We start from the raw sequence: 72089 nt of genomic DNA, 5'->3' as shown, positions 1-72089 counted from the left end.
ATTTTGATGAGTCCTACATCATTCTACTGCTATATGTTGATGAGATGTTGATAGCAAGTGCTCGGAAACAGGAAATAGATAAGTTGAAAAGAGAGTTGTCCTTGAAGTTTGCAATGAAGTATTTGGGTGCTGCAAAACAAATCGATGGGGATTACTAGAGATACTGATATCTTGAAACTTTCACAAGAAGAATATGTGAAGAAGGTGTTGAGTAGATTCAACATGAATGATGCAAAACTAGTGAGTACTCCTTTGTCTAGTTGTAGAATTTAGGAACCCATGAGAAGAACTTTAGATCAAAGAGGTAGAAGAAGAAGAAGAAGAGAGAAACGAGAGGAGAAGAAGAACATAGAAGGAAATAGTTTTGATTAAGGGAAGAAGGGTTAGTGTCAAATAAGAAAGAGGAGGGCTGGACGAATATGTGGAAGGAGAGGAGAGGGCTTCAATGCTCTACCTCTTAGCCAATGCCTTTATTTATAGTTTTACAATGCCCTTAGGGCTACAACTTGATAAAACAAAAGACATAAAAGGAACACATATTTACACCTCTATGCAATCTTTATGGAAAGTACCATATTTTACACATATACCACTCCTTTGACGTGTGGGCTTCTTGTCTTGAGCTTGTGGGCTTGAGCCCATCTTCCAACACTCCCCCTCAAGATGGAGGAGAAAAGACATCATAAATACCTAGCTTGCCACATATAAAAGATAGGATTTTAGATGTAACGGGTTTAGTGAGAATATCAACTACTTGCTCTTGAGATGAAACATGTTTGAGGGAGATTATTCCTGCTTGAAACTTCTCCTGTATAAAGTGACAATCCACCTCAATATGTTTAGTTCTTTCATGGAAGACTAGATTTGAAGTATTATGAATGGCTGCTTGCTTATCACAATGCAGACCCATGGAACCTCTTTGATAAAATCCTAATTTGGTAAGAAGGGTCTTAATCCATAAGAGTTCACTAAATGTATGGGTCATAGCTCTGTATTCTGCTTCGGTGCTAGATCTTGTAACCACATTTTGCTTCTTACTTTTCCTTGTAACCAAGTTCCCTTTAACAAGAGTACAATATCCCGACGTAGATTTCCTATCATTAGGTGATCCAACATAATCTGCAACTGAGAACCCTTCTATGTTGAAGTGCCCATGTTTTTTTATACAACAATCCTCTTCCTGGAGCTCCTTTTAGGTATCATAATATTCTCTCTAAGGCCTGCCAGTGGGTAATTTGTGGTTTGTGCATGAATTGACTCACCACACTTACATCATATGATATGTCTGGCCTACTTACTGTGAGATAGATCAGTTTTTCCACGAGTCTTTGATATTTTCCAATATCAATATCTTCTCCATTCGTGACACATAAAATTTACATTTGTATCCATAGGTGTGTCAACTGGTCGGCAACCCTTCATTCCTATTTCTTCAAGGATAACCAAGACATATTTCCGTTGAGAGAATATTATCCCATGCTTGGATTGAAGAACTTCTATGCCCAAAAAATATTTAAGCATACCCAGATCATTAGTCTTGAATTCCTAACATATCATATTCTTCACTTCTTGTATGCTCTGAGCATCATCACCAGTTAAGATAATATCATCAACATATACAACCAATAATATTTTCCCTTTGACAGTATCTTTATAATATACTGAATGATCAACCGAGCACCGATGAAAACCAAACCGTAGAAGTGCTTGACTAAATTTATCAAACCAAGCCCGAGGGGACTGCTTAAGCCTATATAAAGATTTTTTTAACAGGCATACCGACTCCCCTTCAATGACATAACCAGGTGGTTGAACCATATAAATTTCCTCACATATATCACCATTTAAAAAGACATTTTTGACATCCAATTGATATACGAGCCATGATGAGTTAGCAACAATAGATAAGATGATATGTATCGAATTCAATTTGGCAACAAGAGAGAAGGTTTCCTCATAATCTATCCCATAACACTAAGTATAACCTTTAGCAACGAGTCAAGCTTTAAGACAAGTAAGCGATCCATTCGGGTTATGTTTCACTGAAAACATCAATCTACAACCAATTGATCCTTTATCTTTAGGATCTTCACCATGAAATAAAACAGAGTAAGGAGTTTTATTATGAAGAAACGATGAAGGTAACCTATTAATAAGAAAATATGTCATAAGTATAGCATGAGGCCAATTAAAATAGGGTACCTTCATGGAGTAGAGGAGGCCCCAAGCAACTTCAAGAAGGTGCGATTCTTCTTTTCATCAACACCATTTTGTTGAGGGGTATAGGCACATGATGTTTGATGGATAAACCCATTACCCTCCCAAAATGATTTGAATTCATTAGAAAAATATTCTTTAGCATTATCAGACCTAAGGATTTGAATTTTCTTCCCAAATTGTGTCAATACCATAGCATGAAAATTTTTAAACAAAGGAAGAATTTTTGAACGTTCTTTAAATAAACATAACCAAGTCACTCGGGTAAAATCATAAAAAAAATGATAAAATATTTAACTTGGAAAAAATTGAGACACATAAAGGTCCCCATACATCAGAAAGTATTAACTCAGAAGGAGCATCATTTGTAGTTGTAATATGAGGAGAATATGTACTCCTAATATGCTTACTTAATTTACAAACCACTCAACTGAAAGTAGAAAGTACTTTTAAAGACGGAAGCAAAGAACGAAGTGAAGAGGTAGAAGGATGACCAAGCCGATTTGTTATGGACTCCATAGCATCTTGGATTATAAACAGACGTAGGAATTAATTTATGTAATTTCATTTTAGGTGTTATGTTGGTTTAATTGTAATTCTCGTGAACCTTGTGCTCCTTGGTTTGGGCTGGTTATTTGCGTCACTAATCTTCTTTATGTGGGAGAAAGGGTTTGAATGAAAGGAAAAAATTGAAATCAAAATTAGAGTAGAGGTCGGATTCTCCCTTTCTGAGGTCTAGGTCGAGCCTCCTTCAAGGCTCAATCGTTTCCATACCATTGCATGTTTGAAGCATAGAAAAATCTTATCCTCATCAATAGCAATTCTGGAGGAAAGAGGAGAAAGAAGGGTGACACGATCCATGGCAAGGGCAGATCCTAACATCTTGGTATCAGATAGGACCACCCTTGGGGATTCCTCTTCCCAGATTGATTTGGGTCACATCATGGAGGAATTGTAGCCATTAATGATACTCTCCAACACCTACTCCGGCGCGTGGTGGAAGGCTTTGGTCGGGGTCCTACACCGCTGGGTAGTTCCACACTTCCGGCCGAGAACCTCCCTCCCCCTGCCCCCACCCCCACCACAAATGCACCACCAACCTCCCACAGCCATGGGACCTCATGCAATAGGCCATAATACGGTTCCTAGGTATGCCAAGATGGATTTTCCTACCTATGATGGGTCTACGGATCCTTTGATCTGGTTACACTGGTGTGGCTAATTCTTTTAAAATCAAAGAACGCATAATGAGGACTATGCCCATTTAGCTGCATTCCATATGCTTGATGAAGTGCTCCTATGGTATCACCAAATTAATTCGGGGCACCATGTTCTTGATTGGGATTTATTTAAAGAATATTGCATGTTGAGTTTTGCCCCCCCTGATCGTAGCAACCCTTTGGGGGATCTGGTGAATTTGAAACAGATCAGGATGATTGAATCATATCAAAAACAATTTCAGCAATGCCTGCCCGCACCCGTCAATTTGTGAGTCATTCGCAATATGTTAACTTATTTACTACCGGGTTAATGGAGGCCTTGCGTCTGGAAGTAGAATTGCATGACCTCAAGACCTGGTCCATGCTATGAACCTCGCCAGGACTATAGAGGCCAAACAATGTGTAGTCAAGGAGTGTTTGGTCAAAAGACCCTCTTGGCCAAGCAGGGCACCCACCATTACCTCCTCATCCTATTCAGGCACTTCACGTTATGGGTAAAATTCAGCACCACGTGCTGACAATTCTCCTACCATGCCTCCAGCCCAATACATTCGTCGTCTGTCTAGACCTGAGATGGAACAGCGTCGAGCCAAGGGGCTGTGTTATAACTGTGATGAACAATATGTCCAGGGTCACCAATGCAAATGTTTATTCTGATTGGAGGTATTGGATGACATAGAGGAAGATCCACCGTTGGAAGACAATGTTGAGGCTGAACAGGATGAACCAGCCATTTCCCTCCATGCTATGACTGGCATGCACAACTCCAACAATATGCAAGTCCGTGCGGATTTACAACATCTGCAGTTATCGGCCTTAGTAGATTCAGGCAACACTCATAATTTCATTAGTGAGCCAGCCACACAACAACTTGGATTGCTGATTAAAAATAACACGGGCATTTCAGTCTCAGTGGCCAATGGGGCAAAAATTTCAAGGGTAGGCATTTCTCCCTCAACAGACTTCTGTATTGAAGAGCATTCATTCGTAGCATATTTTCTGGTCATTCCCCTGGCTGGGTTTGACTTGGTCCTGGGCATTAAATGGCTCCAGACGTTGGGACCCATCTTGTGGGATTTCAAGGTGCTCACCATTACATTTACGGCCGATCAGCATCAAATTACACTTCATGGCACACATGCTCCCACGCCTTGTACTCTTCAAGAAATTCAAGTCCAGGACGTAGATACCTGTAAGTTAAATGGTTTACTTACAGAATTTGGTGACTTATTTCAGGCCCCTACTGCATTTTCGCCTATCCGCCATTGTGATCATCGTATCCAGTTGAAATTGGGCACTGAACCAGTAGTGGTTCGCCCTTACCACTACCCACACTTACAAAAAGATGAAATTGAATGCCAATTCTAGACTATACTTGCCTAAGGGATTATTCAGCCCAACAGGTCTCCATTTTACTCACCAGTGTTACTCGTCAAGAAGCATGATCAATCATGGAGGTTTTGTTGACTACAGAGATCTCAATGCTCATACCATTACGTTATGGTCCCTAGCCATGGATCTAGTAACTCAGCGAGTTGAATATGAATCCAGCACTGTTTGAGGGTTTCTTATCACGTTTTTGTGAAAAGACGCTCTTATACTTCTCCTTTCACATTAAGATTGAAAAGGATTTTGCTTTTCTCAATTATAGATGCAACCAGCAAGTTAAAGGACTATTTCAACACTCAGATATGAAACCCCTCTTTTATGATTCACGTCAAGAGGGTTTTACTTGCTGTAATAACTCAACAACAACCCCTTTCCCTTTACTGAATTCATTCCCCTTGAAAAGGAGTTTTCTTTTTTTAATTATGAACGAACCCATCTAGTCAAGGAAGCTCCTTGAGGCCCCAACATGGAACCCCCTTTCTTATTGCTCACGTCAAGGTAGGGTTTCTAATTTCATGCAGCACTAGTTCCTTATCTAAAAGAGAAACATAAATCTAATCTCAATGCTTGGAATAAGATTAGAAAATACCTCTGCACGTCAACACCCAACCAGCAACAAGAACTCGTCCTCCTTCCTGGGTAGACTCATGTCAACACCTCTCCTTTTCTGGAATTTCTGTGAAGAGGCAATCTCTCCCTTGCTACTCGGAATAGGAGGGTGCTTCCTCTTCTTCTTCCTCATCAATCTCCTCAAAGACTCTCCAATGGATGCAGGAAACCACCAAAGAGAGTTCAAGCCAAGAACCCCAAGAATAGGGAGCCTATCAATAACCTAATTACTCTAGTTAATGCACTCCCCTGACGATGGAGGTCGTCTGTGTTGTGCCTGCTGTCGTAGTTCTAAAGCCCAAGCTATATTCATAGCGTTGGATAAGTCAACAGGTGCATAGAGCTCCACCTCAAGCTTTAACGCCTCAGTCAGTCCTGCTGTAAACAGTGCAACTTGCTGATCCACTTGTACCATACTGCTGGCTCGTGCTAATTTTTCCTAGAACAATTTTTTATATTTCTCCACAGCCCCAGTTTGGCGTAATAAAACCAAATCTCCCAAAGGGTTACTGTAAGCCGGAGGACCAAAACGGAGAGAGCATAGTCGCTTAAATTCATCTCAATCTACCACCTCGCTATCAACCTCAACTAGCTGGTAACAAAGTTGTGCTTCCCCTAGTAAGTGGAAAACAACTATGTTGACTCGGTCATAGGTTGGGACTCGCTGATGGCTAAATTTTTTTTCGCATCGATACAACCATATCAAAGGGTCTTCTGACCCATTATAAGTAGGGAATTCCAGTTTAGTATACCTCAGAACAGTGCCCCCCCTTGGTAGAAGTGTCCCCCCGGATTGAGGGGTCCTTGCTTTCCCGAGAAACTCGTGCGCCTTGGAAATTCATCTCCCCCTCTGTTATACGAATGGTCCCCTCCTCTCTGATCTGTAATGAGAGGTACAGTGCCTCCCCCCTGGTTGAGGTGTCCCCCCGGAATGATGGGTCCTTGTTGACCCGAGAAACTCGTGTGTCTAGTAAACTCATCTCCCCCTCTGATCTGCGAATGGTCTTCTGGAATTGGGTTCTTGCCAGTGCTTAGACCAGTCTCCATCCTATCCATCCTTCCTTTCAAGGTTTCCAAACTGAGAGTGAACTTCTCCTCCAATGCAGCAAATTTCTTGCCAGTAGTTAGACCATTTTCCATGCTATTCATCCTTCCCTTCAAGGTCTCCATATAGATATCAATTTTTGAGAACCTTTCTAGGACAATATCAAAATTTCTTTCAAGCAATTGAAAGTATTCATTGGTGCTTCTCTCTACCGGGTTACCCTGCTCTGATACCAAGTTGTTATGGTCCCTAGCCATGGATCTAGTAACTCGGCAAGTTGAATATGAATCTAGCATAGTTTGAGGGTTTCTTATCACGTTTTTGTGAAAAGACTCTCTTATACTTGTCCTTTCACGTTAGGATTGAAAAAGATTTTACTTTTCTCAATCATAGATGCAACCGACAAGTTAAAGGACTGTTTTAGCACTCAGATATGAAACCCCTTTTTATGATTCATGTTGTTACGGTCCCGGATCTGACACGTGGATTCTTTGGGAGGATCTGGGGTCTGCCACGGGTTACGGGTCTTCCAAGCATTACCGTAGGGGTAGTTGGAAGACATGGGGAAGACGAAAATGAAGATCAAGCCTAAGGGAAGCTTGAAAACCCTAGAGCTCGTTGAGGAGAACTCTAAGCCTCTTTAAGCTAAAATTAACCTAATTCTTAATACTTCAATCCTTCCGTTTCTCATTAGTCTTACCCCTTAAATAGGATTCACCCGGTTAGGGTTTAAAATAAAATATTCTAAAAATACCCCTATAAATAAAATATTCCAAAAATACCCCTATAAATAAAATATTCCAAAAATACCCCTATGACCTAAAACTGAAATAAAATAAAGTAAATTAAATAAAACAACTAAAATAATAATGTTATTGCATGCATAACGTTGAGCTTGTCCTCAAGCTCGGAAGTAGGGTTTCTATGTCGCGTCTCCACCTGTGCCCAATTAGCATCCACAATTGCTATGTTCGCCCTCTGGACGCCCAAAAACTGGTCCATTTCCTCTAGGATTTTTTTTTTAATTGTAGGAAGGCGTGCCGAACGTCGCTACATCTCGCCCTACAGCAAAGCTATCCTCCCTCAGTCCTAGACTGGTGTACAACAACCCCTCACGGTGGTCCCCCATTGGCGAAGTGGCACTGCCTACCCATTGACAGCATGGCAGCAATAACATCATGACCAGCCCCTTGGGAAGGAGTAGACTCAGCCCCACATACCCCCTCCAGTGGCTGCACCTTGACACACTCAGAGGCCGCACTAGGAAGACGGCATGGGTTTCCCTCATCCCCAACATCAGCAGAAACCCCAGCATTGCATGAATCCAACCAGGTTGTCCTTCTCAAAATTCCAAACAGCCCAAGTTGCTGTTCACTGTCCTGAATTACAGAGAACAGCTCATCATACGTACAGTCCATGGTATTTGAGATCTCTACCGCTGCTGTTGGAAGCCATTGATGATGAAATTGGTTATGAAGTTCCAGAGTCATAGCGGAGTGATGAAAGGAGACCACCATGCTGCCTACAACAGCTGCAGCAATTTGAAATTGCATCATTCTCTCACAAGACCCTAACCCATTAAGCATTGTATTAACGGAAGGACCTTGGCCATAAAATAGTTGCTGTCCCAAACCTGGAGCACGAGCAGCAACTGTAGGTGGAATAGCAACTGCATCATCTTCATCCTCATCCCCGTCTATATCCTCAAACTCGTCACCCTTCTGGCTTGCTTGTTCTTCTACAGCTGGAATATTTGTGGCGTTTTCTAAAAGTGTTTCATACTGCTTTTTGCTACTGGCTGTGAGGTCACTCACTTCATTTTCTGAAGGCATCCTTATTTGAATCACCTTTCCATCAGTTCCCAGTGCATCAAGTTTGGCACCTCCACCTAGCAATAAATGTACATGTAAGTGCCTCTCGGGCCTTGTCCATGATCCTTCAACTTTGGAAACCTTTACTGTGACAACTAAGGATTGTAGGTCAGCAACATAATATGTGAAGAGATATTCTCCTTTACTAAATCCATATCCATCCCCATCATCTTCAAAGAGACCTTCTGCTCTCCCAGTTTCATCTTGCAACTGTAGAGTGGGTAAGTCAGGATGTGGGTCATCAAAATCAAAACTCATCCAAATGCCCCTAGGAAACTGCTGTAGGAGTTGATGCGATCCTTTCTCAGGTGTAGTGCTGGAACATATTAAAAGTGGACTAAGTAGAAAGGAATTTTCAATTTTCCTCAAATTTGGATCTGTTGGATCTGCAAAGAATGTAGGAGCTGGAACGGGATTACCCTTGGTATGCGCCATAAAAAAAAGAGTATATAAGTGTGGCAGGAAGCGGTAGCGTCTCAGTAATGCCAGATGACATACTTCTGCACACTCTTCTCCAAAAGACCAGGGCTCATGGTCAGCAGTACCACTTTCAGAATGCCCACAACAGAAAGGAAACCAAGCACCTAAGCCCATCCATCTTCCAAATAATTTAGGTGTTACATTCGCAGAAAAACCACCAATATCGGGTCCTGATAATGGTTGACCACTGAGACACAGCAAAAGTACCATGGATAAACTCATATGTAAGTGGTCCCAGTGTGACAGATTGTCTCCAGTCCATGTTGTAGCATACCTTTGACTACCTACAAATCCAGCTCTAGTGAGAACAAATGGACGCTTTTCACTTGTAACAATCTTCATTCCTTCATATGTTGACCTTGCCATCAACAAACCATAAACATTATGATGATGTGAGTGATCCTGAAAACCACCAAGATCAACATCTCCTCTGTGAACGTTACTCTCAGGCATTGTTTTAGTGACAGTCTTAAAAATAGCAGGCTCATTCATATCATTCCATATACCATCAACACCATTTGCAATGAAGTCTTTAACCAACTTTGCCCACCATGAACAAACTTTTTCTTGTGTAAAATCAGGGAAAACACCTTGTCCAGGCCATACTTCCCCAATATATGGTCTGCAGTCAGCTTGTTGAACCCACACATCATTCTTTGTACCACTATCATATACAAAATAACCTTCCTCATGTTTTATTCCTGGGTCCAACATCCAGATTGCTTTGAAGCCATCACTGCTAAGGTCATTCACCAAATCTTTGGATCCAAATCACTGCTTAGCAACTTCAGGTACCCACCACCACAATCCAGCGTCTGCTCATGATTAACAAAAAATTGAACATTTTTGTGCTCCTCCACAGAAAAACAAAGTCCCCCCAAAAAAAATTTCTGACCCACGCTGAGGTTCACGGCAACAGAAAAATAAAACAGCCACCATTCAATTTTTATTCTCCTTCCGGTAATCCCCCAAAAAAATGTCTCTTGCATTGTAGAGACTTCATCACACAGCAGCACGAATTTGGTCATCTGACCGCAAGATTGAATGGAAAAATGAGGTTGTCGAAACTTACCCCACCCAATTTGGAAATTGGGTTCCCTCTGTTTTGCCGAGAGGGGGATTGCGAGTGGGAGGTGGTGGCCGGAAGTCACATCCCATCGGACATGTTTCCAACGGTGCCGACGGAGCCTCCTCCATGTCCGGTGGCGAATGGCAGCCCTTTGGGGTTTCGCTGCTTGTGTCCCGGTCGGAATAGTCGCCGGAAGATATTCTTTCTCCAGTTCGGGATGGTGTTTTGCTTGCCGTGAGTCGTATTGGTGTGATTTCGGATTTAAGGTCTCCCCCAATTTGACCAACGCCAACGATGTGGTAGCAGAAAACCCCTCCGATTTCCCCAAATCGTTGTCATCGTTCGGCTTTGGATTTCCATGCGCAGAAATCTTGATTTTTTGTGACGCCAAGCCTCTCTGCCCATCAGGATCCAAAATTGTCCCCAAAACTTCCACAGAGGCTTCCGCTGGTAGACAGGATGAAGTGGTTAATTTGGTAACCATTTTCCTGTCCGAGACTGTTTCTCGATCGACTACCTCTTGTTGCATCGTTGGAAAAAAATACTTCATCTAGTTCGCACGCCATTTTTGTATTCTTTCCGCTGCAATGCCTACTGCAGCCATTTCTCTGATTTGTCTGTGCATCGCCATCCATGGGTTTGCTTGGCTCATCGTGTTCCCGCTCTGATACCAGTTGTTACAGTCCCGGATCTGACACATGGATTCTTTGGGAGGATCTGGGGTCTGCCACGGGTTATGGGTCTTCCAAGCATTACCGTAGGGGTAGTAGGAAGACATGGGGAAGACGAAAATGAAGATCAAGCCTAAGGGAAGCTTGAAAACCCTAGAGCTCATTGAGGAGAACTCTAAGCCTCTTTACGCTAAAATTAACCTAATTCTTAATACTTCAATCCTTCTATTTCTCATTAGTCTTACCCCTTAAATAGGGTTCACCCGGTTAGGGTTTACAATAAAATATTCCAAAAATACCCCTATAAATAAAATATTCCAAAAATACCCCTATAAATAAAATATTCCAAAAATCCCCCTATAAATAAAAATACCCCTATAAATAAAATATTCCAAAAATACCTCTATGACCTAAAACTGAAATAAAATAAAGTAAATTAAATAAAACAACTAAAATAATAATGTTATTGCATGCATAACATTTAATGTTATTGCGTGCATAACACACGTCAAGGGGTTTTACCTGCTATAATGACTCAAGAACAAACCCTTTCCCTTTACTGAATTCATTCCCCTTGAAAAGGAGATTCCTTTTCTTAATTATGAATGAACCCAGCTAGTCAAGGAAGCTCCTTGAGGCCCCAACGTGGAACCCCCTTTCTTATGGCTCACGTCAAGGTAGGGTTTCCAATTTCATGCAGCACTGGTTCCTTACGCAAAAGAGAAACATAAATCTAATCCCAATGCTTGGAATAAGATTAGAAAATACCTCTGGACATCAACACCCAACCAGCAACAAGAACTCGTCCTCCTTCCTGGGTAGACTCATGTCAAGACATCTCCTTTTCTGGAATTTCTGTGAAGAGGTAGTCTCTCCCTTGCAGCTCAGAATAGAAGGGTACTTCCTCTTCTTCTTCCTCCCGCGATCTCCTCAAAGATTCTCCAATGGATGCAGCAAACCACCAAAGAGAGTTCAAGCCAAGAACCCTAGAATAGGGAGCCTATAAATAACCTAATTACTCTAGTTTATGCTAATTTTGAACTTGCTTTATTTCTCGATCCTTACCCCTAAAATAGGGTAATTAACATCAACATAGGTTAGGGTTATAAAACCCAATTCCACCTCTACCTTTAAGTCTTATTAACAATCAATAAAATTCAAAATTAAAAGCAACATAAATAATAAAAGTAAAGTAGATGACTCAGTGTTATTGAGTCCATAACATCTGCCCCCCTTGGAGATCGAGCTTGTCCTCAAGCTCGGAAGCTGGGTAGACCTAGTGGAAGTTGTCGAGCCGCTCCCATTCTGCATAGTTGTGGCCGATTGCTGCCCAGTAATGGCATGCAGGGAGATGTCCGGTGGTTCGTCCTCAATCATATCCTCTGTCACCTCGATATCCTCATCTTCAACCTTATCGATCAAAAACAATCTTTTGCACTGATGCCCAGCCCGATATGGTTCATCATAGTTGTAACACTGATTCTTAGCCCGCCGTTCCACCATCTTAGCACTTGTCAATTTTTTTTATATAAGGAGGTGTAGGATGACTAGATCTCGAATCCCCTGTCAACTTAATACCTGGGTTGTTTCTCGGAGGAATGCACTCCCTTGACCATGGAGGTAGTCTGTGTTGTGCTTGCTATCGCAGTTCTAAAGCACGAGCTATATTCATAGCACAGGATAAGTCAATAGGTGCATAGAGCTCCACCTCAAGCTTTAAGACCTCAGTTAGTCCTACTGTAAACAGCGCAACTTGCTGATCCACTTGTACCATACTGCTGGCTCGTGCTAATTTTTCCTGGAACAATTTTTGATATTGCTCCACGGCCCCAGTTTGGCGTGGTTAAACCAAATTTCCCAAAGGGTTACTATAAGCCGGAGGACCAAAACGGAGAGAGCATAGTCGCTTAAATTCATCCCAATCTACCACCTCGCTATCAACCTCAACTAGTTGGTACCAAAGTTGTGCTTCCCGTAGTAAGTGGAAAACAGCTATGTTGACTCGGTAATAGGTTGGGACTTGCTGATGGCTAAAATTTTTTTCGCATCAATACAACCATATCAAAGGGTCTTCTGACCCATTATAAGTAGGGAATTCCATTTTAGTATACCTCAGAACAGTGCTTCCCCCTGGTAGAAGTGTCCCCCTGGAATGAGGGGTCCTTGCTATCCCGAGAAACTTGTGTGTCTAGTAAATTCATCTCCCCCTCTGATCTGCGAATGGTCTCCCAGAATTGGGTTCTTGCCAGTGCTCAAACCCGTCTCCATGCTATCCATCCTTCCTTTCAAGGTTTCCAAACTAAGAGTGAACTTCTCCTCTAATGCAGCAAATTTCTTGCCAGTAGTTAGACCATTCTCCATTCTATCCATCCTTTCCTTCAAGGTCTCCATATCGATATCAATTTTTGAGAACCTTTCTAGGACAGTATCAAAGTTTCTTTCAAGAAATTCAAAGTATTCATTGGTGCTTCTCTCTATAGGGTTACCCTGCTGTGATACCAAGTTGTTAAGCACCTTGCCAATACTACCCAAAAGACCAGCCTGGTAGGAGCGGAAGACATAGGTACATAACCCCAGGACCATAACAGACACTCATAGTCAATGAAGTGAAATCCCACAAGATCGGTCCCAACTATGGGAGGCACTTAATGCCCAATACTAGATCAGACCCAGACAATGGAATAACCAAGAAATCCACGGCAAAGTGGTGGCCCTCAATAATAAACTACACTGTCGAACAGAGGCCAATGCTGGTGATCTTCTCCTCGTTAGCTGCAAAGATGGAAAGTCCAGAATTATGCTGAATTGCTAACCCCAATTGAGTGTCTGCTGATTGGCTTAGAAAATTGTGGGTGCTTCCCGAATCAACCAAGGCAAGTAAGCGAAAATTTTCAATCCCCTCGTGAACTTGCATAGTGTTGGTGCTGTGTAACCCAGTCATAAGATGGATGGAAATGGCTGGTTCTTCTTCCTCAGGGGCCTCCTCATCTTCTGGTGGGGGGTTCTCCTCTGGATCATCCACTTCCAACCAAAAGATCTGCTTGCATAAATGACCCGACAAAAAATTTTCATCACAATTAAAACAAAGCCCTTGTGCCTTGCGATGTTCCATGTCTGATTTGGAAAGGAGCTCAAGCCAAGAACCCTCGAATAGGGAGCCTAGCAATAACCTAATTACTCTAGTTTATGAAAATTCTGAACTTGCTTTATTTCTCCATCCTTACCCCTTAAATAGGGTAATTAACATCAACATAGGTTAGGGTTATAAAACCTAATTCTACCCCTACCTTTAAGTCTTATTACAAATCAGTAAAATTAGAAATTAAAAGCAACATAAATAATAAAAGTAAAGTAGATGACTCAGTGTTATTGAGTCCATAACAAATTAAAGATAAATTTCCCATTCCAGTGGTTGATAAACTATTAGATGAATTGCATGACACCAACTTATTCACCAAATTGGATTTGAAATCAGGATATCACCAGATTCGAAGTCACTCTTCTAACGTGGAGAAGACAACATTCCGGACGCACCATGGGCATTTCGAGTTTTTAGTCATGCCATTTGGTCTCTCCAACGCACCCTCCACCTTCCAAGCCCTCATGAATGAGGTATTTTGTTCTATCTTAAGGAAGTTTGTTCTTGTCTTTTTTTATGATATCCTGGTTTATAGTCAGCACTTGGATGAGCACCTTCATCATCTATGCCAGGTAGCATATTTGGTTCTCAACCAATCCAAATCACCTCCCTTCATTTGGTTCTCAACCAATCCAAATGTTCCATGGGAACGTCAGAGGTAGCATATTTGGGCCACGTTATCTTAGCATCAGGCGTGAAGGTAGACCATAGCAAAATTCAGGCAGTGGTCGACTGGCCTACTCCCACATCAGTCTCAACATTATGGGGATTCTTGGGACTAGCAGGTTACTACAGGAAATTCATTCGTAACTACAGTCAGCTTGCAGCTCCGCTCAATAATCTCCTTAAGTGCAATGCTTTTATTTGGTCTGAGATAGCAAATTCGTCTTTGAAAATTTGAAGACAACTTTATCATCCGCATCAGTACTTCAGCTGCCCAACTTTGATGAATTGTTTGTTATTGAATGTGATGCATCTGGAGGGGGTATTGGCACAGTATTAAAGCAGCACGGCCACTCCATAGTTTATTTTAGCAGGCAGCTCAGCCATTATCACCACAAATTAGCTGCCTATGAAAGGGAACTGATCAGCTTAGCCAAAGCTATTCAGCACTGTAGGCCCTATCTTTGGGGGCACCCCTTTATTATCCGGACCAATCATTGCAATTTAAAGCATTTACTCGAGCAGCGGCTCACCACGTCCCCACAGCAGCATTGGTTGAGCAAATTGATGGGATTTAATTTTAAGGTTGGGTATAAACCTGGCCACCTCAACGTTGGGGCAGATGCTTTGTCCCTCAGGGACCTACCTGTGCCTCAACTACACGCTATCAATCAACCCAGATTTATTTTGCTGGACTTTATTCGGGGTGAAACACAACAGCACCCCAAGCTCCTTTTGCTATATCATAATATTGAGCAAAACAAAATGGAGAGCACTTGGACCATTTAGGATCGACTCATATTGTTCAGGAATCGGATTTATGTCCATCACACCTCGCCACTCATTTACAACATATTATCTACCTTTGATGATAGCGCACATGAGGGCTGGCAAAAAACATTATTTCGGATCAACCGAGATTTTTATTGGCGGGGCATGAAAAGTAGTGTGACGGACTATGTGACAGCTTGCCAGATTTGTTAGCGGAACAAAGCCGAGTCCTTAAGTCTAGCAGGGTTGATCCAACCCCTTCACTTACCTTCATAGGTATGGCCCGATATATCCATGAACTTTATTGATGGACTTCCCCCATCTTCGGGAAAATTAGTTATTTTTGTGGTAGTCGATTGCTTCTCCAAATATGCACACTTCTTGGCCCTGGCGCACCCTTATACAGCAGCTCACGTCTCCCAGCTCTTCATGGATCATATTGTCCGATTACATGGGGTGCTTGCGTCCATTACTAGTGACCAAGATGTCGTGTTCACAAGTACTTTCTGGAAGGAACTCTTCAAGCTGCATGGGACAAAGTTGGCCTTCTCCTCAGCTTACCACTCGCAGACCAATGGCCAAACAGAGGTAGTCAACCGCACCATTCAAATGTACCTCTGTTGTTTTGTCGGCGATTCGCCTAAAAGTTGGGTCAGGTGGCTGGCATGGGCGGAGTTCTGTTATAACACATACTACCACACCACACTTGGCACCACTCCTTTCAAGGTTGTCTATGGCAGAGATCCTCCTCGGCTCTTATCCTATGAACCTGACTCTTCTAAGGTGGCAAATCTTGACCAGGCTTTAGTAGAACGTGATGCACTGCTCAGCCAGGTATGCTCTCATTTAGAGGCCACTCAATTGACAATGAAAGCCAACTATGATAAAAGACATCGCAACTTGGTCTTTTCTCTGGGGGATTATGTGTAGTTTCATCTTCAACATTACCGACAACTCTCCCTGATGGCCTCCAAACATCACAAATTGTCCCCCAAGTTCTATGGCCCATTCCAAGTCCTGGAATGCATTGGCACAGTTACCTACCATTTTCAGCTTCCACCGGATGCAAGGCTACATGATATTTTCCATGTCTCTCATTTGAAGTCATTCAGTGGTGACTCTCCATTGCTCCACACACCTTTTCCACCAATTCAGGAAGGACGTGTGCTATCCATTCCAGCCAAGGTGTTGCAGGCTCGCTGAGTTCAGGGCGACTGGGAGATTTTAGTGTAGTGGGCTGACACTGAACCACTTGACACTACATGGGAGTCCTTGGCGTCTTTTAAGGCTCTCTACCCCACTTTAGAGCTTGAGTACAAGCTCTTTCTCCAGGAGGGGGGTGATGTTATGGATTCCATAGCATCTCGGATAATAAACAGACGTATGAATTAATTTATGTAATTTCCTTTTAGGTGTTATGTTGGTTTAATTGTAATTCTCATGAACCTTGTGCCCCTCAGTTTGGGCTGGTTATTTGTGTCCCTAATCTTCTTTATATGGGAGAAGGGGTTTGAATGAAAGGCAAACATTGAAATCAAAATTACAGTAGAGGTCGGATTCTCCCTTTTTGAGGTCTAGGTCGAGCCTCCTTCAAGGCTCAATCATTTCCATGCCATTGCACGTTCGAAGTATAGAAAACTCTTATCCTCATCAATAGAAATTCTGGAGGAAAGAGGAGAAAGAATGGTGACACGATACATGGCAAGGGCAGATCCTAACACGGTTGTGACAAAGTTGGGCCTCAGTTGTAGTGGATGATAGGAAAAATAATGGTGGAAGAGTGAAGTAGTACAAGCCCCCCTTTTAATGGCCGCCACCAATCACCCACTTCATAGTGAGATCCTAAAATATACAAGAAAACAGTGAGAAGGTGATAAAGCAATTCAACTGTTTTGTTAATTGATAAACAAAAAGCAAATTTAAAGAAAATTGAGGGACAAACAAAACATCTTGAAGAGGAATAGATGAGGTAAGAGAGGAGGAACCTTTGCCAAGGACCTTGGTTTGGGTACCATTAGCAATAGTAATGAATTTTTGAGGAAGACAAGGAGATAATGACTGAAACAAGTGTTTTTTACCTGAAAAATATTCTGAGGCCCCAGAGTCGATGATCCAAGAGGAAGACGATGAAGAGAAAGAAAGCATACCTGAGGCAGTAGTAGTAGTGGCAGTAGATAATGGAGGAATCCATTAAGGACTTCATCTTCTGAAATGCAACATAGTTTTCAGCAGTGAGAGTCACATTTTCGGAGTGGGAGTCAGACTTTTGTTCATGTTTCTCAACATTAACATGGGCTGGGTTATTCGCGGCCCAATCAGGCTTGCCATGAAGTTTCCAGCATGTTTCCACAAGGTGGTTTTGACCACCACAGTAAGTGCAAAGTTGATGCTCAGTACAAGAATTATTTAGACCCGTTCGACCACCTCTATTTTCTGCCCCTTCATAGTTCTACCCCTCTCATATTTCTGCCACGTCCACGGTATGAGGATGATGTACCCCATTTGGCTGAGAACATAGCCGATGGAGCATCAATAGGAGAAAGAGGGGATAGATCAGGTATCCATAGTAACGTAGCACTGATGTCATCGAATGATGGAAGAGCAGTGAAACTTAGAATCTGGATCTTTACACCCTCAAGGTAAGGCTTAATATTTGATAAGCAAATAGCTGCTGCCAAGGCCTCTCGTTGTCATTCTTGAATAGCAATGTCAGTGGAGTATGGCTGACCTATTTTCCATTCTTGGAGAAGGCCCCGAAATTGAACAAAAAATTCATGAATGTTATTTCCGTGTTTAGTATGCAGCATACTTTATAAGACATCATATACTCTTTATAATGAGGAAGTACTCGAGTAATGCTTAGCACAAGTGTCCCAAATGTCCTCGACTATTTCCAAGTGGACAACATTGTTAGCTACATGCTCTTCCATGTTAATCATGAGCCAACTGTTAACCATGTTTTCATCAATCGGAGGAGGGATTTTGATAACATGGCTTAGAAGGTCACGAGTAATGAGAACCCTCCGTATTGATTGTGACCAACAAAGGTAATTGGAGAAACCTCTTAATGGAATCGTAGTAATGCGGTGTATGTCACTCTTATTATTGGTGTGTCCATTCTCTATGTTGAGGCAAGGCAAATGTGGAGGTCAAGGGCAGGGGCCTTCTTCAAATAACAATTACTCAATGTAATTTGAAGAACCCGTGGATCAAATCAGTCACCAACAATAGAGGGAAAAGGAGAACAATATTTCTTCACGAGAGTAAGTATTCAGCTCATGAGAATACTTCAATGGAAAAAAATTGCAATCGTTGAAGTTCAAGAGCAACAAAAATAATAGGGAAAAGTGAGTGCTGGAATTTCATCAAACATAAAATGGACATCCAACAACATAACACAATCCCATGAGCAACATCAAGTGGGAGAAGTTACAACAACATGTGTTGGAATTCCACCTCAAATGAAATTGATCCAAGTTACATAAAGGTAAATGAATCTCAAACATCAATCTTGATAAGAAACAAGTGGCAACTGATCTTGATCAAACTTGTAATTGATCTTCAAGAAGATCAAGAGTATAACATCATTATAGTCATAAAAATAAATCTTCACAACATATGAAGATTATCTTGACTTTATGTGATTCAAAGTTCAAGAAGAAGAAAAAAAATGTAAAGAAGGAGTATGTAAATAAGAAGAAAAAAAATGTAACGAAGAAGAGAATTGACTTATCTCTTCATGACTGAATTCCTTCTTTTATCAACTTCTTGGATAGATTTCATAACTACTTCATCAAGTAGGATCCCAAAATCCTTGTTCTGATACCATGTAGAATTTAGGATTCCATGAGAAGAACTTTAGATCAACGAGGAAGTAGAAGAAGAAGAGAGAAAAGAGAGGAGAAGAAGAAGAACATAAAAGGAGAGAGTTTGGACTAAGGGAAGAAGGGTTTGTGTCAAATAAGAAAGAGGAGGGCATGACGAATTTGTTGAAGGAGAGGAGAGGGCTTAAATGCTCTACCTCTTAGCCAAGGCCTTTATTTATAGTTTTACAATGCCCTTAGGGCTACAACCAGATAAAACAAAAGACATAAAAGGAATACATATTTACACCTCTATGCCATCTTTATGGAAAGTACCATATTTTACACATGTTTCTCCTTTGATGTGTGGGCTTCTTGTCTTGGGCTTGTGGGCTTGAGCCCATCTTCCAACACTAGTCACTTTAGGCTATCAAAGGAGCAGTCACCTTCTACAGAGAAGAAGCGAGTCTACATGGCCAATGTGCCCTATGCTTATGCCATTGGCAGTCTCATGTATGTCATGGTGTGCATGTTAAGTGTTAAGCACCTAGCCAATACTACCCAAAAGACCGGTCTGATAGGAACGGAAGACATAGGTACTTAACCCAGGATCATAACATCACCCCGCCCTTCCCCGAGCTGACGACCGCGGAGGCTACCACAACAGAGCAACCGGATCCGGGTCGAACCCGGGTCAGTCCAGGCGTGTGACCACCCGCATCCGTTTTGGGGGCATCGGGATTCAAAGTCGGGACGCAACGCTAGCTCTGATACCAAATGTTAAGCACCTAGCCAATACTACCCAAAAGACCGGCCTGTTAGGAGTGGAAGACATAAGTACTTAACCCAGGACCATAACAGTGCACTAGACCAGACATAGTTCATGCAGTGGGAGTTGTGAGCAGATATAAGAGTAATTTGGGTAAAAAATATTGGGAAGCAGTTAAGTGGATTCTCAGGTATTTGAGTGGAATGACAAACTCAACCTTATGTTTTATAAAGTCAGACTTGGGATTTCAGGGGTATGTAGATGCTGACATGGCTGGTGACATTGATGGTAGGAAGAGTACCACTGGATACGTGTACACATCGGGTGGTACAATAGTTAGTTGGGTCTCTAAGTTGCGTAAGATAGTTTCTTATTCCACTACCAAGGCGGAATATGTCATCGTGATCAAAGCCAACAAAGTGATGGTATGATTTCAATCTTTTTTGGAAGAATTAGGTCTCAAGCATGGGAAGAATGTGTTCTATTGTGATAGTCAAAGTGCAATTTATTTAGCAAAATATCACGTTTATCGTGCTAGAACAAAAGCACATATAGGTGTGTTATCACTTCATTAGATCCGCTCTGGAGGATGGTGTCTTAGCACTTGAGAAGATTCAAGGAAGTCATAATCGGGCTGATATGTTGACAAAGACTGTTACGTTTGAGAAACTATTGTTGTGTGTAAATTCAGTTGAACTTCTATTGAGGATTTAGAAGTTGTTGCACTATGGAGGGGATATAAACGATGGATTTGTATCCAAGTGGGAAATTGTTAAGTTGTGGAGCCTAATTAATGCATTACGCTGAGTTGGTACGCGAATTGACTGTTAGGTTCTTCTTGAGCCATGGATCAAGTCACCCTTCTTTCCTCTCTTCCCTCCATATTGAATCTTGACGCTGGGAGAGGATTCTTGTTTCTTGAACGTGGAATGATGGAAATTGGAATGGAATGAATGAGCTTTGAAGGAAGCTCGACCTGGAACTTAGAGGGAGAATCCGACCTAGACCTCTGAGGGAGAATTTGACCCGTTTAATTATAATTTTCTCAATACTTACTTTCCTTTACCCTGACGTCCCCATAAATAGGGTTGAGGACGGAAGTACAAATTAGACCAATGGGTCAATTGGTTCATTCCATATTACATCTAAACCAAACCAAACCAAACCAAACCAAATGGAATTACATTAAAAGTAAATTGACACAATTTAATTCCTATGCCTGTGAATAACTCGTGATGCTATGGAGTCCATAACATCACCCCCTCCTAGAGAAAGAGCTTGTCCTCAAGCTCAAAATAGGGGTACAGGGTTCGGAATGCAGCTAATGGCTCCCATGTCCTGTCAATGGGATCAGCATCAGCCCATTGCACTAGGATCTCCCAATCACCCTGAATGTGGTGAGCCTTTAACACCTGTGCTAGAGTAGAAAGGACACGTCCCTCATGTAGTGGGGGCAGAGGTGTGTGCAGCAAGGGAGAGTCACCTTGGAAGGCCTTCAGTTGGGAGACATGAAACACCTTGTGAATCCTGGCCTCTGGTGGAAGCTGCAAGCGGTAGGCAACTGTATCAATGTGGTCCATTACCTGAAAGGGACCATAATACTTTGGAGAGAGGTTGTGGCATTTGGAGGCTGTCAGTGACAACTGCCTGTAGTGTTGGAAACGCAGCCATACATAATCTCTTGGAGAAAAGAAGACTTCCCGGTGCTTCTTGTCATAATAAAACTTCATAGTATGCTGGGCCTCCTGGAGATGAGTTTGCACCTCATTGAGCAAGGTGTCTCATTCTGCTAATGCTTGGTCCAAAATGGTAACCTTGGAGGCACCTGGTTCATATGATAAAAGGCTGGGCAGGTCTCTACCATATACTACCTTGAATGGGCTAGTTCCGAGTGCGTTATGGTAGGAGGTGTTGTAAAATAATTCAGCCCAGGAGAGCCACTTAAACCACCGTTTAGGTGAGTCCCCCACAGAACAACAAAGATACATCTCAATTGTCCGATTGATGACCTCTGTCTGACCATCAGTCTACGGATGGTAGGCAGAAGAGAATGCTAACATTGTGTTATGGACTCCATAGCATCAAGAGTGGCGAACCAGAGAAGAGAGTAGATGGAGTAAACTTGTATTTCAGTACCTTGGTGGTTTAATTGTAATTTGAAGTTCAATAAGGGTATAATTATAATTATAGACCTTTGACATTTCCCTGATCAATTTAGGGTGTCAAGTGATTGAAGGAAAGACAAGTATTGATCAATTAGATTAGACGAGATCAGGTACTCTCTCTAAGGAGGCCTAAGGTTTGAGCTCCTTCAAAGGCTCACGTTCCTACATCATTGGGCATTCTAAGACCCCCAAATCCTTCTCTTCTTCGTCAACCAATCTGGAAGCTAGAGGAGATTGCCGGGTGACTCGATCCATGGCAAGAGAACCTAACATCATGGTATCAGACAGGACCACCATTGGCAATTCCTCTTCCCTTGCAGAAATTCAGAATTTTATGGAAGAGAACCATGCTGATCTACAATCTCAAATCAATGGCCTTGATGGCAAATTTCAGATGTTGCTATCCCGAGAGGAGGAGGGCTTTGCTCAGCTTTCCACCCAGATGGCTTCTTCGTCATGCACAGCAGAACATCACCACCCTCAGCCCCCGCCACCACCTCCGCCCCCGCCACCACCTCCGCCCCTGCGCCAAACACCTCCACCTCGTGGCGGCATCAATTCAACAACCCCTACCGTGCCCAGGTACACAAAGCTTGATTTTCCAACGTATGATGGGTCTTCGGACCCTTTAATGTGGTTACACAGGTGTGATCATTTCTTTTCCAATCAAGGAACTCTGCCCGAGGGCAAAGTTCAATTAGCTGTCTTCCACATGCTCGATGAAGCGCTTATGTGGTTTCATCAATTCAAAAACAAGTTTGTGGTCTATGATTGGGAATTTTTCAAGGAAAATTGTATGCTACGGTTTGGTCCTCCGCTTCACAGCAACCCAGTTGGGGATTTGGTTAATTTAAAACAGCTTGGAACTATAGAACAATATCTAAAATTGTTCCAAGAAAAACTTGCTCGTGCAAGTCATTTGGTGCGACTTGAACTTTATGTCAGTTTGTTCATTGCTGTCCTTGTGGAACCACTTCGCCTAGAAGTGGAATTGGAAGCCCCACCTCCCTAGCCCACACCATGAATTTGGCAAGAGCATTGGAAACCAAACAGTGCCTCTTTCGAGATTTATTAACCAAACGTCCCCCATGGCAACCTCGCCCACAGCCCAATGTCCCTTTTTCCACTAACCCAAGGCCTCAACCCCACACTCCCTCTCCAACACCACCACCAGCCTTTAAACCACCACCTGGATTTATCAAACGTCTTACAAAAGCAGAAATTGATCAGAGAAGGGCTCAGGGACTATGTTTCAATTGTGATGAAAAATTCGTAAGGGGCCATCCATGCAAAAGACTCTTTTGGGAAGAAATAGAAGACCCATCAGAGGATGACTTTCAGGAAGATGTGGACCAAACCGAGGAGGAAGAACCAGAAATCTCCCTCCATGCAATGACAGGCCTGCACAGCACAAATACGATGCAGGTCCACGCCACCATGAACCATCATATTCTGCTAGCACTGGTGGACTCAGGCAGCACACATAATTTTATAAGCAGCTAGGCAGCACAACAGTTGGGTTTATCACTACAGCAGAAGTCAGGAATATCAGTCTTAGTGGCTAATGGTGACAAGGTGACCACTGTCGGTTTCGGTTCAGCAGTGCCCTTTACTATTGAGGGTCACTCCTTTGTAGCGGATTTTTTGGTCATACCACTGGCTGGTTTCGACCTGGTATTGGATATTAAATGGCTACAACGATTGGGTCCGATCTTTTGGGATTTCCAATCCCTTACCAAGAGTTTTACACTGAACAGCCATCCGATCACCCTCCAGTGCACTAGCGCCCAGCGCCCATGCAGCCTCCAAACACTTTTCGTGACTCCTTCAAAGGGGGATAACTTAGCTTCATTGTTGGCCGAATATGCGGATTTATTTTAGGAACCTGCAGACCTTCCACCCATACAAGCTTGTGATCACAGAATTCATTTGAAGATGGGCATAGAACTAGTGGTAGTGCGTCCCTACCGCTATCCACATGTGCAAAAAGATGAGATAGAAAAGCAATCTCAACAAATGCTCCAACAGGGTATTATTCAGCCTAGCCATTCTCCCTTTTCATCCCTAGTATTGCTGGTAAAAAAATTAGATAAATCTTGGCGCTTTTGTGTGGATTACCGTGAACTCAATGCTCACACCATCAAAGATAAATTTCCATTTCCGATGGTAGATGAATTATTGGATGAGCTACATGGATCTCAATTATTTACTAAGTTAGACTTGAAATCTGGGTACCATCAGATTCGGATTTATTCGGAGGATGTCGAAAAAACTGCCTTCCGCACCCACCATGGTCACTACGAGTTCCTGGTGATGCCATTTGGGCTATCCAATGCCCTGTCCACCTTTCAAGCGCTTATGAACGAGGTATTTCACCCTTTCTTACAGAAGCATGTCTTAATTTTTTTTGACGATATACTGGTCTATAGCAAAACTTGGGAAGCACAATTGCACCAATTGAGACAGGTTTTCACAATTCTCCGAGCACACCAATTATTTCTCAATCGAGCCAAATGTGACTTTGCCACTTCCGAAGTAGCTTATTTGGGGCATGTGATCTCTACCTCTGGGGTGAAACCAGACTTCAGCAAGATACATGCTGTTATGGAATGGCCCACACCTCAATTCTCACAGCTTTGAAAGGGTTCCTTGGTCTTGCAGGGTATTATAGAAAATTTATCAAATAATATGGTCAGCTGGCAGCACCATTCCACAATTTATTGAAGAAGCATGCCTTTCAGTGGTCTCAGTTGGCGAACTCCTTGTTTAACCAATTGAAACAGGCATTAGCGTCAACTCCAGTTCTACAATTGCCAAACTTTGCCAAAAATTTCATAATAGAATGCGATGCATCTGGGGGAGGTATAGGTGCAGGCTTGCAGCAACAGGGACACCCCATTGCTTACTTCAGCTGCCATCTCACTCCTCACCATCACAAGTTAGCCACTTATGAAAGGGAACTCATCGGTTTGGCCAAAGTTGTGCGGCATTGGAGGCTGTATTTGTGGGGCATCCGGACAGACCACTGTAGCCTCAAATACTTATTAGAGCAGCGCCTTACTACATCCCCACAACAACATTGGCTCAGCAAATTAATGGGATTCGATTTTTAGGTGGAATACAAACTGGGTTATCTCAACCGTGGGGCAGACGCCTTGTCACGTAGAGAACTGGGGGATTCACACCTGCACGCACTGAGCCACCCCAGGTCCCTTTTGCTAGACACAATCTGTCAGGATACTAGCCATCATCCGGATCTCTTTGCCTTACAAGCTCAAATCGAGAACCATTCCAAGGACAATAACTGGACACTACAGGAAGGTCTCATTCTATATAAAGGACGCATATATCTTCATCCTTCATCGGCACTCCTTCCTGCCATTATTGCCTCCTTTCATGATAGTACACATGAGGGCCAGCATAAGTCATACTTCTGCCTTAGTCAGGAGTTTTATTGGAGGGGTATGAAGTGTCATTGCTGATTATGTTGCCGTGTGCAAGGTCTGTCAGAGGAATAAGTCTGAATCCTTACAACCCGCCGGCTTGCTCCAGCCACTTCAACTTCCTTCACAGGTATGGGCAGATCTCTCAATGGATTTTATCGATGGTCTTCTTCCTTCTGCAGGGAAATCTGTTATTCTTGTTGTGGTAGACCGGTTCTCAAAATATGCCCACTTTATGGCCCTCAGCCATCCGTATACAGCCACACAAGTCGCTCAGCTCTTCATGGATAATATTGTCCACCTCCATGGACTTCCAAAGACCATCACTAGTGACTGTGATGCTATATTCACCAGTAAATTCTGGGGGGAACTATTTAAGCTCCACGGCTCCAAGTTAGCCTTTTCTTCATCATACTACCCTCAGACAGACGGCCAGACAGAGGTGGTTAACCACACATTGGAGATGTATTTTCCGTGCTTTTTTGGGGACACTCCCCGACAGTGGGTTCCTTGGTTAGCATGGGCAAAGTAATGTTATAATACCTCATACCACACTGCACTGGGTACTACCCCTTTTTGAGTCATTTATGGATGCGAACCCCCGCACCTACTTTCTTATGAACCGGGGTCTTCTCGGGTAGCAGCATTGGACCAAGCATTAGCAGACAGAGATGCAATGCTTGCTCAGGTCCGCCTTCAGTTACAGTGTGCACAAGCCACAATGTAGCATACTTATGACAAAGGACATTGTCCCCTTTCCTTTGCACCTGGAGAATTTGTTTGGCTCAAACTTAAACCATACCGCCAACTCTCTCTTGCAGCCATTCCAGGTTCTTCACCGTATTGGCACAGTGGCATATCGTTTGAAACTCCCACTAGACGCCAAGCTACATGATGTCTTCCACGTCTCCCTTCTCAAGCCATTCAAGGGAGACTCTCCACTACTGCATACCCCTCTGCCTCTGCTCAAAGATGGCCGCTCTATGCCCACTCCCGCATAGATCCTTCAAGCAAGGCGAGTTAACAACGCATGGGAGGTTCTCATTCAATGGAGTGACGAGGAATTGGTGGAAGCCTCTTGGGAGACACTCGAGTCCTTCCATACTCTATTCCCCACTTTCAAGCTTGAGGACAGGCTATTTCTTCAGGAGGGGGTGATGTTATGGACTCCATAGCATTAAGAGTGGCGAATCGGAGAAGAGAATAGATGGAGTAAACTTGTATTTCAGTACCTTAGGGGTTTAATTGTAATTTGAAGTTCAATAAGGGTCTAATTGTAATTATAGAACCTTTGACATCTTCCCTGATCTATTTAGGGCGTCAAGTGATTGAAGGAAAGACAAGTATTGATCAATTAGCTTAGACGAGATCAGGTACTCTCTCTAAGGAGGCCTAAGGTTGGAGCTCCTTCAAAGGCTAACATTCCTACATCATTGGGTGTTCTAAGACCCCCAAATCCTTCTCTTCTTCGATAGCCAATCTGGAAGCTAGAGGAGATCGCCGGGTGACTCGATCCATGGTAAGAGAACCTAACACGTTGTGCCCTCCAGCATGAATAGTTCTTTCTAGAATGTACTGGTAAAGATCGGATCTCTGTCATTGGTAATGGAGGTAGGCATCCCATGTAACCGGACAATATTATCCATAAAGAGCTGAGCTACATGAGCTGCAGTGTAAGGATGCACCAGAGGTAGGAAATGGCCATACTTTGAGAAATGATCAACCACTACAAAGATAACGGATTTGCCGGACAGTGAGGGAAGGCCATCTATGAAGTCCATGGAAATATCTGACCAGACTTGTGATGGCAGCTGAAGTGGTTGGAGCAACCCTACTGGACTTAATGATTCCACTTTATTCCATTGACAAATCTGACAAGCTGCCACATAATCAGCTATACTGCGCTTTATACCCCTCCTATAAAATTTCCGACTTATCCGAAAATATATATTTTTTTTGGCCCTCATGTATACTGTCATGGAAGGAGGCTAAAATGTTGCAAATATGTGCGGACGTGTGGTGTAGAAAGATCCAGTTTTTGAAGAGGACCAGACTATCCTGAACCGTCCAATGTTTTTTCGATCTCCCCTGCTGCATCTCATGATATAAAGCAATAATTTTCGGATATTGTTGTGTCTCATCCCGAATAGAATCCAACAAGAGACCTCTGGGCTGACTGATTGCATATAATTGCAGCTCTAGAATGTCCCGACGAGATAAAGCATCAGCCCCCACATTCAAACTCCCAGGTTTATACTCCATGGTAAAGTCAAACCCCAAAAGTTTACTTAACCAATGCTCCTGCGGTGAAGTAGTGAGGCGCTGCTCAAGCAGATACTTGAGGCTGCAATGATCGGTGCGAATCAGAAATGGGTGCCCCTAGATATAAGGCCGCCAATGCTGTATTACTTTCGCTAAACCGATTAGTTCCCTCTCATAAGCTGCTAATTTTTGGTGGTGTTGGCCAAGTTGGCGGCTAAAATAAGCCATCGGGTATCCTTGTTGGTGTTACACCGCACCAATACCGCCCCCTGAAGCATCACTTTCCACCACCTATGACTCATCAAAGTCCGGTAGCAGCAAAACCAGTGCAGATGATAAGGCCTCTTTCAACTGCTGAAAGGAATGAGCCGCTGTCTCCAACTAGGTAAAGGCGTTTTTCTTGAGTAGGTTGTTGAGCGGTGCTGCAATCTGGCCATAGTTGGGAATAAATTTCCTGTAATACCCAGCTAGGCCCAAAAATCTCCTTAAGGCTGTAATGGAGGTGGGAGGAGGCCAATCTATGACAGCCTGAATCTTACTTTGGTCTACCTTCACCCCAACTGCTGAAATAACGTGGCCCAAGTATGCCACTTCTGAAGTACCCATAGAACATTTGGACTGATTTAAAAGCAAATGATGTGAGCGGAGAAGAGTAAATACCTGGTGAAGGTGCTGAAGATGCTCTTCCCAACTGTTGCTATATACCAAAATATCATAAAAAAATACCAAAACGTATTTCCTCAAGAGAGAGGAAAACACCTCATTCATGAGGGCCTGGAATGTGGAAGGCGCATTTGAGAGACCAAATGGCATCACGAGGAACTTGAAATGCCCGTGGTGCGTGTGGAACGCAGTTTTCTCCACATCTAATGGATGAATGTGGATTTGATGATAGCCAGACTTCAAATCTAGCTTGGTAAATATAGTAGCACTGTGTAACTCATCTAGCAACTCATCCACCATTGGGATGGGAAATTTATCTTTAATGGTGTGAGAGTTGAGTTGCCTGTAATCCACAAAAAACCTCCATGACTTATCATGCTTGTAGATCATTAATACTGGGGAGGAGAAAGGAGACCTGCTTGGCTGAATAATTCCATGGGTGAGAATATTTTGGCACTGCCTTTCAATTTCATCGTTCTGTAGGTGAGAGTAACGGTAACGCAGCACCATTATAGGTTCAATGCCCGTTTTCAATCGGATGCGGTGATCACAGTGCCAAATAGGTGGAAGAGCAATAGGTTCATGAAATATATCCTCAAAGTCTCTAAGTAATTAAGATAACTTACAGTTGTCGGTGCTATGGAATTGAACAACCCGAAGTGTCCAGGGCACTGGTTCCTAGGTGCCATGCAATGTGATCTAACGGTGGTCCTCTGTGAAGGTCATGGTGAGAACCTGAAAATCCCATAAAATAGGCCCCAAGTACCAAATCAAATCCTAACAGTGGAATCACCAGGAAATCTGCTATAAAGGAGTGTCCCTCAATATCAAAGTGGGTGGCTAGAGATATGCCCACACTGGTAATTTTAGCCCCATTGGCTACTGAGACAGAGAGGCCTGTCTACTATTGGATGACTAACCCAAGTTGTTCGGCTGCTGGCTGACTGATGAAATTATGCGTGCTGCCAGAGTCAACTAAAGCAAGTAATTGTAGATGATGTAACTGGGCTTTAACTTGCATGGTGTTAGAACTACGCAGGCCAGTCATGGCATGAAGTGAAATCTTTGGACCCTCTTGGTCTGTCTCCACAATCTCTTCCTCTGGTAGCATGTCCTCACAATCCTCCCACAGACATATACTGAATAATCTTTTGCATATGTGACCCTGGACATACTATTCAACAAAGTTAAAACAAAGGCCCTTGACCTTTCTTTGATCCATTTCTTATCTGTTCAATTTTTTGAAGTAAGGAGTTGGTGGAATAGAGTTAGAACTATCTGGGCGCGGTGCTGCACTGGCTCCAGAACGTGGAGGCCCAGAATATGGTGCTGGTGCAGTGGCATTGTGCCTTCCTGGCCAAGCTGGTTTTTTGACCAGTGAATCCTTCAGAACTCGCTGCTTATGCTCAATTGACCTGGATAAATTCATAGCGTGGTCCAAATCTGTAGGACCATGTAATTCAATTTCCAATTGCAGAGCTTGTGTCAAACCACCAGTAAAGATGTGAACATACTGGGTGTGACTGAGAAACTCATTAGCGTGGGCCAAACGTTCTTGAAAGGTCTTTTGATACACCTCTAGTGATCCATTCTGCTTATAATTGATTAATTCGCCCAATGGATTGCTACTAGCTGGAGGACCAAACCTCATCATGCATGATTGTCTAAAGGTTGTCCAATCCTGAACCAATTGGTCATTTCGGAATTGGTGGTACCATAGGAGCGCTTCATTGAGCATGTGGTATGCGTATGTGTTTTTTGATGATAAAAGAATTGATCACACTTGGTTAACCAAATCAAGGGGTCCTTAGACCCATCATATGTAGGAGAATCGAGTTTGAAATACTTGGGAACCGTATTTGGTCCCTATGCGGCAGGCCCCAGATGGGGATTGTTATGGCGCATTGGTGGTGGTGGCTGGAAGTGATGGTGGTCCTGGTGGAGAGTAGGCTTCCGGTGGTGGTGCTCATAGACCACTATCGTCTTGTCGCCGGAGGAGGGCTTGGATGGTGGCGTCCATGGATTTGATGGCCTCATATAGGTCAGATGTGGTCTGACGCACCTCTTCAAGGGATTGAGCCTGAATGTTTGTCCTCTGGCAATTATCTTTGACTAATTCCCGCAAATCCTCAGGGGAAGACAAATCCCCAAGGGTGGACCTGTCTGATACCAAGATGTTAGGTTCTTCCCGAGCCATGGATCGAGTCACCCTTCTTTCCTCTCTTCCCTCCATATTGAATCTTGACTCTGGAAGAGGATTCTTGTTTCTTGAACGTGGAATGATGGAAATCATAATTGAATGATTGAGCTTTGAAGGAAGCTCGACCTGGACCTCAAAGGGAGAATCCAACCTAGACTTCTGAGGGAGAATCTGACCTGTTTAATTCTAATTTTCTCAATACTTACTTTCCTTCACCTTGACGTCCCCATAAATAGGGTTGAGGACAGAAAAACAAATTAGACCCATGGGTCAATTGGTTCATGCCATATTACATCTAAACTAAACCAAACCAAACCAAATGGAATTACATTAAAAGTAAATTTACACAATTTAATTCCTATGCCTGTGGATAACTCATGATGCTGTGGAGTCCATAACATTGACCAACTCGATAAGGTCATTGTGGGGGTTGGAAGATGGGTGGGGAGCCCCTGGGTGGGTCCACGATATATTGACAGATGTGTAGAGATTTCACCCTTGTAAGTTGGTTACCCTAATTTTCTCTTTATATATGGTGGAACCGTTGTTAAGGTTTGATCAACTTGATGATGATCATCATCCGAGGAGCATTAGTTGCGGCCGAGGGAGGTTAGAGATAAACAACACATGTAAGTCTCACCTTGAAGTGAACCTATATAAATCTCTTTGTTGTTCTCGTTCTTGCTTTTGTCTTCTTCTCCGATTATTATAAGTTGGAATATATGATGTAATTTGGGTGCCACTGATGTAATTAGTTTACTTTTCCTGTCTCTTCTTCACTCTTATTTGAGTAAAGGGTATACTTGTAATATTGGTAGTTTTGATACCTATAAATATACCTTATAAGGGAGGGTTTGGATCAAGTCCATAACCTTTTCTTCCTCTTGTTTTCTGTCAATGTCTTTTTCTCCATGACCTAAATCATAGTCTAGAAAATCAACATGGTATCAAGTCATTGATTTTCAGGACTCATAACTATGGTTTCTTTTTAGAAGTCCAATTTTTTCTCTTTATCTTTTTCTGTGTGCCCTTTTATCTGTTTTATCTACTACCTCTACAAGAAAATATCAATCTGATTTTTAGCCTGTATTTTGTCATACACAACGTTGGTGCATAGGGTATTATAGTTCTGCCAAAGATATATTTGATCTTCCTTTATTTGGAAAGATATTGTTCTCGGTTATCCTCTCTACACATCAATCACCAACACCACTATGTTGCCTTTTTTGGATGATGAGTTAGTATCTTGCTCCTTTATTGATTTTGGAAACCGAGCGAGCTCTATTTTTCTGCTTTAGTTACTATTTTTTATCCAAGTTATCCCATTGCCGTTGACAGAGAAGACAACTCTACCGAACTCATCTTCTGCCATTTTATTTTATTTTTGTCCCTCGACCCATTCGGCTTACCATCCTCAGCTGAAGCCTCCCCGTCACTACCTCGGTTGTTGTTGGTTCTACTGATCCATTAACAAAAGAAGTTTCCATTAACTTTGTTTCATCTAGCTTGGCCTTATCTTCCAGAGACGTGCTCGTTGGAAAATCTAGAGACATTATTTGTGCCAAAGATGATGACTTCTCACGGTGAGGAAGTTGCCGAGCATTCCTTTCTTGCCAATAATATATTTTCTCTGTTAGGGAAGATTTATGGTTGATTCTCCAAGAGATATCTTCTTCGCTATTTTAGGGAACTTCTCAAGATAAAGTTTTTGTCCAGCACTAGCATTGTCGTCTCTGGTTTTTTGCTCTGTTCGGAAGTGTAGATGATGACTACCACTCTGTTTAGAGCCGCATGGGGAAGATGACCTTGTTGCTTTATTAATTTTTTATGCTTGTCTATGGAGATAGCATTTTCATTCTTCTGAGCTATTGTCCCTTTGTTCAGCAGGCTGCGGGGAGGAAGTCGGAAGCTTTGTTTGACCACAGGAGGAAGATGAAGGCATTGTTGATAAATTTTTCCTAAGTTAGGAAAAATTAAACCAGGGCCAGGCCGAGTCTGTTCTGACCGAGACCCAAACCGAGAGTTATCTATTTCACGGGCTTAACCCAGCCTGTCGGGTCAATCGAGTCAACCTGGTCCTAGTCAATTTAGTGAGTTAACTCAGCCAATGCCACTTATTTCATGCCTCGGTTATTCAGGTCCAATTTTTACACATATTTTGGTTTGACTCGATAATTTTTTTTCTCTGGCTTGATTATTATTTTGAAGAATTGACAAATTATTCATTGGCCAACATATTTTTTGGTAGAGATATTTGCATTGGATTATTTCATGGGTCATTTTACAAGGATTATTTTGGTTCGTGTTATATGGGCCCAAGCCCATTACAGCTGCTGCTATTATGTCTCATTGGATGAGACATTATTATTGAAGAAGAAGTGGCCTCAGTATATGTTACATCACCATGATGGAGGAGCTTATTACTACTACCCGTAAGGACATCTATGTTATTTCACCATGATGAAAGAGTTTATTTCTAACTCTATGTTATACCCCCATGAATTGACATTTATTACTCCTACAACTTGAGAGTCATTGTCCTGTGGAGTGACACAGTGATGGAGGATTTTTTTTATTACACACTACCTCCATTAATAACAGTGGCACAACCTATAGAAGATAGGAGTGTGCCAAACATCCAAAATGTGTTATTTGATTGGATTAAAGAGAAATGTCATACGACTTGAAGTGATTTTACTATCACTTTTATTATGTTAGCTGGGCCTCATCAACGAGAGCACTAGTGTGAGGCGGAGTGTTGGAAGATGTGCCACATTATACCAAAAAATATTTTATACATTATTTATAGCAAACTGGGAGTTCATGCTATTCTCTCACCTCCAGCTTGAGGGGTAGTGTTGGAAGATAGGACCCAAGCCCACATGACTAAGGAAGACCCACATATCCATGTGTGATGGAAGATTGGCCCAATACCATAAGACCAAGGAGGACCCACATATCCAAGAGAAGTGGAAGATTGTCTCAAGACCCATAAATCAAGGCGAAGGCCCACAAATCCATACAATGATGTCAGGATGGTAAATAAAGAGTCATCTCATAGAGATGGCATTGATGTAATTAGGTTAAAGTTATAAACCTTAAGTTCAAGGGTATTATTGTAATACAATAGTTTCATTAATCTATAAATTGAGCTTTAGGGGAAGGGTTAGGATCATTAAGTCCATAACCTCTTCTTCCTCTAGTTTTCTCCCAATGGGTCTCTCTCACTTTTTCTTCTTGAGCTAAATTCATGGAGTCCTGAAAATCAACAAACTATATTCTATTTCGCTAGGGTTAATCCACTGGGTCAGGTCAATCGAGTCAACCCGGTTCGGGTCAATTCATTGAATTAACTCAGCCAATGCCACTTATTTCATGCCTCGGTTATACGGGTCCGGGTCACAAGGTTTATACCTAGTTTTCCTGTGACTCGGCTATATTGGTATGATATCTTACTCATTTAGACTCAGTTATTTTTCTTCGACTGATTATTATCGTCGATTATTACTAGGATTTGGTGCAACTTCCTTATTTATTGATGGATTTGCTGCAGACTATTTCATGTGTCCTTATTATTCTTAAGGACCTCTATTATTTACCAGTTATCCGCTACTATACAACTGCACATATGGTGCATGTTAACTGGACATCGGCCCATTTTCGCTGCTGCTATTGTATGTCTTTGATTGAGACATTACTTTTTAAGAAGAAATCTTCGGTTGATTGCCTTGGGTTCATTATTTGCTCACTATTGTTGGCATTGGTTTGTTTGATACAAAATTTGAATTTCTTAAAAAATTAAATCACATGGTGGCCTTAACATCGTATCTGCCTCTTTACCCATTACCCACTACCCTTTGGTAGTCTTTCTCCTACCATCCTTTATTTGACTCTCAGTTACCCTTATTGGCCAACCCTTTTAAAGCATTGCTTTGGTTGTCCCTTTTATTCATATGGGTGTTTGAAGTCCATTGAGACTATTTATTGGTATCCATGGGTCTTTTATCTCCGTCTTGTGAATGACAAGCATTACCCACTTTAGTGATTATTTTCAATATATTCGTTCGAAATCCTGGAGTTTGGTTTTGACTTATGTTTTATCATCCATTTTTACCTTGTGAGTGTTTGTGTCTAGTTTCGTACTTATCCTTGGGATACTGTGATGGAGGAGATTATTACTACATTTATGTTATTTGGTTCAAGCTAGGATCTTTGCCATTACCTCCCAGCTTGAAGGGGGTGTTGGAATATATGATGTAATTAGGCACTGATGTAATTAGTTTACGTTTCCTGTCTCTTTTTCACTCTTATTATGGTGAAGGGCATACTTGTAATATTTTTAGTTTTGATACCTATAAATATACCTTATGAGGGTTCATTCCTTTTGTTTTTTTGTCAATGTCTTTTTCTCCATGACCTAAATCACAGAGTCCTGAAAATCAACATTATTATTGCTCTCATTAGTTTGGAATTAAGGCGTCTAATTCCAAACATATCTCTCTTCCCACTGTTTTCACACGTAGTAGTATAAGGTAATGGAAAACAAAGTTCAATAAGGGAAGAGGCAAATATTTATCAGATTTTTCATTTTTGTTTTCACTAAACAAATTTTTAGCAATGTGTTGTGAAAGACAAGACCTATGCTCTTTCCAACAGATTTTGGAAGCATGAATTCTCATCATTCCGAGCAAAAGTATATCTCCGAGGGAATTCTTTCATCCCCATCCTCCCCCCCCCCCCCCACCCACCCACACATTGTATTGCACGGCTTGTGAAACCCGCCAAAGCAGAAAGAACAACCTAAAAGCCCAACCGAAGCAAGGCCATAACCATAGGGGCCGCTAACCATCCTATAAACCATCTCACCGACTTTAAAAAGTGTATCATTGAGTGCTCTTGCCACCATCAAGCTCCTATGTTGGGTCCCATGCAATTGCTCGACATTTGAAGCCCATGCCCTCACGGTTCCACACCTCATCAAGATCATCTTCAAGGTGTCCAATCAATTGATGGCATACACAATTGGTTCCCTCCTCTCGTTTTGCTCCCACTTCAAAGAAAACCTCTTATGCAACCTTTCCACTCTCCTCTCACATTGTCTTCAACCTCCAATCACTACACCTGCCTCACCTTCTTAAGAACCCCTCATGCTTGGCACTTGCAGTCGCAAGTTTCCCCAACTCTCAAGAACTTTTCATAGATACGACGAGCTCTCTATTCCAGAGCTATAAAGATAGCGTTCCCAATCAAAACCCATATTAGTTCAAAGAACTGTGGGTCTTGACAGTTATATATCTACAGTCACAAGAAGTTCAATGACAATCTTCAAAAATGACTTCTACAGGCTAGGGGTGGGCATGGGTCACGTTGGGTTTGGGTTTCAAAAATTTGACCCAAACCCGGATTCCAAAACTAGAACTTGAAAAAATTCAATAAACCCAAAATGTCAAACTTGATCTTGGCCCAATCAATGTCCTCATCTCATTCCCGTAAACCCTAACCCAACCCATCTTCACCCTGTCCCCATGAACTTGACCCATCCCCACAAATCCGACCTATCCTTGACCAGCCCCTACCCTTTTTTAAATCTCCATCTCATCCCCTCGGGTTGGGTTTTGGGGAAACCCGTCCTTGACCTGAAACCTAGTGGGATTTATTTTCCGCTTCATCCCAACCCACTGGGCAAGCATTCAGAACTTTATTTCTTCTTCCGAGGCAAACCTTGTTGTCCTTCAGGAGAAAAAGGCTTCTTCATTAGCTCATACAACTATACAGGACATTTGGTTGTCCCATGATTTTGAGTGGACTTGACACTATTGGCTCCTTTGGTGGTATCCTTCTTATTTAGGACACTTGGGTTCTTGAGGTTTACGATTATGTCCAAGGGACTTTCTCCATCGGTGTCAAGGTCTTGACAAATGTACTGGAAGCAGTTGGTGTCTTGTTGGAGTTTATGGTCTGATCTGTTATCACAATTGTCAATTCTTGGAGGATCTTCTTAGTATTTGTGAGCATTAGAAACTCCCTCTCCTTCTTGTGGGAGACTTTAGTGCCACTCGATATTGCCATGAGAAGAAATCCTCCCACCCTTTGAATCGCTACCTCTATGCAACGGTTTTATAATTTCATCAGTGTTTGTGATCTTGATGAAATTGCTCTCGCTGGGAAGTCCTTTACTTTGTCTAATGGACGCCATCTGCCAATTTTATCTAAATTGGATCATTTCCTAGATAATGAAGAATGGTTGCAGCTTTATGACAATGTGACTGTTATCGACTCTATAGCATCACGAGTTACCAACAGGCATAGGAATTAATGAATGTGTTTTTCAATTTCCATGTAATTGTTTCTTGGTTTGGTTTTGTCTTTGGTTTGGGTTGGTTTAGCATTTATTGGATTGAACCATTGACACAAGGGGTCTTTAGCATTTTGGACGTCCTCAACCCTATTTAAGGGGACGGCTAGGGTAATGAGAGATAGGAATTGAGTCTACTTTAGCTAGAGTAAATTAGATAAATAGGTCAAGACCTCCTTCAAGCTCTCTCCTGTTTTTCCCCAATTCTTCTTTCCGAAATTCAATATCCATCAATCCCTCATTCAATCTCAATGTCAAGCAAGGTAATGGAAGGAAGAGAAGAGAGGAGGGTGACAAGATCCGTGGCTCGTGAGGATCCTAACAACGAGGTATTAGACAGGTCCACCCTCAGTGATTCCTCTTCTCCAGAGGACATACTTCAAGTACTTTCAGAACTTCAACAACGATCCACTCTTCAAGGTACTGAAATTTCTGACATCAATAATACATTACATACACTGGAATCATCTCTCCAAACCGTCATCAAACAACTTGCTGCACTTCAAGCACCAACGCCTCCACCAGCCACCAATTTTCAACCACAACCAGTACCTCACCAACAATTCACGCCACCACCAAATCCACCCCTGCTCCAACCAATGGTTTCCATGGCTACTCACACACAAGGACCATCCACGGTTCCAAGGTACTTTAAACTTAACTTTTCTACATATGATGGCTCTAGAGATCCTTTACTGTGGTTCACGAAATGTGAACAATTCTTCTATCATCAACAAATAGTGGAAATGGACAAGGTTACTTTGGCCGCCTACCACCTGCTCGATGAAGCGCTCATGTGGTTCCATCACTACCGAAATGTCCATTCCATTCAGGATTGGCTGCACTTTAAACATGCTTGCTAGTTGAGGTTTGGACCTCCAGCTAGCAGCAACCCAGTGGGGGAATTGATCTACTATAAACAGACAGGCACCTTAGAAGTTTACCAAAAAACGTTCCAAGAAAGGTTGGCCCGAGCCAGTGAATTTGTTCCTCCTCACCTACATGTTCAGATTTTTAATGCTGGATTGACAGAGGAGGTTAGATTGGAAGTGGAATTACTTGGTCTGACAAATTTGGACTCAGCAATGAATTATACTAGAGGTGTGGAACACAAACAGAGAGTTCTAAAAGAGTCTTTACACCGAAAACCATTTTGGAACAACAGAATACAGGGTACTGCATTTGGTCAACGTTTTGGGTCCTCTGCCCCTAACCGAGCAGATCAGGCTACCAGTGTGCCTCCACACACTATGCCACGTAAATTTTTGACTAAACAGGAAATGGAAGCTAGAAAAACAAAGGGCCTATGTTTTAATTGTGACGAACAGTTCCTGCCAGGACATACCTGTAAACGATTATTCAGTATTGAACTGTTGGAAGAAGATTCAGAAGAGCTTCCTGAAAATGAATTTGTTGAAGAGGTACAACAAGAACCAAAGCTCTCCCTCCATGCCATGCATGGCCTGTGTAGTTCTAATACCTTGTAGGTAAAGGCCAGGTTACATCATCTCATGCTACTTGCTTTAGTGGATTCGGGCAACACACATAATTTTATCAGTGAACCAACCGCGCAACAATTGGGATTGGAAATTCAACAACAAAGGGGACTCTCAGTTTCAGTGGCCAATGGGGCTAAAATTGCAAGTGTGGGGTTATGTGCAAACACCCCTTTCACCATTGAGGGACAATCATTTCAGGCAGATTTACTAGTCTTTCCCTTGGCTGGATTTGATTTGGTGCTCGGGGTCAAATGGCTTCAGTTATTAGGACCTATATTGTGGGACTTTTAGGCTTGGACTATGACATTTACAGCACCACAGGGTCAGATTACATTACAAGGTATTGTGGCACATGTACCTAATGCACTTCACACTTTACAGCTTCAGCACAATGGTGATGGTCTGTTAGCTCCTTTACTTACAGCATTTGCGGATTTATTTAATGATCCTACGGGTCTACCACCAGTGCGTCATTGTGATCACCGCATTCGTTTAAAGTTGGGAACTAATCCAGTAGTGGTGCGGCCTTATCGTTACCCGCATATACAAAAAGATGAACTAGAACGACAGTGCATGCATATGCTCGCTCAGGGTGTGATCCAGCCCAGTCGATCTCCTTTTTCCTCACTAGTGTTACTAGTACGTAAAAAGGATAAATCATGGAGATTTTGTGTCGACTATAGGCAACTCAACTTGCAAACAATTAAGGACAAGGTCCCCATTCCAGTCGTGGACGAGTTGCTGGATGAGTTACATGGTGTTACAATTTTTACCAAATTAGATTTGAAATCGGGCTATCATCAAATAAGAGTTCACCCAGCAGATGTGGAGAAGACTGCGTTCCGCACACATCACGGTCATTTCGAGTTCCTCGTCATGCCCTTCGGTCTCTCCAATGCACCCTCCACTTTTCAGGCCCTCATGAATGAGGTATTTTCATCACTTCTGCGCAACTATGTGTTAGTCTTTTCTTATGACATTCTGGTCTACAACAAAAATTGGGAAGAACATCTCCACCACCTCCATCAGGTATTTACCATTCTACGCTCTCATCATTTGGTTTTGAATAAATCAAAATGTTCTATGGGTACATCTGAGGTGGCATATTTGGGCCACGTCATATCAGCTGTGGGCGTGAAAGTTGACCAGAGCAAGATACAAGCAGTAACAGATTGGCCGATTCCCACCTCCATCACAGCATTAAAGGGATTTTTGGGCCTAGCGGGATATTACAGAAAATTTATCCAATCTTATGGCCAGATAGCAGCACCACTCAACAACCTTCTCAAAAAATATGCCTTCCACTAGTCTTCTTTAGCGGAACAGGCCTTTCACCTGTTAATGGAGGCCTTAGCCTCAGCGCCAGTCCTACAATTACCAGATTTTGAGGGAGACTTTGTGGTGGAAGGTGATGCATCTGGGGGAGGTATAGGGGCAGTGTTACAACAATTGGGACGCCCCATTGCTTATTTCAGCCGTCAGTTGGGACAGTACCACCATAAGTTAGCTGCATATGAGAGGGAATTGATTGGGTTAGCCAAGGTTGTCCAACATTGGCGACCTTATCTCTGGGGACGACCATTTCTCATTCATACATATCATTTCAGCCTCAAGTATCTTCTTGAACAGCGCCTCACCACATCCTCACAGCAACATTGGTTAACTAAACTCATGGGCTTCGATTTTACGGTTCACTATAAGCCAGGTAGTTCGAATTTGGGGGCTGATGCTTTATCACGTCGGGATAATTCAGCTACACAAGTTTATGCTATCAGTCACCCACGTTCACTGGTATTAGATTCTATTCTTGAGGAAGTACATCAATATCCGGATCTCATGTCATTATATCAGGATATTCAACAGGGGACAGCAGCTCCTCATTGGACGATTCAGGATCGTCTCATACTCTACAAAAACAAGATTTTTTTGCATCATACATCCCCACTTCTTCACGCCATCCTGTCCTCTATCCATGATAGCACACATGAGGGTCAACAAAAAAAATATTTCTGAATCAGTCGGGACTTTTACTGGAAGGGCATGAAGAGCACAATTGCTGATTATGTAGCTGCTTGTCAGATTTGTCAACGAAACAAGGCCGAATCTTTAAGTCCGGCCGGCCTATTGCAATCTCTGCAACTACCGTCTCAAATCTGGTCCAACATTTCCATGGACTTCATTGCTGGCCTTCCCATTTCATCAGGTAAATCTGTGATGTTCGTCGTCGTTGATCGATTTTCAAAATATGGTCACTTCATTGCTTTGGCACATCCATATACTGCTGCTCAGGTCGCTCAATAATTTATGGACAACATTGTCCGATTACATGGAATTCCCTCATCCATTATCAGTGATAGGGATGCCATTTTTACCAGTAGCTTTTGGAAGGAATTATTCAAATTACAGGGCACCCAATTGGCATTTTCATCTGCATATCATCCACAAACGGATGAACAAACAGAGGTCATCAATCACACGATTGAAATGTATCTTCGTTGTTTTGTGGGGGATTCACCTAGACGGTGGGTGAAATGGCTTTCATGGGCACAATTTTGCTATAACACATCTTACCACACAACACTGGGAACTACACCTTTCAGGGTAGTTTATGGCAGAGATCCACCTCGTCTATTACCATATGAACCTGGGGCATCTAAAGTCGTCACTTTGGACCAAGCGTTAGCTGAAAGAGACGCTATGCTCACTGAGGTATGTACTCATCTACAGGAGGCCCAACACTCTATGAAACGCTATTATGATAAGAAGCACCGGGAGGCATCTTATTTCCTTGGAGACTATGTGTGGTTAAAGCTTCAACACTACTGCCAACTGTCCCTGACTGCATCCAAGTGCCATAAGCTGTCTCCAAAATATTATGGTCCATTTCAGTTATTGGACAAAATTGGGCCCGTGGCATACCGCTTGCAGCTACCACCGGAATCAAAGATCCATAATGTATTTCACGTCTCTCAATTGAAGCCCTTCCAGGGTGACTCACCCTTACTATACACTCCACTACCGCCACTACATGAGGGCAACGTCCTTTCTATTCCAGTTCAGGTAGTACAAGCACGCCACATTCAAGGTGATTGGGAAATTCTTGTCCAGTGGGCAGATACCGACCCCAGTTACACCACATGGGAGCCGTTATCAACATTTCGGCTCTTATATCCTTCCTTCGAGTTTGAGGACAAGCTCTTTCTCCAGGAGGGGGGTGATGTTATGGACTCTATAGCATCATGAGTTAACAAGAGGTGTAGGAATTAATGAATGTGTTTTTCAATTTCCATGTAATTGTTTCTTGGTTTGGTTTTGTCTTTGGTTTGGGTTGGTTTAGCATTTATTGGTTTGAACCATTGACCCAAGGGGTCTTTAGTGTTTTGGACGTCCTCAACCCTATTTAAGGGGACGGCTAGGGTAATGAGAGATAGGAATTGAGTCTACTTTAGCTAGAATAAATTAGATAAATAGGTCAAGAGCTCCTTCAAGCTCTCTCCCATTTTTCCCCAATTCTCCATTCCGAAATTCAATATCCATCAATCCCTCATTCAATCTCAACGTCAAGCAAGGTAATGGAAGGAAGAGAAGAGAGGAGGGTGACAAGATCCATGGCTCGTGAGGATCCTAACAGTGACTGGTAGAGTTCTTGGGTGCACGCTCTTTGATCATGGACCATCATGGTCGACACTCATTTCGGTAGTTAGGGCCCCTCGCCATTTTGTTTTGTCAACTCATGGCTTAGTCACATTCTCTTTCAACAATAGTTTCAAATGGCTGGAGTGACTTTGATGTTCATGGGCCTTGTGGCTGGCACCACCCTCAAAAGCTCAAGGCTTTCAAGCAGCACCTCAAATCCTGGTCCTAGGGGCGCCTGTCTCAGTAGTTTGATGAAAAGAGCTCTCTGCGCAAGCAACTTGCTATCCTAGTCGCATCCGAGGAAACCCGGTGTCTCTCTTCCAATGATTTGGCTCATCGCTTTTCCTTTCAGAACCAACTTCAAAATTTTTCTAACAACTCATAGTTTACAATGTAACAAGTTGTATTTATTGCTTCAACACAAAATTTATGAGGCAAGTTATATACATGTAAAATAGTTATTTCCATTTCAATTAGTGTCCTATTCTTTCTCTCAACAACACCATTTTACTGAGTTCGAGGAGCCGAAAATGGTATGGTTTATACCTTGTTGAGTTGAAGAGTCCTCGAAGTAAGAAATCTCAAATTCTCCTCCATGGTGATTCATAATTTTAACCATGCCACAACCTTGTTCCTTTTTTATTTTTTCACAAAATATTGCAAAGGTTGAAAATGCATCAGCCTTGTTTGCTAGGAAATCTATCCATGTGAACCTAGAATAGCCATCCATAACCACATGGGTGAGCCACTATCCATTTAAGCTTAAGGTACGGGTAGGTCCACGTATATCCATGTGGATTAGTTGAAGAGGTCGAATGGTAGAGACGGTTTTTGGATTGAAAAGAATTTGTGTTGCTTTCCAAGTTGGCAAGCATCACAAGGTTTTTCCCTAATGAATTTTTGACTTGTTAGTCTCCTCACTAAGTTTTTCTTTGCCAATTTGTTTAAGGAGAGATTCTTATATGTCCTATCCTCTTATGCCATAACCAAGACTCATCTATGTTTGCACCCAAAAAAATTGAACTCGATCACTCTGGAGGGATGATTGATCATTCCATGTTAATTTTGCTTGCCTGGACAACTATGATGGATCAATCTCTGTAGGATGATCGATCACGGTTTATAGCATGAAATGGCCAAGTCTTTGATGATAGATCAATTTGCTATGGTTGATCCTGTTAAGTTGTGGACCCTAATGAATGCCTTATGCTGAATCGGTACACAGATCGACCTTAGAGGTAAGGTCGTCGTGTGGGTTAGAAAGGGGGCGGGAAGCCCCCGCCAAATCCATGATATATTGACTGGTATCTCATTAAGGGTAGTTTGAGGATTTCACACATGTAATCCGGTAGCCCTAATTTTCTCTTTATATTTAGGGGCACCATTGTTAGCGTTTTAATCACTCTAAGGAAGATCATCAGTGTTAGGAATAAGATGCCCTAATTCCAAACTAATGAGAGCAATAATAATAATTGTGAAAGAAAGGAAAAACAAGCATGAGAACAAACAAGATTTATACAAGTTCACCTCAAGGTAAGACTATGTCTCATCTTCTGCTACTGTATTAATCCACTATAAAGATGAAATTGTTTATATGACAAATCGCACACACTTACAGGTATTTTTCTCTAACCTCTCAGAATCCAACTCTAGATGCACCTCGGGATGATGATACTCGTCAAGGGGATAAAACCCTAACAACAGTGCCCCCATATATAAAGAGAAAATTAGGGTAGCCGGATTACAAGTGTGAAATCCCCACACTACCCTTAAATATGTTGTGGACCAGCCAAGGGCTCCACCCTAGAACCCTCAAGAGGGGGGTTCCCCCCCCCTTCCAACCCCCATGATGACCTTACCACGAAGGTCAATACACGCCAGAGGGTAAGGTGTTAATTAGGGTCTACAACTTAACAATCTCCTACTTGGAGACTAATCCATTATCAATATCTCCTCTGTAGTCAGAATAGCTTCTCAATCCTTAGAGAGAAGTCCAATTGAAGTTGCACACAACTTTAGTTTCTCAATCATAACAGTCTTTGTCAGCATATCAGCCAGATTCTAACTTCCTTGAATCTTCTCAAGCGCGAAGACTCTATCCTCTAGAGACGATTTGATGAAGTCATAATGCACTTGTATGTGTTTTGTTCTGGCATGATAAAAAAGATTATTTGCTAAATGAATAACACTTTGACTGTCACAATACAACACATTCTTCCCATTCTTGAGACCTAATTCCTCCCAGAAATACTGCAGCCATACCATCTCTTTGTTGGCTTTAGTCACGACGATATATTCTGCCTCAATAGTGGAAAATGCAACTATCTTCTGCAACTTAGAGACCCAGCTAACTGTTGTACCACCCAATGTGTATACATATCCAGTGATACTCTTCCTGCCATATCATCATCTATGTAACCTTTTAATCCCAAGTCTGACTTTCTGAAATATAAGGTTGAGTCTGCAGTGCCTCTCAAATACCTGAGAATCCACTTCATTGCTTCCCAATGTTGCTTACCCGGATTACTCATATATCTGCTCACAACTCTCATTGCATGAGCAATGTTTGGACTTGTACACACCATGGCATACACGAGACGGCCAATAGCAAAAGCATATGGCACATTGGCCATGTTGGATCGCTCTTGCTTTGTAGAAAGTGATTGCTGCTTAGATAGCCTAAAGTGACTAGCCAAAGGAGTACTCACTGGTATTGCATCATTCATGTTGTATCTGCTCAACACCTTCTTCATCTATTCTTCTTGTGATAGTTTCAAGACATCAATGTTCCTAGTAATCCTCATCCCAATGATTTGTTTTACAGCACCCAAATCCTTCATTGTAAACTTCTTAGATAACTCCTTTTCAAAATCTATTTCCTATTTGCAAGTACCTACTATCAACATGTCATCAACATATAGTAGTAGAATGATGTAGGAGTTATCAAGCTTCTTCACATAACAACAATGATCCGCCTGACACCTCAAGAAACCATTACTACTCATAAAGGTGTCAAACTTCTTATACCATTGTCTAGGAGCCTATTTAAGATCATGCTCTTTTGAAGTTTGCACACCATTTTATCCTTTCCTTGTGTTTTGAAACCCTATGGTTGCATCATGTAAATTTTTTCCTCCAAATCACCATGAAGAATGTTCAAGCCTTCATTTGCCACTAGTCCAAGCACTGTTCTAATAATAGTCAAATTAGCTATTGGAGAGAAAATTTCAGTGTAGTCAATGCCTTTTTTTTGAAATCCCTTTACCACCAATCTTGCTTTGTACCACTTGCTGCCATCATGTTAGTCTTTTATTTGGTTCACTGATTTGTTCTGCAAGACCTTCTTCTCTTTTGGTAACTCGGTCAATTGCCATGTCTAATTGGATATGTTGAACTTAGGATCCCTTTTACAATATTCTAAGCAAGGGAAGAGAGAAAAAGGAGAAAAGGGGAAGAAGGCTCTCGAGTAGAGAGAAGAAGAGAAGAGGAACAAGGGGTGCACCAAGCAAAGAGAGAAAGATTTACTCAAGAGAGAATTGTAGAACTTGATTAATTCCAAATTACAACACCTCTATTTATAGTAGAGGAAGTGATAGACTCCTTATATGATTAACCTTTAAATCTCCTAATTACATTCCAAATCTAACTCTCTAAGATAAGTCTATCATGAGAGGATAACACAATCTAATAGAGTTCTAAAAAAAATTGAACTATAACTCTTCTTCAAAAACGTGGACATAAGGGAGGAGGTAATCTCGTGGCCTTATCCTTGTGTATCCCATGTGATCTTCCAACTCGTATTGATAAGATTCCAGCTCGTGGTAACTTTGCAGGTTCCACTTGATCTTCAAGTCTTCTAACTCATTTCAGCTTGTGCTTCTTATCTTCTTAACTCGTGTTGGCTTGGGTGAGGACTCTTCTTGGCATCCTACGTCCTCATGGTGGGTCCCACCAGCTCGTGCACCATTCTGGATCCCACATTGTAACAAGATAATAGTGAATCCATCTCATCCTACATGGCAAACTCCCACTTGGTTGATTCATCAGTTTTTTCGACTTCATCATAACTCTCTGGTTCACCTTTATCGATCAATAAAATATAATTTAGTGTAGGGGAGTACTTTTGTGGTGGTCTGCTAGTTCTAGCAGATCTCCTGAGTTTAGTCACTGGAATGTTTTCATTTACTTCTGGGGGTATGTTCTCTTGGTCTTCCTGAGCAATATTCTCCATCTCAATAGCTTGAAATTCTCTCAATTGAATCAGTTCAGACTTCTTCGATTCATCACTTGTGCTCTCAGACTCTATTCTCAACCTGTCTTTATACAAAGCACCTTCATTGAAGATCACATTCTTGCTCCTGATAACCTTACAACTTTGGTCATCCCAGAAGCAATAACCAAACTCGGTACTACCATAGCCAATAAAGAAACATATCTTAGATTTAACTTCAAGTTCATTTCTAGCAGTAGAAATAATATGAATATAGGAAACTGATGAGAATGCAAAATGTCATATTTTTATCTCTTAATGATTAGACTTTTATAATTATTTGGTGCCTAAATATACTCAATATTTTTATATTTTTATTTAGGATGCGAATGGAAGCGTTAAGTGCAAAACGAAGTTAATTGGGCAATTCTGGACATTTTCGACATTGATTCGAAATATGGACATAACTCTCTCATCCGAGCTCAGATGGAGATGATTCAAGATGCTATAGAATTAAAAGAAACCTTTATATAAATTTTATGTTTTGCATTTGGAGCAATACGGGATGTATCTAGGTTGAAATCTGACTTGAAGTCATGGAATGTGCATTGTGACCCAAACCGGATGCACGAACAAAAAAACCCTAAACGGGAAGAAAGGAGAGAATTAAAAGGAAAAAAAAGGAGTTTGGCCCCCCAGACCTTAATTTTTCTTCTCCAGCTTTTCCTCTCTCTTTTCTCTAGTTTTATTTTCTTCAGATTTCTTCATGGCCTTGTGTGTCTAAACTTTCAGACTTGGTCAAAGGAAACTGAAGCCTCGGTATCAATACAACTATGAGATCTGATTTATTTTCGTCATTCAATTTATGTTTTGAGTATCTGATGTTCTTCTGAAATTTTCGTTCATGATTGTCTCGTTTAATGCCGAGGAGGCCTACTAGTTTATTACTCGTTGCAATCTATTGCTAGGTTAGATGTCAAATCCGTAATTGTTTGATCTCTCTAACCTGTGAACCAATCGAGATTTGATGATTTTCTGCGGCAGAAATTATTAGATCTTGGGAAGAACATTGGACTAAATTAAATGCAGCCACTTGTGTTTGTGTTGTTTAGCTTCATCAATCTCTCTAATTCTTAAGGTTGCTGCTAGGTTAAACCTTTAGCGCTTGTCTTGGGCTGTTTAGTAGTTAGGGTTAATTGGATCACTTGTTTTCTAATTAACTACGAAAGGAGAGATAGGAAGATAGTAATGGTGTGTATTCAAGTGTGAATTGATATATGCTTGCATCGATGATCAATTGTGGAATTCCGATGGTGGATGTTGACTTAGACCAAGGTTTCTTCTCTTGATTGATTTTGATTCTTTTAATTTGAATTGTTTCTAAGTTTTTTTTAAAAAGTGCTTTTGTTATACTCAACACCCCCCCCCCCCCCCCCTATCCTTGTTCACAGAGCATAAAAGTAGACTAATCACTCTTTGTGGGATCGATCCTTACTCGCACTACTACACATATTTTTAGGAGTATAGGTTTTATTTTTGGTTGCCTGCAACAGCACACCAAATTTTGGTGCCATTGTTGGGGAAGTGATTCTAGTTGATTTTTGTGCTTTTTGTGATCATTATTTCATTCTATAAATTTTTGAAAAAAAATCATTAGTTTTTCCTTGTTACGATTTTGGCAGTATTCTGACTTTGAAGCCAAATTCCACTGTTTTCTAGGATTTTTAGAATTTTTATTTGTTTTCATCATTCTTGATTTTTCCTAATTTTTTTTTCATGTTTTATTAGAGTTCCCTTAATTTTTTATGATTATATCACGATCTTCTAATCAAGGTGATTTGCAGTACGATCCGAAAATAGAGAGAACTTTGCGTAGGTTATGGAGATAAGCTCAAAGGAATTCTGAAGAGAATGATCTACCTCTTGATTCCCCATTTGATAGTGAACCTGATTTAAAGGAGGAGGAAGTCATGGCTGGAAATCGAACTTTGAAAGTGCTTGCAACCCCTGATTTGAATCAACAACCCTTATGCATAACGTTCCCTACTTTAGATGCTACTACTACATTTGAATTCAAATCTGGACTAATACATCTCTTGCCCACTTTTCATGGTCTTGCAGGTGAAGATCATCACAAGCATCTAAAGGAGTTTCATGTGGTATGCACGAGTACGAAACCCACGAGAGTGACAGAAGAGCAAATTAAATTACAAGCCTTTCCGTTTTCTTTGAAGGATTCGGCTAAGGATTGGCTATATTATCTACCCTCTAGGAGTATTACCACATGGAATGAGATGAAGAGATTTTTTTTGGAGAATATTTCCCAGCTTCAAGGGCGGCCAACATTCGAAAAGAAATTTATGGCGTAAGGCAACATAACGGAGAGTCCCTACACGAATATTGGGAGCGTTTCAAGAAATTATGTGCAAGCTGTCCCCATCATCAGATTAGTGAGCAACTACTTATCCAATATTTCTATGAGGGCCTTCTACCCACTGAAAGGAGCATGATTGATGCTGCTAGTGGAGGAGCATTGGTGGATAAAACTCCTAATGCTGCGAGAAACTTGATTGCAAATATGGCGGCCAATTCTCAACAATTTGGCACTAGGCTTGACCTTCCATCTAAGAATGTTAATGAGGTAACTAGTTCCTCCCTTGAACAACAAATTGTGAGTCTAACTTCTCTTGTTTGTCAAATGCCTGTAGGTAATACGCAAAGAGTGAAGGCTTGTGGGATTTGTTTAGTAGTAGGGCATCCAACCGATATGTATCCAACTCTTCAAGAGGAGTCCACTGAGCAAGTGAATGTGGCAGGTGGTTTTCCTGGACAACTGCAAAGGAAGTATGATCCCTACTCGAACACGTATAACATGGAATGGAGGGATCATCCCAACCTTAGCTATGGGAATCCACAAGTTAATCAGCCCACGACTCAAAATCACCCAAGTTACCAGCAATACAGGGAGCCATATCCCCCTAGACAACAATCAGGCAAAACTTCCAATTCTAGTATGTTTTTAGAAGATATTGTTAAATCTCTTTCCACTAATAATTTGAAATTTCAATAGGAGACAAGGGCCAATATTCAAAGTTTGGACAATCAGATGGGTCAGATGGCAACCGCAATTAGTTGGCTAGAGGCACAAAATTCGGGAAAATTACCCACTCAAACGATAGTAAATCCAAGAGAAAATGCAAGTGCAATCATTTTGATAAGTGGTAAAGAGGTTGAGTTTCTTGTAAAGGCAACCCCTGCATCATTGGAGCAAGAAAAGGAGAAAAACGTCGTTGCAGACAGGAATGTCCCCAATGATGATGACGTACCTAAGCGTAAGTTTCCACCTCTTTCTGATTATAAACTCGTTCCTCCTTTTCCTCGGGCTTTGGCCGATTCTAGAAAAGATGAGCAAAATAAAGATTTATATGAGACTTTCTATAGATGTGAGTTAAATATTCCACTTTTAGATGTTATTAAAGAAGTGCCTCGTTATGCTAAATTCTTGAAAGAACTGTGCACAATTAAAAAGAAACAAAAACTTAAAGGATGTGAGAAGGTGAGAGTAGGGGAGAATGTTTCTGTAATTATTCAAAGAAAACTCCCTGTGAAGTGCAAAGATCCAGGTATGTTTACTATCCCTTGTACGTTAGATAACATGGAATTTGAGAAGGCCATGATAGATTTAGGAGCTTCGATTAATGCCATGCCATATTCTATATATGCTTCTTTGAAACTTGGACCTTTGAATAAAAATAGTGTTGTGATTCAATTGGCTGATAGATCCAATGCCTATGCTAAGGGTGTAGTTGAGGATGTTCTTGTGCAAGTTAATGATTTGATTTTCCCCTCTGATTTCTATGTGCTTGATATGGAAAATGGTGACCAAACTGCTCCTATTTTTTTAAGAAGACCATTCTTAAAGACATCCAAGACTAAGATAGATGTTCATAGTGGCACACTTACCATGGAATTTGATGGTGAAATTGTTAAGTTTAACATTTATGATGCCATGAAATATCCTAGTGATGATAATCCTGTTTATTTTATTGATGTGATTGATTATTTCACACAGGAAGTTTTTGGACTTGATGGAAAAGATGAATTGGAATTTTCCATTAGTAAGCATATTGAGAAAGAGAATGAGGAGTTAGCCTTGAGTTCAGATTTGCAAGAAACTGTTGCAGCATTGAATGATATTCCATAGTTACAACAATCAGGTTACGTTCTTTATATTGCGTTACCAATTTCTAATGAGAGGCCTTTACCCTCTATTTTGCAGGCTCCCACTACAGATTTGAAGCCTATTCACAGTCACCTCAAGTATGTGTTCCTTGGAGATGGAGGAACATAGTGCACCGCAAGAAGAAAAGCATGTGCAGGATGAACCTCATTTGTAGGAAATGTTCCCTCATGAGAAATTATTCTTCGCGAGTGTGTCATTACCTTGGTATGTGAATATTGTAAATTATTTGATTACTAATATGTTACCCTCCTGGTTTGTCTAGGGCTCAAAGAGATAAGGTCAAGAGTGATGCAAAATACTATGTGTGGGATGACCCATAATTACAGAAGCATTGAGTCGAGCCAATGACAATAAACCAAGGCACTGCTTGGAAGGCAATCCAAGGGGAGTTCATTCCTTTTTCTCTTTATTTTCGCATTTATATTTTGGTTATTTGTGTCTTCTCTTGACATTTAACCTTATATTAGGGACAATGTAAGTACTAAGTGTGGGGGAGGGGGTTTAGGTTGTGTTTCAATTCCACAAAAAGAAAAAAATAATTTCCGAAAAAAATTCTTCTTTGTTTTTTTTTGTGGGTTTAATGATTTTTTGGTTGTGTATGTCATGAGCAAGATTAAATTAGGCTCTTGAAAGATTCATAACATGATTGGATAAGTAATATTCCAACTGAGAATGAATTAGTCTAGTTATTTTCTTTGAGGATGGTAGTGACTAAATTTGGTAGACAAAAGCCGGTGAAATTTTGAGCCTTTAGACGGACACATCCATATCAGTCTCACTATTTTCTTTCATGAGATATATTCTTTCATGGATTTGTTTTTCTAGAACTTGCCTTGATTCTCTTTGAGGTCACATTGACACATGCATGCATGAACATGATTAAGGCCCTCTTTGTTATAAGCTACATTAGCAAAATAGCCTACCTTGTAATTAATTTTTTCCTTTTGTTGAACCCATTTAAGCTTTATTTTTTTTTTGTGTGAATCCACGTTACAAGCTTTAAACTTGAAAAAAAATACCTTTACCCAAGCCGTAGAGCTAGTGGAGCATTGTTCATCACTATGGTTCATGTGGGTGTGCAAGAAATAAGTGTGGGGGTGTCTGGATTTGTGGTATGGCAATGGGAGGTGAAATGGAACATGTTTTCATCCTAAATTCATGAGTTCCAATGTTAGTAAAAAAAAAGTGAAGCTAAAAAAAAAAAGTGAAGAGAAAAAGAAAAGAAGAAAGGAAGTGAAGGAGGGAAAGGCCTTTAAAGTTACAAACAGTCAGTGTTCATAATTCCTCCTAAAATTCCAAGAAAGGGGTCTATTTATACGAGATAGATACAAATTGAAGAAGATACTGAGTGGAGTGATCGGTTTTACATGTCTAATATATTCGAGCTTGAGTTGATTCATTTTTGCTCCACTAGTTTTGATGGCTTTTGAGCTACATTCCCAAATATTTCACACCTTGATCCTAAACCCCGTTACAACCCTTGAAAAGTCCTTATGATTTGTGTTATGCATGTGATCTGAGTGGTGGAGAATGAGAAGATATGAAATCCTATGGTAGATCATTTTCATTGGAATGAATTTGATAGAAACACATACCCTTCAACCACATCAGAGTAGAGTGTTTATTTTTGTGAGGGTCTACTTATTTAGTTTACTCCATCTTTGAATGAAAATGCTTACTCAATAATTTTAAGTTGTTTAAGAATGTTTATTCATGATATGTTATGAGTTTTGAAGAGCTTGGTTGTTTTTCGTTGATGGCGTTACAACCTTGGTGTTTTTGGGAAAGTGAATTTGAGTTTTGCCCGAGGACGAGCAAAAGCTAAGTGTGGGGGAATTTGATGAGAATGAAAAATGTCATATTTTTATCTCTTAATGCTTAGAATTTTATAATTATTTGGTACCTAAATATACTCATTATTTTTATATTTTGATTTAGGATGTGAATAGAAGCGTTAAGTGCAAAACGAAGTTAATTGGGCTATTCTGGACAGTTTCGACTTTGATTCGTAATCTGGGCATAACTCTCTCATCCGAGCTCGGATGGAGATGATTCAAGATTCTATAGAATTAAAAGAAACCTTTCTATAACTTTAATTTTTTTTAATTTGGAGCAATACCAGATTAATCTAGGTCGAAACAGGGCTTGAAGTCATGGTACGTGCACTGTGACCCAAACCAGATGCTTGAAAAGAAAAACCCTAAACGGGGAGAAAGGAGAGAATTAAAAGGAAAAAAAAAGGAGTTTGGCACCCCAGACGTTATTTTCTCTTCTCCAAATTTTCCACTTTCTTTTCTATAGTTTTTTTCTTCATATTTCTTGATGGCCCTGCGTAGCTAAACTTTCATACTTGGTCAAAGAAAACTGAAGCCTCAGTATCAATACAACTGTGAGATTTGATTTATTTTCATCATTCAATTTATATTTTGAGTATCTGATGTTCTTTTGAAATTTTCGTTCATGATTGTCTCATTTAATTCCTAGGAGGCCCACTAGTTTATTACTCGTTGCAATCTACTGCTAGGTTAGATGTCAAATCTGTAATTGTTTGATCTCTTTAACCTGTGAAGCAGTCGAGATTTGATGATTTTCTACGTCAAAAATGATTAGATCTTGGGAAGAACGTTGGACTAAATTAAATGCAGCTGCTTGAGCTTGTGTTATTTAGCTTCATCAATCTCTCTAATTCTTAAAGTTGTTGCTAGATTAAACCTTTAGCGCTTGTCTTGGGTTGTTTAGTAGTTAGGGTTAATTGTATTGCTTTTTTTCTAATTAACTATGAAAGGAGAGATCGGAAGATAGTTCCAACGGTGAGTATTCAAGTGTGAATTGATATATGCTTGCATCAATGATCAATTGTGGAATTCCGATGGTGGATGTTGACTTAGACCAAGGTTTGTTCTCTTGATTGATTTCGATTCTTTTAATTTGAATTGTTTCTAAGTTTTTTTTTAAAAGTGTTTTCATTATACTCAAACCCTCCCCCCCCCCCCCCCCCCCCCCCCCCCCCCACCGTCCTTGTTCACGGAGCATAAAATTAGACTAAATACTCTTCGTGGGATCGATCCTTACTCACACTACTACATATATTTTTAGGAGTATAGGTTTTATTTTTAGTGGCCTGCGAAAGCACACCAGAAACACAACCAAAAACTTTCAGGAAAGAAAGGTTTACCTATTTTCAGCTCCATACCTCTTCTAGTATTTTGCATTCCAATGGTGTTGAAGGACCTCTGTTGATCAGATAGGCAGCAGTGCAAATAGCCTCAAACCAAAACATCTTTGGCAATCCCACATGTAATCTCATGCTCCTAGAACGCTCATTCAAAGACCTATGGATAAGATCTCTTCTCACTGAATTGGGATTCTACAAAGAAGCACCGATGGATCTATATTGTGATAATCAATCAGCAATACACATTACATCAAATCAAGTCTTCCATGAAAGAACAAAGCATATTGATGTGGACTGTCATTTTATACGAGAAAAGTTCCAAGCAGGTTTTTTATCTCTAAGGAATATATCATCACAAAGTCAAGTTGTAGATTTTCTCACCAAGCCAGTCACTCACAAGATTATGTCTACTATATGCTGCAAGCTGGGCATTTATGATGTTTTCTCACCCTTAGGTTGAGGGGGAGTGTTACAATGTGGGATCCACCATGGTGCACGGGCTAGTGGGATGTTATGCACCTAGCAAATACTACCCAAAAGACTGGCCTGTCAGGAGCGGAAGACATACGTACATAACCCAGGACCATAACATCACACCCACGCTCGTGAGAGCCGATGTCCACGGCAGCCCACTTGCGACGGCCTACTCTAGATACGACCCATGGTGAGGGAACACACTCAGGTCGCCCCTTCTGCTTATCATGGTGGCCCATTGGTGTGAGGTCGCCCCTCCCCAGTTGCCCCCTTTGGGATTCAAAGTCGGGATGTAGCGCTAGCTCTGATACCAAATGTTGGGTTCTCTAGCCATGGATTGAGTCACTCGACGTTCTCCTCTTGATTCTAGTGTTGAAGAAGATGAAGGAAGTGTTGAGTGTCTCTTTGAACGTCCTATAGCTGCTGGTGAGTTCAGAGAGAAGGACGAATAAAGAGGTGTGCGTTGCTGGCAAGTTTGGTGAGGGAAAAGAATGTGAGCGTGAAGAGAGCTTGAGCTTCAAAGGAGTTCTACCTTAGGCCTCGATTTAGGAGAGAACCTAATCCAATTAATCTACTGAAAATGCTTCCTTCTTCATTCCATTTCACGCCCCTTATAAAACCAGGGCATGCCTTAGACAACTAACGTCAAAAGACATGAGTTTTCAACAAAATTACATCCACATGCCACTCAATGCGAAATCCAAAAATTACACCAATCACCCTCTATGTCTATCCGCTACTCTTGATGCTATGGAGTACAAACTCTTCACGTGCTAGACTCCGATGGCCAGAACCTCACCCAGCTCATTGAGGACTTCGCTGATTTATTCCAGCCACCTACTGCTCATCCGTCGATACGGTCGTGTGATCATTGTATCCGATTGAAGTTGGGCACTGAACCAGTGGTCGTGAGCCCCTACCGCTATCCTCACTTGCAGAAAGATGAGATCGAAAGGCAGTGTCAACTCATGCTAACTCAAGGACTCATTCAGCCCCGCCGTTCGCCCTTCTCATCACCCGTGCTATTGGTAAAGAAACCGGACAAGTTTTGGAGGTTCTGTGTGGACTACAGGGAGCTAAACACTCACATGGTCAAAGATAAATTTCCCATCCCTGTGGTGGATGAACTACTGGATGAACTTCATGGCGCCACAATTTTTACGAAGCTGGACTTGAAATCCGGCTGCCATCAAATCCAGGTCCACCCTGATGATGTGGAGAAACCAGTTTTCTGGACACACCACGGTCACTTTGAGTTCTTGGTGATGCCCTTTGGTCTTTCCAATGCACCGTCCACCTTCCAAGAGTTGATGAATGAGGTATTTGCTTCCAGAGGGGGCATAGGCACCGTCCTACAGTAGCATGGCCATCACATAATGTATTTCAGCCACCACTTGGCCCCGCACTACCACAATTAGGCCGCCTATGAATGGGAGCTCATCGTCTTGGCCAAGGCCATTCAACATTGGAGGCCCTACCTATGGGGTCGGAACTTTGTGATCCGGACAGACCATTGCAGCTTAAAGTACCTGCTGAAGCAACACCTCATGACGTCCCCCCAAAAATATTGGCTCACTAAACTCATGGGTTTGATTTCAAGGTGGAGTACATTCCCGGCCACCTCAACAGATGCGCTGTCCCGTCGTGACTTGTTGGAACCTCAGCTGCATGCTATCAGCCAGCCGCGGGTTCTCTTGCTTGACTCCATCCGAGGTGAGACCCAACAACATCCCGAGCTTATCGAGTTGTTAAAAAAAATTGAGCAGGGCACTGTGGACAGCAAGTGGGCAGTTAAGGACCGCCTCATCTTCAACAAGAACAGTACTTTTCTGCAGCACACGTCCCCTCTCGTCACCAGCATTGTCTCTTCCCTCCATGATAGCACTCACGAGGGCCAGCAGAAAACTTACTTTCATCTTAGCCGAGACTTCTATTGGCAGTGAAACAGATGGTTGCTGATTATGTTGCTGCCTGCCAAGTTTACCAATGGAACAAAGCTGAGTCCCTCCACCCGGCTGGCCTGTTGCAACCTCTCCACCTGCCATCCCAAGTATGGGCAGATCTCTCCATGGATTTTATCGAAGGCCTTCCCACGTCTTCCGGCAAAGCAGTTATTCTGGTTGTGGTGGACCACTTCCTGCCCTTGGCGCATCCGTATAAAGCAGCTAAGGTCACCCAACTTTTCATTGATAACATTGTCCACCTCCATGGCTTGCCCGAGTCCATCACCAGCGACAACAATGCTATCTTCATGAGTACCTTATGGAAAACTCTCTTGTTACGGTCCCGAATCTGACACGTGGATTCTTTGGGAGGATCTGCAATCTGCCACGGGTTACGGGTCTTCCAAGCATTACCATAGGGGTAGTAGGAAGACATGGGGAAGACAAAAACGAAGATCAAGCCAAAGGGAAGCTTGATAACCCTAGAGCTCGTTGAGGAGAACTCTAAGCCTCTTACGCTAAATTTAACCTAATTCTTATTACTTCAATGCTTGTGTTTCTCATTAGTCTTACCCCTTAAATAGGGTTCACCGGTTAAGGTTTACAATAAAATATTCCAAAAATACCCCTATAAATAAAATATTCCAAAAATACCCCTATGACCTAAAACTGAAATAAAATAAAGTAAATTAAAGAAAACACTAAAATAATAATGTTATTGCGTGCATAACATTACACCCCCCTTGGAAGACGAGCTTGTCCTCAAGCTCGGAAGTAGTGTCTGCATGTCGACTTCTTCATCGGTGCTGAAGTAGCATCCGCAAAAGCTATGACCCCCCTTCAGGACCCCAATTTTTTTTTTGGCCCGGTCCAATTGAACCTGGGTTGATTCTGTTCAGGAACCCGGTCCGGCGCACGACCCCCCTTCAGGACACGATTTTTTTTTTTTTTTTTTTTATCCCGGTCCGATTGAACCTGGGTTGACTCGGTTCAGGAACCCGGTCTGGTGCACGGCTCAGCTTCGTGCGCTGATGAAATTTTCCTAACTTAGGAAAATTTGAATTGAATCATCTTCTTCCCCCTTCGGCGAAAATTTCGTCGACGATTCTTCGGAAATTGAAATCCGGCGTTATCCTCTTGCCGATCCCGAGCATAGTGGCCGTCGGACATTGCAGGAACCTCGGCTCCTTCCCTCACGGCACCGATAAAGGCGGGCGATGGTCGTATGCCATCCTCACGGCTCCGAACAGGGCGAAAAGTTTGTGGTCGAACAGCAAACAGGGGATCCAGAAATTGAAATCCCACAGCTGCGATTCGAAGATCCACATCCGCACAGGTATTGTGCTCATCCACAGAAACACAAAGCCCCACAAAAAAAAAAAATTCCGATACACTGTCCCCCCCCAATTTGGAACAATGGTTTGCTCTGTTCTGCTGAGAGGTGGATTGAGTGTGGGAGGTGGTGGCTGGAAGTCGAATCCCATCGGAGTTGTGTATGACGGCGCCGACGGAGTCGCCTTCGTGTCCGGTGGTGAAGAGCAGCCGTTTTGGGCGTCGCCGCCAGGTAATTTTCCGAGACCAAGGGCTCTCGAAAACACACCCCTATCGGAAGAATCGCCGGAAGACACCGGGCTGGCCGTGGGGAGGGGTTTTGGGAGGTGGAACCCCCACCCTTGATTACCGACGGGAAATTTTTCCCCTCCCGTGCGGAACGAAAATTTGCCCCCTCTCGTGCGTAACGGACTATGGCTGTGTGCTTGCTTGCCGTGAGCAGGGGACGACTGATTTTTGTTGCTTTTCTGCGTCCGCCCCTCGCGACGAAATTTCTGATTTTTCCGGCCATGGGCCGTTCTGCCCGTCCAAGATACAGATTTGAGGTCGTTTGACCTGTTTTGCTGCAACAACAAGTTTCTCCCTTCCATAACGTTCAATGGAAGCATCTAACCGTGCTCGTATTTTCTCCAATTCCTTACCCATAGTGATCCAACTTTCTTGGGATATAGAATAACCCATTGTGTTCCCGCTCTGATACCAGTTGTTACGATCCCGGATCTGACACGTGGATTCTTTGGGAGGATCTGCAATCTGCCATGGGTTACGGGTCTTCCAAGCATTACCATAGGGGTAGTAGGAAGACATGGGGAAGACAAAAACGAAGATCAAGCCAAAGGGAAGCTTGATAACCCTAGAGCTCGTTGAGGAGAACTCTAAGCCTCTTACGCTAAATTTAACCTAATTCTTATTACTTCAATGCTTGTGTTTCTCATTAGTCTTAACCCTTAAATAGGGTTCACCCGGTTAGGGTTTACAATAAAATATTTCAAAAATACCCCTACAAATAAAATATTCCAAAAATACCACTATGACCTAAAACTGAAATAAAATAAAGTAAATTAAAGAAAACACTAAAAAAATAATGTTATTGCTTGCATAACATCTCTGCACATTATAGGGTACCAAACTGGCCTTCTTCTCCGCCTACCACCCTCAGTCCGATGGTCAAATTGAAGTCATGAACAGCACTTTTGAGGTCTATATGCGGTGCTTCGTTGTGGATCAACCCAAACGTTGGGTACACTGGTTAGCATGGGTAGAGTAATGTTACAACACGTTGTACCAAACAACGCGGGGCACTACCCCCTTCAGACTGGTATATGGTTGTGACCCTCCTCGCCTCATCTCTTATGAACCTGGGTTGTCTCCCCTACCCTTGATCGACCAGGCCTTGGGTGAACGGGATACTTTGCAAGCACAGATCAAGTCGAATTTGCAAAAAGCTCAGAACCACTATGACAAGCGTCACATGGACCTTTTTTTGCTCCAGGCGATTACGTTTGGTTGCGCCTCCAACCTTACTGACAGCGGTTACTTATAGCAGATCGCCGACACAAAATTTCTCCCACGTATTATGGGCCTTTCCAGGTCTTGGCTCGCATTGGCAGTGTTGCGTATCGCCTCCAGCTCCCACCAGACGCCAGTATCCATGATGTCTTCCATGTTTCTCTCTTGAGGCCCTTTCGCGGTGACTCTCCCCTGCTGCATTCGCCCTTGCCTCCACTCCATGTAGGGTGTACCATTCCTTGCCCGGCTCAGGTTTTGTAGGCTCGCCGTACCCAAGACTCATGGGAGCTGCTCATCTAGTGGTCTTACGCAGCATTGCTTCCAGCCTCATGGGAACCCCTCCAGCAGTTCTGAACCCTTTACCCCACACTTGAGCTTGCGGACAAGCTCTTTCTCCAGGAGGGGGGGTGATGTTATGGACTCCATAGCATCAAGAGTAGCGGATAGACATAGAGGGTGATTGGTGTAATTTTTGGATTTCAAATTGAGTGGCATGTAGATGTAATTTTGCTTAAAACTCATGTCTTTTGACGTTAGCTGTCTAAGGCACACCCTATTTTTATAAGAGGCGTGAAATGGAATGAAGAAGGAAGCATTTTCAATAGATTAATTGGATCAGATTCTCTTCTAAATCAAGGCCTACGGTAGAGTTCCTTTGAAGCTCAGGCTCTCTTCACGCTCACATTCTTTTCCCTCACCAAACTCGCCAGCAACGTACACCTCTCTATTCGTCCTTCTCTCTTAACTCACCAAAAGCTATAGGATGTTCAAAGAGACATTCAACACTTCCTTCATCTTCTTCAACACTGGAATCAAGAGGAGAACGTCGGGTGACTCGATCCATGGCTAGAGAACCCAACATGGGACCCACCATGAGGACGTGGGAAACCAAGAAGAGTCCTCACCCAAGCTAGCACAAATTAAGAATATAAGAAGCACAAGCTGGAATGAGTTAGAAGACTTGAAAGATACCACGAGCTGGTAACCTTATCAATATGAGCTGGAAGATCATGTGGGACCCACAAGGATTAGGCCACGAGCTGGCCTTCTCCCTTATATTCACATTATTGAAGAAGAGTTCTAGTTCAATTCATATTAGATTTCTAGTAGATTGTGTTGATAGACTTATCTTAGAGAGTTAGAGTTGGAATGTAATTAGGAGATTGAAAGGCTAATTATATAAGGACTCTATCTCTTCCTCTACTATAAATAGAGGTGTTGTAATTCGGAATTAATCAAGTTATACAGGATAATTATATAAGGATTCTATCTCTTCCTCTACTATAAATAGAGGTGTTGTAATTTGGAATTAATCAAGTTACATATCTCCTTCTTGAGTAAATCTCTCTCTCTTTGCTTGGCGCACATCTTTCTTTTCCTTTTTTCTTCTCTCTACCTGAGAGCTCTTCTTCCCTTTTCTTCTTTTTCTTTCTCCTTTCTCTTGCTCAGAATATTGGAAAAGAGATCCTAAATTCAACACAAGGTGGAGATTTCGAGGCCTAAATGAGACAGATGAGAAGAAGCTACAAGTTTTGTAGGGCATAGTCCCCAAGACTGGCTGATCTCTAGGAGGCTGATCCTGATGGTATTTTTCCGCAAGGGAGAGGTGTGTTTATCTCCACTTCTATTAGAAAAGTTTTGATTGTACATTTCGATTTTCTTTTGGCTTGTTGACAACAAAACACCAAAAAAACAAAAAAAATCAATCGAGTTTCTTCTTCACTGGTGAAAATCATTGTGTTGTCATTTTGTATTCCTTCCTCTGACCATTTTTCTTTGTCCCGAAATGGAGTCCATAGTAATCTTTCCTCCTCTCTCAAATAAACTTAGACAACCCCTAAAGCTTGGACGCCAAACTGAACTTGAACTTGAAAATCATCTCCAAGCCTCTCTCTCGGCTAATGTTACAGATAAAGCTTGGAAGTCATTCAAGATCCCACTAACAATGCCTTTTACCTTTTAAAGCATCTCTCCAACTCTGTAATAGGTCATCTCTACTATCTTAAATAACTTCACAATCTCAAGAGAGCTTTTTCTTCTACAATCTTTCTTCTGTAGAAAAAGGTCAAAGACCGTTTCATCTTAAATGATTGATTCTCTACTGAGAGCCTTTAATTATGTTAACACACAGTCAAAGACCGTTTCATCTGAAATGATTGATTCTCTACTGAGAACCATTAATTCTGCTAACACACATGCAATCCATGTTCAAAATTTTTTTATTTATAAACTTTAGCCTCTAGAGTCCAATTTTAATTGAGGTAGGAAAATGGCAGTTTTACTGGATATTTGTAGGGTTTTCAAGAGAACTGTAAGATAGCACGACATGTGAAGTTGGATTAGATGAGATTGGATATGGATGCTTGTAATGCCACTTTAGAAGAATGTTGCTATGATTTGAAATCTATTAGTATTTTTGAGAAGATTACTGAAATCTTGTCAAATTACATGTTCGACCAAACTCCACTAGCTTTGGACATCTTGCTTATTTGTATTCTTTGAAGGGTTGTGAGGACAAAATCTGTGAATTGGAGAAATTGATGGTTAAATTTGTACTTGACATCAATTGAGAAAATTTGGATCTTTTTATGGCTTGCAATATATATCTATCCAACAAATTAAAACCGTCTAAAGACGTTGAAGAAGAATTTTGCTACACTTCAAGAACTTCATCATAATAATGGTAGTGGATTTGGTTTTAATCAATCAACCATGATGTTTGAAGCAACTTCACAAGTGTGGGTCTGTTACATAAAGGTATGTTCATACATATTTTATTTTTTATGTTTTAAATAACCTTTGTTTACTAATTTTGTTAATAAAATGTTGAATGTGTAGGCCCATCTAGATGCAAAACAATATCCATATAAACCTATTCCGAATTATGATGACTTACATTTTCTCGTTGGGAATGATCGTACAACTGGGTCTAGTTGTACTATAGCCAAAAAGAGGTGAATGAATTTGGGTAAGGGGGCTACCATATCAAACTTGGGAGATAGCTACTTCCGTTGAAGATGGTACTAATGAAGTGGAAGATACCGCAAACTCTCCTACTCAAGAGGCAATAATTCCTAGAACATCAATTTCGTTTGGAACTAGTAAGGTAAAGCATAAAAAACGATGGGCTTTTGATGTCCTAGATGAACTTGTGTGGAACTTCAGTTGAACTTCTCTCTAAGGAATGAGAAGTTATTGCCTCTACAGAGAAGATATTGATGATAGATTAGTCTCCAAGTGGGAGATTGTTAACTTGTGGGGCCTAATTAATGCCTTACGCATAGTTGTGGAGCCTAATTAACGTCTTATGATGAGTTGTGGAGCCTAACTAATGCCTTACGATATATAGACTATTGTTTTATTAAGGGCAGTTTGAGAATTTCACTCTTGTAATGTAGTTGCCCTAGCTTTCTCTTTAAATATGAGGGTGCCACTATTAATGTTTATGATTTTAATCCGAGGAGCATCTCAAGTTGCAGCTCGAGAGGTTAGTGGGAAACACCTATAAGTGTGATTTCTCTTGTAAACTATTTCATCTTCATAGTGAATTACTGTAGAGGTGGAAGACAAGATGTAGTATCACCTTGAGGTGAACCTATATAAATCTTCTTGTGCTTTTCCACTGTTGCTTTTCCCTTCTTCCACATTTATTATTATCGTTCTCATTAGTTTGGAATTAGGGCGTCTAATTCCTAACAGCCTTGACATAAATTGTTGTTTACAGTTTTCAACCATGGTAGCTTACCTTTGGACTGAAGTAATATCATTCCCTTCTCACTTTTGTGATCGAGCCTATAATCCCACAAATCAAAATCAATAATAGCATCAGCAATTGCAATCATGTCTCTACAACTGGAACTCATGTAAAAAGTTCCACTTTTAACTCTTCGTGAAACAACCATGGCTCCCTTAGTGACTTTCCAGGAAGCACCATTAAAAGTCACATTATGATCTTCATCATCAAGTTGCCGTACTGAGATAAGATTACGCATCTGTTTTGGCACATGTCTCACATTATGAATAAAGTTTTTTCCATGAGGACCATCTCGGATTTAGATTATAAATGTTTGTTAGAAGACAACCAACTGCTCAATCATGTGACATTTGTACCTTCAAAGAAAACAAATCTCTTGGTTGAGCAGGTCAATATAGGGAACAAGTTGCCCAATGGGGCTTGGAAGCATGAGGTATAAATGGACTGTGTCAATAAGTTCAATGAAGATGTAGTCAATAAAAAAAATTTTGAGCAACTAAAGAATTGAACAAGATCATGGAAGAAAACATACCAAACGGTAATGAGCTGTCTCAAGACTAGTGGGTTCGGTTGGGATGCAACTTCACAATGTTACTGCATGTCATTCTGTATGGCAAGACTACATAAAAATCAGTAAATCATGATATACTGTAAAACAATTTGAATGTTTTTCGCATTACTAGAAATCTATTCCAAGTCATCTAAAGGATGTTTTATTCATGTAGGAGCATAGAGATGATGAAAAGTATAGACAACAAGGCTGCCCCTTTTACGAAAAGTTGGCTTTGGTAGTGGGAAACTAAATAGCCATGGGGACAGCTAGTGTAACTCCTGTAGATCTGGGCGATGAACTCCTCCATGAGTCGGATCCTATCTTGATGGATGAGTTGGAGGATGTCGATGTAATTAGGAAAAATCCATCGCAATTCATTAGCAAAAATGAGTCGACAACTGAGCAATCTCGAAGAAGTAACGCATAATCTTCAAGTCTTCATAGAAAGAGAAGCGAATTGCCCACTGATGACAATAGTAAATTCATTGTTGCAGTTAACCGTATCGTTCAGGTATTGAATAATGTTATGAACACTGACGAAGGTGATGTCAAAAAAGATTGTGTCAATGCCCTCAGGGAAATCCCGAACCTATCAGACGACATAAAGTATTGCGCTCCTGAATGGTTGGATACGCCAAGTAAAAAGGCCATGTTTACTATGATGACAGTCGAAGACCAGGTCGGGTGGCTTAAATATTGTGCAAAAAAATATTTGTAATGCGTTTTAAGTACACTATCTTCTTTGGGAAGATTATTATGTATTAATGACGATGTTTGAATTATGACGTTGCAAGACTTATCAGTATGGTTAATATTTTTATTTTATATGATTTTTGTGTTAATATATTATGTGGATGAATATTTTAAAGATGTTGTATTTTAAAGATTTTCATGGCTATGAATATGAGCTGACTATGGATAAATATGTTATGATTGAAGATTGATGTTTATTTTTTTTATGACTTTTAGGAAAATTAAATTTGCAGATTTTCATGGCTATTATGACAAATGAAGAAAGGGTTGCAACAATTTTTTGATTGACATGTATTATTGTCCTCATAGGGAGATACTATCTATGCCATTGCGATAGACGTGCACAATGTTCTTGTGGGATTAATGGTCCATTGTATTTGCAAAAGGCACTACGTGGAGAGGATTACAATGATATATTTGAATTGGAAGATGATGATTTAGATGACGAGCTCAGTGAGGAAGTGATGGGGTCCAATCAGGAGCAACGGATGATACAGACAGCGATGGTCATGTGGAAGAGGATACCCAATCAACAAGCTTTCGGAGGCAGCGTGCATTAGAATCCACAAGAGCCGCACAATTTTGAGATGACATAGCGACTTGCATGTGGAATGATAAATGATGATAGTATCTTATTGCTTTTGAACATGTGTTGTTCTTATGAACTAAACTTGTAATTTGATGATTTTAATATTAAAGACACAAACTCGTTATTAGAATAATCTTTCTTAGGTTATTAATGAAGTTGTATATTTATTTATATATTATTTATATTAAATTTTATTACTATATTAAACTAGATATTTAAGTTTGGTAAATAAAATATAGTTACAATATGCATTTGATCAATTAATTATTTTCAATTTTGTGGAATATATTATTAATTAATACCACGTAAAAAAGCCATTTATGTTATTAATAAAAAAAATGTTTATTTATTCATAATTTTTATTTTTTAATTATTGTATTATATTAGTGATTTAATAGTGGTAACTAAGATATTGTTAAATTAAGCATTTGATCAATTATTTTGATTTAATTAATCTATTTTGATTTAATAAAATCAATGGTTTAAATTTAACAAAAACATATTATTAATTAATAATATGTACGGATATATATTGTGTTAAAGTTATGAATAGATCAATTTTTTTATATTTAATCATTCCTTTTTAGGTTAAAGTATATCATATGTTATTAATAAATTAATAATTGAACTTAGTACATTCCTTTCTATTATTTATAAAGTTATTTATTTATTTATTACGTAATTACTGTAATAATGTACAATAAAATGAAATCATTAAATAATGTAATGTCTAATTCAATTAATTAGTATATTAATATATTTTAGTTATACATTAAATTACTTATTCGTGTAGTAATAATGCATGTTTTACCTAATTTGGGGCTTAAGGATTTGTTTTAATTAAGTATACTGTTAGGGTTTAGGGATTCTCTTGCTTTTTGTATTTTTCTCGTGTTGGGGCACTAACACTGGAAATTGTTTTCCAGTGCACATGAAGTCGTCCACACTAACACCAAGTTCGAAGATGAAGATCATGTAGATGAATGAAATGAATTTGAATCAGGAGATGAAGATGAACTTCAAATTTTCGTTTTGTTAACTAACCCTTAATGTCATTGGCAAGATGAACAGAAACTCTTCTTCTCCTTGGAGGATCTCTCACATATTTGATGAAATTATTGATATTTGCTCCCACATAAATGCACAATGGAGGCATGCACTAACAATGGTATTTAAGATACTTCAGCTAGAGAGGATATAGCAAGATCTTTTCTCTTTGAGGAAACTCTTCCTATTCCTTTTAATGTTTGTGGATTTCCTCTCCCTCTAGTATGTATTTGATTACCTTTTAAAGAATTAAAAGCCAAAAAAAATCACCTTCTTAGAAAAAAAAGGTGAAAAGTCTGGAATAGACACAAATTAAATACACACATATTAGAACCCTTAAAATGGTGTCAATATCTGAGATAGTACAATCTTATCATTCAAGATGGAGTGAACATATTTGATAGTGGTGAAGTGTAGCATTAAGAAAGCTATTTGTAGTACTGCTTGGATGACTTATGAGAAAAACATAATGAAAGTTAATTGAAAGAGGACTTGTATAGGGTATAAAGAGCTCTTAGAATGTTGTGGTTAGGAGTGTATGACCTTTTAGAGAGAATTTTCTACATCTATAAAGGATTTATATGCTGACACTTAGAGAATTTACCAATTGGAGATGAGTCTTGCTAAGTTATCACTTTGGGATGATTAAATTCAGAGCTACTGCTTTATTTTTAGTTGGCAGCCTATTCATATTTGCATAATAGCTTGAGAGTATTATGTTACTATACTGATTTTGCCCTTTATTCTGATTTGTAGGAAGCTATAGTGCATTTACTACATCACAGCAGAAAAAGAGAGGGCAGAGTGGTGAGGCTTTTGTATGTCATATACAGTTGAAGGCAACTGTACCACCGGTAACTCTGCCCATGGTATTAATCTACGACCATTTGAAAGCATCAGCATAAGCAACATCCCTTGTGGTTCTATTTGTATAACCACTTCTTTTGGCGGTTCTAAGAACTTCCACATAAATGCATGACCTGAGGATTACAGTTGGGATTGTGAATGGGTCAGCATGGCCTATCTGGCCCAACTGGGTCGAGAGTAGGCCCAAGCCCTATCCAGCTATCCTTTTTAAAAGGCTATCTAGCTATCCTTGTATGACCAATTTAGCTAGTTGTGTTTTGGTAAAGGAATATTCCTGCAAAAAGTGATTTGGAGCAGGGATTACTGGGCTATTTTAACAAGATTGTGTGGCTTTGGCTTTTGATATTGGGCCTCAACTATTTGCTATAACAGCTATGGACACAAAGGAATATAAGTGATAGCTTATGAGCTTAATTACTAGCTACACCATGGTTTCTTGCATGCATTATTACATGAGCATCATTGTCTTTCCAGGAGAAAAGATTCTTCGCCTTGGTTCCGATCATTATAAGATGGATGCATCTAATAAGACACTTGATAGGATCTTAGGAAGGATTAACTTGTAACAAAGCTCGAAGCTTCTTCATCATCATTATCATCTTCTTCTTCTTTTTTTTTTTTTTTTGTGTTCTCATGGACTAAAGCATTTCCCATACATGTTATGTTCTCGTATTTTCATTGATGGCCAATTTGGATTTACTTGTATAAATCATACTAAGGCTCTAAATCTGCCGATGGCATCGAGTGGGATTAACTCGTAATATAACTTGTATTTTCTTTTCTTTGTGACCTCATAGTGTAAAACCTTTCCCTTGGAAGATCATGTTGTTGTGTTCTTGTTGATGGTTAATGTGGATATTCTTGCTTAATCATACTAAGGCTCTAAAATAACTTGCATAGTAGTAGATGATGTTTGCATTTGTTTTTCCATTTGATGTTTTGTGATTGAAGTAGCTGATTGTGAAATTTAGTTTCAAGGCTTTTAAAATTGTTCTATATGATGTTGACTAAAGCCTCGAAACAAAATTTCACAACCAGCTACTTCAATCACAAAACATCAAATAGGAAAACAAAGGACAACATCATCTACTACAACGCAAGTTATTTTAGAGCCTTAGTATGATAAAGCAAGAATATCCACATTGACCATCAACAAGAACACAACAACATGATCTTCCAAGGGAAAGGTTTTACACTATGAGGACACAAAGAAAAGAAAATACAAGTTATATTACAAGATAATCCCACTCGTTGCCATCGACAGATTTAGAGCCTTAGTATGCTTTATGCAAGTAAATCCAAATTGGTCATCAATGAAAATACAGGAACATAACATGTATGGGAAATGCTTTAATCCATGAGGACATGAAAAAAAGAAGAAGAAGAAGATAATAATGATGATGAAGAAGGTTTGAGCTCTGTTACAAGTTAATCCTACCTGAGATCCTAAAGAGTGTTTTATTAGGTGCATCCATCTTATAATGATTGGAACCAAGGCAAATGATCCTTTCTCTTGGAAGGACAATGAAGCACAAGTAATAATGCATGTAAGAACACAAGATGTAGAAATAATTAAGCCAATAAGTTATCATTTATGTTCCTTTGTGTCCATAGATGTTATAGCAAAACAATTGAGGCCCAATATCAAAAGCCAAAGCCACACAAGCTTTTTAAAATAGCCCAGTGATCCCTGCTCCAAATCTCTTTTTGAAAGAATATTACTTTACCAAAACATAGCTAGCTAAATTGGTCATACAAGGATAACTGGATAGTCCCAATTGTAATCATCTGGTCATGCATTTATGTGGAAGTTCTTGGAACTGCCAAAAGAAGAGGTAATACAAACAAAACCACAAGGGATGTTGCATATGCTGATGCTTTCACCTGACTGTAGATTAATACCATGGGCAGAGTTACCAGTGGAACAATTTCCTTCAACTATATATGAAACTACGAAAGCCACACCACTATGCCCTCTCTTTTTCTGCTCTGATGCAACAAATGCATTGTAGCTTCCTGCAAAGCAGAATATAGGGTGAAATCAGTATAATAACATAACAATCTCAAGTTATAATGCAAATATGAATCAGTTGCCAACCAAAAATAAAGCAGCAACTCTCAATTTAAACACCCCAAAGTGATAACATAGCAAGACCCATCTCCGTTTGGTAAATTCTCTAAGAGTCAGCATATAAATCCTTTATAGATGTAGACAATTCTCACTAAAAGGTCATACACTCCTAACCACAACATTATAAGAGCTTTATATCAACTATACAAGTCCTTTTTCAATCAGCTTTCATTATGTTTTCTCATAAGTCATCCAACCAGTATTGCAGAAAGCTTTCTCAATGCTACATTTCACCTCTATAAAATATGTTCACACTATCTTGTTATGGACTTCATAGCATCACGAGTTATCCATAGGCATAAGAATTAAATTATGTCAATTTACTTTTCATGTAATTTCATTTGGTTTGGTTTACTTTGGGTTGGTTTAGTTGTAATGGGGCGTGAACCACTTGACCTATGGGTCACCTTTGTAATTCCGCCCTCAACCCTATTTAGGGGGATGTCAAGGGAAGGAGAAAGCAAGTATTGAGAAAATTAGATTAAACAGGTCAGATTCTCCCTCAGAGGTCTAGGTCGGATTCTCCCTCTAAGGTCCAGGTTGAGCTTCCTTCAAAGCTCCTTCATTCTCTTTGATTTCCATCATTCCACGTTCCAGAAACAAGAATTCTCTTCTAGCATCAAGAGCATCCATGGAGGGAAGAGATGAAAGAAGGGTGACTCAATCCATGGCAAGGGAAGAACCTAACATCTTGGTATCAAACAGGTCCACCCTTGGGGATTCCTCTTCCCCTGAAGATTTGAGGCAATTATTGGAAGATAATAGGCAGAGGACAAACTTTCAAGCTCAATCCCTAGAAGAGGTGCGTCAGACAACCACTGACTTGCGTGAAGCCATAAAATCAATGGATGCTGCCATCCAAGCTCTCTTCAGGCGACAAAAGGACAATGGTACATGAGCACAACCACCGCCTGCCTACTCTCCACCGGCCGGCCACCATCAATTCCACCCACCACCTCCCCCCCAACCACCAATGCGTCAACACCATCCCCATCTGGGGCCTGCTGTTCAAGGACCAAATATTGTTCCCAGGTATTTAAAACTTGACTTTCCTATGTATGATGGGTCAAAGGACCCTTTGATTTGGTTAGCCAAGTGTGATAAGTTCTTTTATCATAAAAAAACACCTGTGGATGAGAAAGTTTATTTGGCCGCTTATCACATGCTCGATGAAGCGCTTCTATGGTACCACCAATTCCGAAATGACCAATTGGTTCAAGATTGGGCAACCTTTAGGCAGTCTTGCATGATGAGATTTGGTCCTCCAGCTAGTAGCAATCCATTGGGTGAATTAATCAATTACAAAAAATCTTGATCACTAGAGGTGTACCAAAAGACCTTCCAGGAAAGGTTAGCCCGAGCAAACCAGTTTGTTAGTCATACACAATATGTTCATATATTTACTGTGGGTTTGACTGAAGCTCTGAGACTGGAATTTGAATTATATGGTCCTACAGATTTGGACCACGCTATGAATTTAGCTAGGTCAATTGAGCACAAATAGCGTGTTCTAAAGGAGTCACTAGCCAGAAAACCAGCTTGGCCAGGAAGGCACAATGCCTCAGCGCCAACCCCTTATTATGGACCTCCACATTCTAGAGACAGTGCAGCCCCACGCCCAGACATCTCTACTTTGGCTCAACCAGGTCCTTACTTCAAAAAACTCAACAGACAGGAAATGGATCAGAGAAAGGCCAAGGGCCTCTGTTTTAACTATGATGAACAATATGTCATTGGTCACCACTGCAAAAGATTATTTAGTATATGTCTGTGGGAGGATGGTGACAACATACTACCTGAGGAGGAGATTGGGGAGACAGACCAAGAGGGTCTAGAGATTTCCCTTCATGCCATGACTGGTCTATGTAGTTCTAGCACAATGCAGGTTAAAGCCCAGTTACATCATCTACAGTTAATGGCTTTAGTTGACTCTGGCAGTACACATAATTTCATCAGTCATCCGACGGCAGAACAACTGGGGTTAGTTGTCCAACAACATACTGGCCTTTCTGTATCTGTAGCCAATGGGGCTAAAATTACTAGTGGGGGCATATCTCTAGCCACACACTTTGATATTGAGGGACATGCAGTTATTGCAGATTTTGTGGTAATTCCACTGTCAAGATTCGATTTGGTACTAGGAATTAAATGGCTACAACTGTTGGGGCCAATACTATGGGATTTCCAAGCTCTGACCATGTCTTTTACAGAGGACCAATGTCAGATTGTATTGCATGGCACACAAGCACCAGTGCCCTGTGCACTACAGGTTGTTCAGGTCCAGTGCACGGCCAAATATAAGTTATCTCTCTTACTTACAGAATTTGAGGATATCTTTCAGGACCCTATTGCTTTACCACCAATTAGGAATTGTGATCACCGTATCCATTTGAAAATAGGCATTGAGCCTGTAGTGGTGCGTCCTTATCGTTACCCCCACTTACAAAAGGATGAGATTGAAAGGCAGTGCCAGAAGATGCTAGCCCAGGGTATTATTCAACCCAGTAGGTCTCCTTTTTCCTCACTGATATTACTGGTCCGCAAGCATGATAAGTCATGGAGGTTTTGTATGGATTACCGTCAACTCAATGCCCATACTATTAAAGATAAATTTCCCATCCCAGTGGTGGATGAGTTGCTAGATGAGCTACATGGAGCTACTATTTTTACTAAACTCAATTTGAAATATGGCTATCATCAAATCCGAGTTCACCCATCCGAGGTGGAGAAAACAGCGTTTCGCACCCATCACGGCTATTTCGAGTTCCTCGTAATGCCATTTGGTTTCTCAAATTCGCCTTCCACCTTCTAGGCCCTCATGAATGAGGTATTTTCCTCTCTCTTGAGGAAATACATATTGGTATTTTTCGACGATATTTTGGTCTATAGCAACAGCTGGGAAGAGCATGTTCAGCACCATGTTAAGCACCTAGCCAATACTACCCAAAAGACCGGCCTGTTAGGAGCGGAAGACATAGGTACTTAACCCAGGACCATAACATCACACCCCACCTTCACGAGCCAACGACCATGGCGGTGCAACGACACTGGCCCAACCGCAGCATCGCAACAGCGGCACGACCTACCAGTATTTTAATCCAGCCTTTGAGCGCAACGCAGCGGCACTGGCCCAACCGCAACATCGCAACAGCGGCTTGACCTACCAGTATTTAAATACAGCCTCTGCGCCGTTGCCAGGATTCGAACTCGCGACCGAGTGCTAGCTCTGATACCAAATGTTAAGCACCTAGCCAATACTACCCAAAAGACCGGCCTGTTAGGAGCGGAAGACATAGGTACTTAACCCAGGACCATAACACACCATCACCAGGTATTTTCTCTTATCCGTTCACATCATTTGGTTTTAAATCGGTCCAAATGTTCTATCCCAAATAGGAACACTAATTTTCTCAAATCCATCCCTTTGAATGAATCCCTTTACATACTTCTCATCCATCAAACATTCAATATTAAGAGGTGCCTTTGGGTTTACCCTCAAAACCTTCTTCAGCTTCTCATATGCCGCACGAAGTCTAGTGCAATCCTGAATAGTTTGATAAACATCAATCT

General features: G+C 41.1%; 2 protein-coding genes across 2 annotated transcripts; one reads left to right on the top strand and one right to left on the bottom strand.

Annotated features, from left to right (window-relative positions):
• Window positions 1–7592: 7592 nt before the first annotated feature.
• On the bottom strand, window positions 7593–10429 carry LOC137959445 (alpha-glucosidase-like). The gene is made up of 2 exons (XM_068806821.1): window positions 9904–10429; window positions 7593–9589 (listed from the first exon to the last, which is right to left on the bottom strand). The coding sequence occupies exons 1-2, from the start codon at window positions 10427–10429 to the stop codon at window positions 7593–7595; spliced, it is 2523 nt and encodes an 840-aa protein (XP_068662922.1).
• An 11726-nt stretch (window positions 10430–22155) lies between these two features.
• LOC137959444 (uncharacterized) lies at window positions 22156–50353 on the top strand. The gene is made up of 5 exons (XM_068806819.1): window positions 22156–22463; window positions 48092–48308; window positions 48596–49066; window positions 49220–49975; window positions 50222–50353. The coding sequence occupies exons 1-5, from the start codon at window positions 22156–22158 to the stop codon at window positions 50351–50353; spliced, it is 1884 nt and encodes a 627-aa protein (XP_068662920.1).
• The last annotated feature ends 21736 nt before the right edge of the window (window positions 50354–72089 follow it).

The sequence above is a fragment of the Aristolochia californica genome, unplaced genomic scaffold, assembly GCF_029961685.1.
Source record: "Aristolochia californica isolate CCGP_79_NKW_82.1479 unplaced genomic scaffold, dmAriCali1.0.hap1 SCAF_3, whole genome shotgun sequence".
In the NCBI taxonomy this organism is placed as follows: domain Eukaryota; kingdom Viridiplantae; phylum Streptophyta; class Magnoliopsida; order Piperales; family Aristolochiaceae; genus Aristolochia; species Aristolochia californica.
Note: the sequence above shows the minus strand (reverse complement) of the source record. Positions and strands in the feature narration are given on the sequence as shown.

Bases quoted from the DNA above. Each gene is read 5' to 3' on its own strand.
- LOC137959445 (XM_068806821.1), bottom strand. From the start codon at position 10,429: ATGCAACAAGAGGTAGTCGATCGAGAAACAGTCTCGGACAGGAAAATG. The intron at 9,590-9,903 runs GTAAGTTTCGAC...TTGGATCCAAAG, and splicing joins CAATTTCCAAATTGGGTGGG to ATTTGGTGAATGACCTTAGC.
- LOC137959444 (XM_068806819.1), top strand. From the start codon at position 22,156: ATGGTATCAGACAGGACCACCATTGGCAATTCCTCTTCCCTTGCAGAA. The intron at 22,464-48,091 runs GTACACAAAGCT...CCCATTTGATAG, and splicing joins ACAACCCCTACCGTGCCCAG to TGAACCTGATTTAAAGGAGG. The intron at 49,976-50,221 runs GTTAATGATTTG...TATTTCACACAG, and splicing joins TTGAGGATGTTCTTGTGCAA to GAAGTTTTTGGACTTGATGG.